This window comes from Pelobates fuscus, chromosome 5, assembly GCF_036172605.1.
Source record: "Pelobates fuscus isolate aPelFus1 chromosome 5, aPelFus1.pri, whole genome shotgun sequence".
Lineage (NCBI taxonomy): Eukaryota > Metazoa > Chordata > Amphibia > Anura > Pelobatidae > Pelobates > Pelobates fuscus.
The window spans coordinates 358,062,846-358,134,934 of NC_086321.1; the positions used below are offsets into that span (position 1 = coordinate 358,062,846).

General features: G+C 40.5%; 2 protein-coding genes across 4 annotated transcripts in view; one reads left to right on the forward strand and one right to left on the reverse strand.

The window, feature by feature from the left end:
• Positions 1 to 15,764: 15,764 nt before the first annotated feature.
• On the reverse strand, positions 15,765 to 55,697 carry TMEM100 (transmembrane protein 100). 2 transcript variants are annotated; one of them, XM_063456006.1, is made up of 3 exons: positions 55,510 to 55,697; positions 35,935 to 36,124; positions 15,765 to 18,341 (listed from the first exon to the last, which is right to left on the reverse strand). In XM_063456006.1, exon 3 carries the CDS (start codon positions 18,269 to 18,271, stop codon positions 17,873 to 17,875), a length of 399 nt encoding a protein of 132 aa, XP_063312076.1. In that variant the 5' UTR covers positions 18,272 to 18,341; positions 35,935 to 36,124; positions 55,510 to 55,697; the 3' UTR covers positions 15,765 to 17,872. The 2 variants fall into 2 exon arrangements, with proteins under 2 accessions (XP_063312076.1, XP_063312077.1); XM_063456007.1 differs by lacking the exon at positions 55,510 to 55,697 and adding an exon at positions 45,639 to 45,687.
• Positions 55,698 to 64,867: 9,170 nt separating this feature from the next.
• Positions 64,868 to 72,089, forward strand: part of PCTP (phosphatidylcholine transfer protein) — a 17,443-nt gene continuing 10,221 nt past the window's right edge. For both annotated transcript variants that reach the window (XM_063453342.1, XM_063453344.1), the window contains exons 1-3: positions 64,868 to 65,285; positions 67,912 to 68,029; positions 70,763 to 70,842. In XM_063453342.1, coding sequence (XP_063309412.1) covers positions 65,154 to 65,285; positions 67,912 to 68,029; positions 70,763 to 70,842 — 330 coding nt within the window. In that variant the 5' untranslated portion in view covers positions 64,868 to 65,153. The remainder of the gene's footprint in view (positions 65,286 to 67,911; positions 68,030 to 70,762; positions 70,843 to 72,089) is intronic.

Consider the following 72,089-nt stretch of genomic DNA (forward strand, 5'->3'; position numbering starts at 1 on the left):
TTTCTCAGAGGTCTAGCATCCTACACAGAACGTTCCCCAGCTTGGTCCGGTGATCCTGCCAGACTGGTCCAGTTCAGAACAGGCAGGAACTTGATGAATTTTCTTTTCCATTGATTGAAACTGGAGGCCTTTTCCATGTGCTTCTTTTTGCGAGTGGCCGGCTATGCTTCTGCCGAGTATCGTTTTCCTTGTGACCGGATTGACATAGTGTGGTAAGGAATGGAGAGGATGACACAGCTTTAGGAAAGCTACCTCAGTTAGCAGTCAGGCTGCAGGCACAGAGGAGGGGAACGGGCATTTGCTTACAAACAAAAACGTTTCCTGTAGGAACAGACAGCACGCACGGGACGCTTGCCATTCCAAAAGGACATTCCAGCATTCTGGCCAGGCTCCACACCCCGGAAATAAAGTCTCTTTTCCTGCCGCACACTTTCATTTCATTTATAAAAGCTACACATACTCATCTGTCAAGAGTAAAACCAGGACACATGCTTTCCTAAGAGAGTAGAAACCTTTACAGGAATGCCATTTAACGTGATTGATTTGATGGGACTAGTTAGTGCTCTTAACATTTCAGGACTTATTCACTAAGCGGTGTGTTGCGTAAGAGTTGAAGGGAAAAAAAAAACTAAAAAAAAAAGAAATCGAGTTTGACTTTTATCAAATCAACTTTTTCGGCATTCATTCTGCAAGACGGTTCTCAGCTGTTGAGTGAATAATTATGGCAGACCACACACAAGGTGTGGACGTTAAACCACAACTCATTGTTTGGTGAATAAACCCCACAGAGGGCATTCGAGATATAGAGCCCCAGTCCAACATATTCATGAAATGTTTAAAGGTATTATACACCAGCCAAAATATATCAACAATGGAGCCTATTCTAATGCTTTCTGGTATTCACGCAACTTTAATTTCTGGTAAACTGACAATAGTTTTGTACAATTATGGGCAAAATATCCAAATACAATAAATAGCTAACATTTTACTAAATTAGGAAATTTGCTTGTATGCTTGAAAGTGATGTATAAAAATGTCCAAACAGATTTTCATCATTGGGAACAAAAAGAGCAACAACAACGGCTTGTCTTTTCAAATCAGCTTGTTTTATTATTCGCCGGATCATACAAGAAAAATATCAATGTACTCTCCACTGTATATTGGGCTCAGTTTCCATGTTTATTGTTTATTCCATTTTATGTAAATGCAAAAAAAAAAAATCGTACAAGATCACTATAAACGACAACTGCGCTCAAGGAGAGAAACGCCTCCTGGTATTGGGCTAGTTTTCAATGTTGCAGCTGCTTCGTATCAGCCAGTCATTACTTGATAAAGTGCCTGACACAACTGTTAGTGAGTAGTGGCTCTTTACAGGGTGAGCCTCCCTTATTATATCAGAAAGGTGTAGTTGCTGTGTTGACAAATTAAACAATGTGTATCTGTGCTTTACCAGCGAATGGCTAATCTGCAAGTGGCTGGTATCTTTGTGAGCAGATATAACTGTTAGTCAGTCTGTAAAAACTTGCAACAAAGTTAGAACCCCATCTGCAATTAGGAGGAGTAGGAGCAGCCTCTGTAAGCCCTCCCCTTCTAACCACACCCACATTTTTTGTGTCTGTCCAATCACAGACTTACCAATGAAGCTCAAGGAGAAGTTATTACAAGGCAGGTGCTCTGGGTAGTTGCTGCCTGTTGAGTTCAGTTCCACGGAGCTATTTAAACAAAGCAGTGACCGGACCTGTTGTCTGATCGACTGACTTGGAGGTGTAACCAGGTCATGTTATAAAAGTATGACTAGCTATTGTAATCTGGACTTTTTTAAAAATTAAAATAATAGTACACACTCTTCACACATAAAGATTTTCAGCAACCTAAAACTTTTTTTGTGAAAAATAAAAAAATTTCGGGACCGCTGAATTGCAGCCATAAGTCGGTTCAGCCTGCAGAATTCCAGTAAAGAATTTTTTTTTTAGAAAAAAACAAATCAGACAAACCAAAAGAGCGGGCAAATGGGCCATAAGTGTACTGATAGGAGCATTTTTCCAACATTTGGTTCCAGATCAAGTAAGACAAAGTAACCAATACAAGGAAAAACAGGATGAGCGGTAAAGAACAATCTATATTTACACATTTATGTATTAAACATATGATAAATAGATATATAAATCACAAATCAAAAGGAACCGTTGACCATTGCACATTTAAGTTGGTTCCTGATTCAGCTACATTTTGGCTCTGAGTTCAGCAATTCGACCGATCACCTGATCAGCCCAAATTTAGACGAATTGCAGTATGGAATTAAATGAATCTCCAAGTCTACAGTCCAACACTCCTCCTCTGGAGAAAGCTGTCCATGAACTCAAAGATAAAAGACCAATGTTGAAAACCAGACCAAAACTGAATTTGGATGAAATATTGCTGCTGTATCTTTGAGGCACTTTAATACAAGACCGATTTCATCAAATGGAAGCATGTTGGACTATTTCTGTTTATTTAGTTTGTCAGTGGCTTTGGAACTTCTGCAAACAATGAGTGCATCTGTTAGTGCAAACAAGGATGTTGGAAGTGGAACATTTCAAGTCCAATTGCTTGGGATGTGGTGGGAATCCAATTTCAAAATGCTTCAAGGAGGAACTAGCATGGTGTCTTTCGTGGAGATGAAAATTAATAGGACGCTTTGGTTCCACATCACTATGATATGGCTTCATCTTTACCAGAATATAGACACTGCGGTGTTATTAAAGATTGGTTTAGCAGCTGGATTTTATATATCTTACAATAAAGTTCACATCTACATTTTCTCACGCTCTCCAAACCTCACTTTATAGCCAGTGATAAGCTAACATAAAACATTGTCTATGGTCACTGTTTGACAACGTTTCTTTCACGCCATTCCTCAGTGTTTGCATTTCCACACCAAAAGTGGAGAGCAGTTTTTCATATCTCCCTTCCAAAATGGATTACAGGATAAAACTTACCAGGAAAGGTTAAAGGATCTTAACATGTATAGCTTAGAGGAAAGACGAGATAGGGCTGATATGATAGAAACATTTAAATACATAAAGGGAATCAACACAGTAAAGTAGGAGAAAAACAGAAACACTTTCAAATGTCAATACATGAGATCATTCGGGATAAGGTATACAGAGTATTTTGCCATGGTATATTTATGCTGGAGCTATCTGATGTGATACCATTACAAATAAATAAATGCCAGTGTAAAAAAAATCTGCCTTTTCTTTCTAAAAAAAGATAATGATGTTTGTAATTGAACCTCAAAATACATGTGGATCACATTTATACTAAGGTCTTAATTAATAAATATATTATGCAATCCTGATAAAGGGCTTCATTCATTAAAAAAAAACACCTAATTTAGTGAATTTAATATAAACGAAACTGCAATATATATATATATATATATATAATAAGCCAAAACGTTTAGGCTGAAATAGCACAACCGTGACTGTAGCTGAATGTGGAACATTTTAGTAAATCCACTATTTTGATAAAACATTTTGCAGTTTGGTTTTCAATTCAATACAAATCGATGTTAAGTAAATAAACCCCCGGTGTTCTTGTTGGGAATCTATGCCAGGCTTCCCCAAACTCTGGCCCTCCAGATGTTGCTGAACTAAAACTCCCATGATTCTCAGCCTATTTAATTCATAGAATCATGGGAGTTGTAGTTCAGCAACATCTGGAGGGCTGGAGTTAGGGGAAGCCTGATCTATGCTGTAGCTATTCAAAATGTTATTCTTTTGCTCTAAGAAAACCCCCATAAAATAAACAAGCCAAGGTTTGTGTTTAGCGATATAAGTTAGTGCACAGGAGATTTTTGCTGACAGAGGCACTTTAAATGTTCACAGATTGTGAACAGATGTTGTGAACACACATGAGTTTGTTTAAAAGTTGATGCATCAGGAATTGTATTGATTTATTATTAGACGTTGCATTTAAAATCACGAACGTGATTTATTTTGTAGAGCTGCAAAAATGGGTGGATGAGACATACAAGGAAATTAAAAACATACGTTTAATTTCCATTAACACGGGGTAGTGAGGGCCCTGTTCAAAAGAGCTTACAATATAAAGGAAGTGGGATAAAATTATACTGGTAAAAGAATTGCAAATGTTGGGCCAAAATAAACAAGTTGAAGGTTTTTATTCCCCTTTTCGGCAGCTTTATCCAAATATTTGCAGTTACTTTTATTTTTTTTTAACCGGTTCAAGGCTTAGTAAATAACTCCCATGGAGAAGTAACCAATGGTGAAGTTCTTTAAAGGGTTACTCCAAGCACCATAACCACAGTGATTTGAAGTGATCATGGTGTCTGGAGTCTACGTGTGCAACTTTTCACTTTAAAACGATACACATACAGACCTTACATTGGGGTGTCATTAGCCAGCCTGGAATTAGAGTTCCGTGCTGCCTAATATCAATTCTGGACATATTTCTATGCACTGATGCTCATTCAATGGATGAGAGCGGTCAGCTGACGCTCTCGGACAATGTATGAGTGGCAGGATCAGCATCTACAGCCTTGTAGAAGCCAGATGTTGTAAACCTTCTTCACAGGTGACCCAGGAACCTGGGGGGACTTAGATAAGAGGACAAACCAGTTTGCCCCACTACCAGGAAATGGGGCCAAGGTACTCGTCACATCATAGCCACTACAGCAGGCGGTAGTCGTTATAAAAATTAAAGTAACCCTTTAATAATATGTTTTTAATAGTACCTAAAAAGCTTTTTGAAACCGTACCTTGGAACATTAGTTCTGTCAAGCATTGTATAAATTCCACATAGACTTGGTTTGTTATCTTACATGTTCTGTTTGAAAACAATCACCTGCCAGGCGCTGATCCTTTGCGCTGAGGTTAAACCAGCTTTGTAACAGCTGCATAACAGGTTTCAGTGATCAGTCGAAGGACTGCTTCCGATGTATCGCTGTTTCTCCAATTGTTCTGGCTCAATGTTGCAGCAACGCTCTGGATCACACCCATCCATGTCTGAAGGTTTATAAAGCGATGGGCCGTGACGACTTAAAGCCTTTCAATGTATTTATGTTCAGGAATGGGAGGGTCAGGGCTATTGACATACAGCAGTATCCTGCTGCCTATTATTTCCTGAAAGTCTTGGCATTTTCCCAAATCCTAAGCTTGACAGGTGGATGAGGTTTCACAAGGAAATAATGTCATGAATTAATTTTCCAGGAAAATGACTCGCTGCTTTCACTAGTTAGGGCCCTTAACACTGGCAAGGTACCGTCCAGTGATGGCTAACCTTTGGCACTCCAGCTACTGTGGACCACATTTCCCATGACGTTCGGTCCGCTGAATGTTTTAAAGGCAATTTCCTCAACAATTCCCTAACTGTGAGAGACTCCAACCGGGGACTAGTGACTATCTTGCATGCCCTACAGCACTAGATGGACAGGATTGACATGTTAAATCAGACTTCCACAGCCTAGAATACAATGTGTTCTTTGTATAACTCTGCTTCCTTAACAGAAGATCTGAAAGCTGATAATTTGAATTTTATTTGAAAACACTTAAGATTTCCGGGTGGAAAATAAATACTTTTGCTGTATAAAATGATATCCAGCTGGGAAGTAAAATTTTAAAAGAACCAGTCAAAATAGTGTGATCTTGTTGCCTGCTTGGCATTTCACATATTATTATTAATTTGTTGGCAATAGAACTTTGATCTTTACAGAGACCATGGCATGCTCTACCAGTGTCATAAACTCAACCAGTCCCCGATTTGGCGGGGCAGTCCGGACTTTGGGCTCCTGTTCATTCGTACCAGGTTAGTGTTTAGCTTCTGTGGACATACGAGATATGTCCCTAGCAAAAGCACTTCATTAGAAGAATAGAAAAACACGCATTGTGAGGCCATAAAAGAGGACTTCAGAAATGCTCTGACCATGTAAAGCCATGAGAAGAACTGGCTAACTCAGTCATTAAAAAATGTTTTTTAAATTGTCTCTAACTATTTAACTAAGTGTAGTTTACTTGAGCTTTGAATCACGATCTGGTTAAAATAATATAGGCTAAGCAGACCTCTAAATGCAGGAATAGGTTACGTAAACAGGACCTAGCCATTGTCAGAATTCCAAAAATCTGAATAAACATGCAAAGTAGCCGTGATGATATCATGCACACCTATATTACTGGAGCATAAAAGTAAAAGACTTTTGGATACAAGGGGCAGAAACTAACTAGTACATACTATTAATATAATATTCAGAAAAAATAATAAATATATATATATAACGTATGCACTGGGGTAATAGCATTATCTTTTATAAGCTGTTCTATCAGATCATATTATTGAGTTAAAAGGGTTGGTTCATTAAATTAGTTTGGACTGGACCAGCCAGGTCATTCAATTGAGCAATACTGTGCGTGTCAGGTTGTTAGATTGTGTTGGACTGGGATGGCCTGATCAGTAGGTTGAGTTGGCCTGGGCCAGTCAGCTCATTATATGGTGTTAGAATGGGTTTGGCAGGTCAAGATTTGGACTGGGTTGAGCAGGTCGTTAGATTGAGATAGACTGTGAAGATCATTGGATTTAGTTGGACTCGTATGGTCAGGTGTTTAGATTGAGTTAGACATGGATGGCCTGATCAGTAGATTGAGTTGTCCTGGGCCAGCCAGCTCATAACATGGCATCAGACTGGATTTTGCAGGTCATGAGGTAGACTGGATTGAGCAGGTTGTTAGATTGAGATAGACTGGGAAGATCATTGGATTGAGTTAGACATGTATGGCCTGATCGGTAGATTGAATGAGACTTGGCTGAACCGGTTTTTAAATTATGTTAGAATAGTCTGGACATGTCAATAGGCTGGGATTGCCAGGTCATCAGATAGTGCTAGACTAGGTTAAGAAATTCAACAGATTAAACTAGACTTGGCTAGGCAAGTCATTAGATTGTGTTAAACTGGTATGGCCAGTTTAAAGGCCAAGTTAAAGGTATAAGTATTCTCAGACTTTTTACTAGTACTCTGCTTATGCACTGAGACTTTCGGGCTTCTCTCTTGCCTAATGTTAACAGGAATATATGTATGACCTTTGTGGCATGTGCTTGTTAAGATTGTGGCATCAGTGTAGAACGCAACGTTTGGGGACATTGTGTATTGTGTCATATTTACAAGTACAGGATCAGGCCACAGTTTGGTAGCTAGTTGCTATCAACGATACAACAAGAATGCTTTCCATTATTAAAGGGACACTCTGGAAAGGAATTTGCCCCCTTTTCTGGCGCAAAAAAAATATAAAAATGAAAAACAAAAAATTAAGCTCTCAGTTAAATTATGTGAAGCTGCTTTTAATAACAAAAATGATCAAATAACTTTGTTGATTAATATACGTAACAGGAAACAAGGACCATTTGGCTTTACATATTTTATTCCCTAACCATGCGTTCTACAAAGCCGGGGGATCTGCAATCTGCTCTGCACAGCTCCCTCTCTGTCTGCGAGCATTATTTCTTTGTTTAGCCTTTGTTTTTACAGCACACACATTCCCCGTACAGAATAATTGGTTTTGCTTAAGTGCTGGTTCCTTATTAATCACAATAGCTGGGAATCATGCTGGCAAAGCCTCAGGAAGGGAGAAACAGACTATTGTGAAATTCCTAAAAACTCCCACCGAGTGCTTTGCAAACTCAAAAGGGCCACTCTGCGCTCTGGGTGCCCTTTTTACATCAGCAGGAAGACATTCCCAACTCAAATGCATCATTAGACTTTTCCGCTGCAACGTGCAATCCAATACAACAGCACTTTTTATATCAGTGAACCAGAGAGCAGAAAGCGATGTATATATCAATGTATATCGAGTCTGTCAGTTCCACTTGCTGACAAGGCTTTTATAGTGAATCCTGGGCATGGGGTGCACAAATAGTTAATTAGATCTAGACATTCTAGGCATAGAGAATTCTGTTTCACAAGATTGCTGATATTTACGATTCATTAATAATGAATGAAAGTGGGGGATCTTCTAATAACCAGGCAAAGCTGTTCTAATAAATTAAAGGGACACTATAGTCACCTGAACAACTTTAGCTTAATGAAGCAGTTTTGGTCACCTCCCTGCATATGACTTGCACAGCCTTCCATAAACACTTCCTGTAAAGAGAGCCCTATTTAGGCTTTCTTTATTGCAAGTTCTGTTTAATTAAGATTTTCTTATCCCCTGCTATGTTAATAGCTTGCTAGACCCTGCAAGGGTCATGTCAAGGGTCATGTGTCCTTAAGGGGTTAAATGAACACTATAGGATCAGGACCCTATAGTGTTAAAACCACCATCTACCCCCAATGGCCTCCCTTGCCCCCTAAATATAGTAAAATGTTACTCGTATTCAAGACTGCAGCTGCTGCTTCTACCCCTGAACAGCCTGCTGTCGGTTGACATCATCAGAAGTGGTAGCCTAATCCAATCACAATGCTTCCCCATAGGATTGGCTGAGACCGTCAGGAAGGCAGAACAGGGGCAGAGCCAGCACAAATCAAACACAACCCTGGCCAATCAGCACCACCTCATAAAGATGAATTGAATCAGTGCATCTCTAAGAGGAAAGTTCAGTGTCTGCATGCAGAGGGTGGAGACACTGAATGGCAGTACTGCACAGTGTGCAGCACTGCCCTAGGAATCATATCTAGTAGCCATCTGAGGAGTGGCCAGTGCAGGCATCTGTAGGCTGTAATGTAAACTGCATTTTCTCTGAAAAGACAGTGTTCTCTGCAAAAAGCCTTAAGGGAAAGATTCTACTCACCACAACAAATTCAATTAGCTGAAGCTGTTCTGATGACCATATTGTCCCTCTAAAGAGTCATCAGAAAGTAACCTTTTCCTTATGTTACCAGCATTACAATGTAACACATAGCATCAAAAATAAAGTTGTAAATTTTTAAAAGAACACTATAAGGTCAGGAATACATGTTAAAAATTACACCATCTAGCTCCCCCCTTACCGGACTGAATATAGTAAAATATTACCTTTATTCCAGCCTGCTGCTGCTGGCTCTGCCCCTGACCTGCCTACGCTGCTGACATCTTCAGAAGTAGTGATCTCAGCCAATCACAATGCTTTCCAATAAAAAAGCATTGGATTGGCTGAGATTGGCAATTCCGATGATGTCAGAATCCCTCCTCCTTCTGTGCAGGGGAAGGGATGTTTCAGGGGAAGTAATGTTTAGGAGGACAGGCTGCAGGGAGGACTTGGCCGGTACAGGTGATAAAGACGAGATGCCATTGGTTGTCTGTCGTCAGTATGCTGACAACAGATGCCCAAAATGCACAGATTTGACATTAGCCAGACCAGGAATTTTGTTCTCAGATGGTTATGTAGTTACACAATGTGCATTATCTTTGTATGTGCCGTATTTAATTATTTTAATTTGTGATTCTCAATTTACTGTTTTTCTTTTGGGCTTCCTAGACCAAAAATCCAGCTCTCACATTAGCTATTAACAGACAGTGCGGAGGCCACGAGCTAGGACAGTAGTTATTCTGCGTTCAAAATTTGAAGTGGCCACATCTCCGTCTACCTAATTGCCCAAGGCAATCAACTTTTGGGCACCCCTGCATTAGAAGTTTCATAAATAAGGTAATATTTAGGAATTCTAAATGGGCACTCTAAGCACCATCAACACTACAGGTCATTGTTGTCCTCTGTCAAACTGTTTATTTTTAGGCTTACCTTGAATATCCAAAAACTAATTTGCACCAAGAATGTGCAAGGGGGTTGTATTATTTCTGTTGGGAAGTATTCCATTTGTGGACAAAGTATAAAGTGTGCTAAGGAGGTATTCTGAGTGAGGGTTGGGTATTCTGCTTGTGTTTGTGAGATATTCTGTGTGCACGGGATGTATACTGTGTGCAGGGGAGGTATACTGTGTGCACGGGGATGTATACTGTGTGCAGGGGAGGTATACTGTGTGCACGGGATGTATACTGTGTGCAGGGGAGGTATACTGTGTGCAGGGGAGGTATACGCTGTGCAGGGGAGGTATTATGCGTTTGAGTGTTATTTTGTGAGTGTAAGTATTCTTAAATGTGTACCTGAACCTCTCTTATATCACACATATACGCGACCAAGTAAGCTATATTTAAGTATTGCAGGGACAATATTACCAGAAGATAATTTTGCTGACAGTAGCATGCGTGTCGAGTACAGAGAAATGTGAAGCTAATTAATTGGAGCTCACACTGTGACTTTGAATGGATGAATTTGACTTTACTGTTCATATTTACATCAAGATAACCCAGCTCTATTATTGATTGGATGAAATGATAGTTGCCAAAATCGCCCGTACTTGTCTCCTTTTGTCTCCCAATACATTCTGGGTATTGGTAGCTTAACGAAGAAAGGAAATGCGTTATAGAACGCTACTATTATCCTAATCGTGAGCTAGATTACTTAGCATTCCTTTCATACAGCCATCTTAACTAGTTCTTGGGTAAACGGGTTAAAAAAAAAAAAAAAAAGGATTGAATGTGAAGAGGTTAAACTCACATCCAAGTGAAAACTCTCTCTACTTAGTCACCCTTATTCAGCTGCTGCAACACCCCCAAATTACCATAAACCCCTTAATGAGCCCAAACGCAATCTCTGATTGCTACACCGGTCAGGCTGAAGCAGGGATTCCTCTTTCCATTGTCTATCATGGTATGGCTGTTCCTGCAAACCCTTAGCAGAGTGTTGAGAATACCTGAAAGGGTTAACGGTCGCTCACGTACAGGCGTTATGTTGTAAGAGAACACCCTAATATTATTAATGACCTTAGCGAAGTGATTGACATAGGATAGGAGTGTCAGGTGTTGTTAGTGACGCAACAAGCTCTCCCAGTAACAGGAAAGCTTCCTGTCATGGACGAACTCGAGCCGGGAATGTGACAAAATGTGTTCTCGACGTCCCTCTGATGCAAGAGATTTTATTATAGTGATTGGTAACAGGAGTGTAGCAAAGCAAACAGAGGCTTTAAATACAGCCCCCATCCCCCTTCATCCCCTCACATGTATACCTAGCTCTATTTAAAATCCCACACAGGAAGTCGCTCACTTGGAAGGCCTCAAAGTCTTGTCACCCCCCGTCCATTCTGCAATTGCATTCAGCCTATGGAGCAAAAAGTATTATAAGAGTGTATAGAGGAGGAAGGTGAAAATGAAACAGCTACTCTAACCAAAAAAATATTTTTTTATTAAAACACTGTTTTTGGTCAGAGTAATCATCACTGACATGCACCCCCCTTCCCCTAAAAACTGGAGGGAAAAAGAACAAATTTAGAAAACGTACCTGCGTTCCGTTCCAGGTTCTCCTGGCTGCCCAGTCCAGTGATGTAATTTCCACCTACCGCAGGGGTTGGAATTTCAAGGAAGACAGGCTGAGAGGAGGACTTGGGCGGCAGAGAGAGAGGGCAATGCTGTGCGTGCTGACGACAAGCATCCAATATGCACAGAATTGACATTAGCCAACCCTGAACTCTTGTTCCAAATTGGCTAGTGACGCTGTCTGAGGTGGAGTTCAAATCACTGAAGTGGTTATGGTGCTCGCGGTAACCCTTTAAGTAAAGAATAATTTAATTCTATTGGGTGCCTGAAGAAAGATGTCCAACAATGAAATTAACAGCAACCATGCTCTTCATTTAACAACATTCACTAAACTCGGAATTGTAGACATTTCACAAAGGAATTTCAGGTTCTAGATCAAAGTGCCCAAAGTGGAGAATTTCTCCAATTAAGCTATGTTTCCAGATCAGCGGTTTTGCATAACAATTTACAATCCCCATGTCAATTCTCCACCATTGCCGGTTTCGGATATAACCTCGATAAAATGGTGTAATGTGTAGTGAAAACGTGTGAGGACTGAAAACGATGTACTGTTTTAGAAGCCATTGAGAACCAGAAAAACAAAATCATATCATCCATCAAAAAGTATCTATGTAAGTGCATATACACATAATTGATTCACATGAATTGATTTTGAATACAAATTATCCTAATGTGCGTATTACAGAACTTTGGGATATATTTATGCAATGTATGTTGCCTGTGTGTACTTGTGTATTTATTGATCTTCTGCTGTGGAATTCTGTGGTTATTGTTTGTGGTTTTTAATGATATTGTGTTATAAAGACTTGTTTTATTCATTTGATGTGTTCAGTAAACAATTGGCTGACTTCATTTCTAACATTGCGTTATTCAATACATAATTGAACTTTTAAGAATATTTTTTTCTTTCTGTGACTTTTTGCTGTGAACTGGGCATGCAGTGACGCAGTGATCTGCTGTGTCAATGAGAATGATATAAGAAAAAAAAATCCCATTAGGAAATTTTAAGTAAAGTTATTTTCAATTCAAATTGTGTTTGAAATATTTTTAATATTAAACCTTATTTCTATAACGCGTTATTTTCAAGGTCCTGTTTAATCAAAATTTTCCTTTTATTTCAAGTCTCTTCTTTCTATATTTAAGCGCTATACCAGCCCACCGCCTTCCCCATTTTATCAAATCTGTCTTCATCCTTTCCCTATAACACACACTACCCGAGCAGCCATTTACTCCCGCTCCCCACACCTCCTATAACACAAACTACCTGAGCAGCATACTCACTGCAGCTCCCCACACCTCCTATAACCCACACTACCTGAGCAGCGCACTCACTGCAGCTCCCCACACCTCATATACCCCACACTACCTGAGCAGCACACTCACTGCAGCTCTCCACACTTCCTATAACACACACTACCTGAGCAGCACACTCACTGCAGCTCCTCACACCTCCTATAACCCACACTGCCTGAGCAGCACACTCACTGCAGCTCCCCACACCTCCTATAACCCACACTACCTGAGCAGCACACTCACTGCAGCTCCCCACACCTCCTATAACCCACACTACCTGAGCAGCACACTCACTGCAGCTCCCCACACTTCTTATAACATGCACTACCTGAGCAGCACACTCACTGCAGCTCCCTACACCTCCTAAAACCCACACTACCTGAGCAGCACGCTCACTGCAGCTCCCCACACCTCCTATAACCCACACTACTTGAGCAATCACACTCACTGCAGCTCCCCACACTTCTTATAACCCACACTACCTGAGCAGCACACTCACTGCAGCTCCCCACACTTCTTATAACACGCACTACCTGAGCAGTACACTCACTGCAGCTCCCCACACCTCCTATAACCCACACTACCTGAGCAGATTGCTCACTGCAGCTCCCCACACCTCCTATAACCCACACTACCTGAGCAGCACACTCACTGCAGCTCCCCACACTTCCTATAACCCACACACTTCCTGAGCAGCACCCTCACTGCAGCTCCCCACACCTCCTATAACCCACACTACCTGAGCAGCACACTCACTGCAGCTCCCCACACTTCTTATAACCCACACTACCTGAGCAGCACACTCACTGCAGCTCCCCACACTTCTTATAACACGCACTACCAGAGCAGCACACTCACTGCAGCTCTCCACACCTCCTATAACCCACACTACCTGAGCAGCGCTCTCACTGCAGCTCTCCACACCTCTTATGACCCAAACTACCTGAGCAGCACACTCACTGCAGCTCCCCACACCTCCTATAACCCACACTACCTGAGCAGCATGCACACTCCCGCTCCCCACACCTCCTATAACCCGCACTACCTGAGCAGTGCTCTAACTCCAGCTCCCCACACCTCATAGCCCACACTACCTGAGCAGCACACTCGCTCCAGCTCCCCACACCTCCTATAATCCACACTACCTGAGCAGCATGCACACTCCCGCTCCCCACACCTCCTATAACACACACTACCTGAGCAGCACACTCACTGCAGCTCCCCACACCTCATATAACACACACTAGCTGAGCAGCACTCACTGCAGTTCCCCACACCTGCTATAACACACACTAGCTGAGCAGCACGCTCACTGCAACTCCCCACACCTCTTATAACCCACACTACCTGAGCAGCACACTCACTGCAGCTCCCCACACCTCCTATAACACACACTACCCGAGCAACACGCTCACTGCAGCTCCCCACACCTCCTATAACACACACTACCCGAGCAGCACGCTCACTGCAGCTCCCCACACCTCCTATAACACACACTACCTGAGCAGCGCTCTCACTGCAGCTCCCCACACCTCCTATAACCCACACTACCTGAGCAGCACATTCACTGCAGCTCCCCACACCTCCTATAACACACACTAGCTGAGCAGCACGCTCACCCAAGTTCCCAACAGTTCCTATGACACACACTATCTAAATGTTTATATTTTCATCCAAGCTGTACATACCAAATGCATATGCTGCGTGCATAACTTGAGATCCACAACTTGGATTGAGTATTACGCAGTTGTATCAATTGCTGCAAAAGCCCAGCTCACTAAGCAGTGAACAGAGCTTAGTGCAAACCAATAGCTTTGATAAATAACTTTTTATTTTATTTTCTATGAACTGCATTTTTAGTTAATTAACAATATAATGCATTAAAAACATTGACCATATGGATTCCCTTTAAAAATAAAACATTTCTGCATATTCTTTTTAAATAAAACTTTTTCTAGATAAATAAAAAAATCCCCTGATGCATTAAGGTCAAATTAGAATTAAATGCAATTTGCCGTTTTTATTATTCCTCATCAAAAAACAGTCATTTACACATTTTAGCAGCACTGATATATGTTTTTTTTTTTTTTAATAAAATGTATATTTTATACAAAAACAGACCAGAAAGTGCTAGATTTGATGTTAATTTTTACAAAAAGATGACAGTTCGAGATACAAATCACACCTTGCAGTGCTCATTATTGACAAATATAATTACAAATAGCGTTCTAAATAAACAATAATTATAACAACATGAATAAGAATTATTATTATTTTTTTAAAACTACAAGTACCACCAATGTCATTTGCTGTAAATATAGAGTACTTACAGCTAATGGTAAGGCTAAATCAGTTGTGGCTTACCTTAGCACTCTATAGGTTTGTGAAATGCATTTGCCATGGTTCTTTGCAAGCCGATGGGTAAGTCATCACTGCGCTAAACTCAAAGGAAGGTTGAGAACGTATAACTGTAGATTAATTCTTGCGCTGTTAGTTTTCAATTGGGAATTTCTAATGCTACATCTCACAGTGAGGGTTCTTTTACAAATCCATCCAATGTCTATTAGGGAAGGCAATCGATTACCCCCTCTAATTTACAGAATGAAACCCGTTAGCAGGGATCCATCATTTAGTTGAATTAGCGCATCATTTGTATTAGATTATAGGAACAGTAAATAATATCATAAACTAGCCACAAAACAACTAGCTGGGTGCATTTAAAATACTTGTAAAAAAAAAAAAAAAAAGCATTAAACTTTGTGTAAAAATACAGAAAATTTAAGAACACTAAGGAGCTTCATATTCTCATGGTGTTGGTTTTCTACTGCATTTGTTAATGTGTGAACACACAGTTCCACAGAATGCATGAAATATAAAGAGACTAAGTTTGACCCTCAGGGTTATTCTCTAAACCATAAATTGTCAGGAATTTATCAGGAACCGGATTTAAAAAAAAAAAAAAAAAAAAAATTCCCAAATTTGAAATTCACTGGTGAAACCCAAACCATTCTTAGGTTAGTAAGTAACTGTTCCATTGTTTTCATTTTCTCTTTAACCCCTTAAGGACACATGACAGAAATATTCCGGCATGATTCCCTTTTATTCCAGAAGTTGTGTCCTTAAGGGGTTAAGCTTTCGATCTGTCAAAGTAGTATTTCCACGTGGGTCATGTTTCCCAAAATACATAGATGCCACACAGAAGGCTTGCGGAATGATTTTGGCATTGTATGACATTAATATAATGAAATATTATAATTGTATAATTATTATGTTGTCAGTATGAAATCAATTCATTAATCAGGTGGCTCCTATTACATTAGAGATTAATATGTTTTGCTGTCCGTTTTTTGACCCAGACATCTAGGGCATACTATCTATTTCTGAATATTTCGATTATTCTGTCTATTTACTATTATCTTTGTTTAAAGCCAACTCCTTATTGTATCCATAGGAGTGGAGGAACATTCCGCTGGAGAAAAATCCTAATGTTTCCAGGAATGTTGATTAATTAAATGATGGCTCTCTGAACGGGCAAAAAATACTATACACCCTTGGGGCATCGCTTGTCATGTCCCATGGAAATTCTGCAGTTAAATAGTTGTCTCTGGTAAATAACGGACAGGTTTGACACCCAATGTCTAAGTTTTTTTTTGTTTGTTTTGTTTTAACAAGGTTCATTAGAGAATTCCAGAACAACAATATCACTTACACAGCTTTACATTTTTTTGTGAGGCTTTCCTGTCCCATTAAAAGAGTGTTTTTTTTATAATGTGTTTAAGTTAATTAGATAGTGTCTAACGTATTGCAATTTATATCTTTTTTTTTTTTATATATTGAAACCGTAGGATATTAACAGTCTATAAAGGACAGTTTTGGGGGGTAAAATAATGTAAGTACACTGAGTGCCACACTGGTTTGGTGGCCACACTGGTTAAATTCCTTGGCTTTGCTGCAATGGCTTAGCGGCCACACTGTGTTAGTTGCTTGCCACTGGTGCTAAGTACTAGTGGCCACACTTCACATCTAGATCCTTAGCGCTATGGCTTAGTGGCCACAAGATTCAAGTTCATAGAACCTTGGTGCCATGGTTTGGTGGCCACACTGGTCAAGTTTCTTGCCGCTGATGCCAAGGCTTGATGTCTACACTGGTCTAGTCACTTGCCCATTGTGTCAGTGTGACTAATGTGCTTTCAAGATCCTACTCAACCAGTCTAGTTATTGACACACAGGTTCTAAACCTTTGGTTGTTTTGTGCTGTGTTGTCATTGTTATTGACTGTAGGGTTCAAACCGATGTTTTCTGCCTTTTCCGAATACCATGATTGATCTAGTTTTAGACTATGCCTACACTACTATTGTTACAACTTGGTAGATGCTATAATCCGTTCCCATAATGCTTAGCCAACCTTTAGCGTGTGGATGTGTTTAAGCATTAGGGTTCCACAATCCCCAGCACTCCAGCTGTTTAAACCACAACTCCCATCATTACAGGCTGTACAACCCCATCAAATCAGAAACAAATGGAACATCTGCTTCTAGAGGGAATTACTGAGATTTATATGTGAAAGTATTATCTCAAAGGGGCCAGAATCCATTTTACCCATATTTCTAGCCTACATGGAAGCAATCTGAAACATAAAACATATTGTACATTATGCCACCAAAAAAAAAAAAAAATGTTTTACTTCTGCTATTTGATATTCAAATGATCTATTCCTTTACTGAGAGGGAAATTCGGACACCAGACTGCGTTGTGATAACGCAAAGCATACACAAAGTAATCAATATTAAAAACAGATTCTCATGAACTAATGTTTGCTTGTAATTCTGCTATCACTGTAATACAGAACAAATCCCATGCTCTACATCGGAGGTAACCTACAGGTCTGAAACTCCTATGACGATCAGGCACCCGTTAGCTGTCTCAGGATCATGGCAGTCGTAGTTCCACAGCTGTAGGAGTTATCTGCTGGCCACCCATGCTCTACATTTACAACAGTACATATGATTTAGGCAATTTATTCAACTATACTGATAAAGAGATTTATAGGTCACAATTTGCACTGGTACACCAACGCATTTCACCAATCGCTGCTTCTCACTGGAGAGTGGCTTGAAGTATGAAGCATCTTCACTGTCTTTGATCCATCCAAACTTTTCCAAACCACTGGACCTTTTCCTTTCCAACTCCATCAGCTGGTCCAGATTATTCAGAGCGTCACTGTTTGTTTTGTTCTGTTGTCCTTAAACATGTATATTCCTCTGGTTCGCCACCAACGCTGTCTGGCTCTCTCGCCGTTTCGCTCTCTTTTTCCGTTGCCTAACTTTCCAGCACACAGCGCTCAAGCATACCAAAAGGAGTCCAGAAAACAGAATGACCAATCCGAACACAGAGATGATGGATCCATGGGAATTAAAACTGTACGCCACGGCGGTAGCCACCACTCCAGCTATAAGAATAACCACACCAAAAGGGATGGTGCATCTATAACACGAGAGCTCTACTCCACCAGTTGCAGCCGTCAGCTGAGTTTCATTGATCCTTGGAACAGCTTTAATTACATAATCATTGTTTTTCTTCTCCATCATTATGGGTTCCGACCCCTTAGAGGTCCCCATGATGTCTTTAATGGGCTCCTCCATCACCTTTGGGAAAATAAATGCTTCAACAAATTCTTAGACAGCTCCTTTGTTGAGTTGAAAGGGCCTTAATCTGAATAAAGAAAGAAGCACAAGGGTTTGTTCAAATATACTTTTCAAATAGCGGTCTGTATTGAAATATTGTCCTCTGCTAACAATTATAAAATTCTATGTATCAATAACAACTAATAATAATAATGCTTTCATTTTGCTTCGGGGATGCTTCAGGGATGAAACACTAATTTACTCGGTTAAATAGCCAAACGCTGTCTCAAACTCACCTCACACAAGCTATGCACTCTCGAGGACCCCTGTGACTGCACACCTGCGGTAATATCGCTGGCGGCTCAAGGCTCCATGACAGGACGGGGTTGCGGCCTACATGCGGTTGGGGGGGGGGAGGTGGAGAGGCATCAGAATGGACTCATCCTGCTCCTACCTCCCCCCCTCTGGACCGGTGGGGGTTATCCCTGTCCACAACATGGTGCTGACCCACTCACCAGTGCTGCACCTGGTTAGTTTGGTTTTTGAATACTACATCTCAGTAATATAAGCATGTTTCATAACCTACTTTAATACGTTTATCAACATGTCTATGACCTTGCATAGCTTTGTATCTCTCTCTCTCTCTCAATCGTTAATCTAGACATGTTCTGCTTAGCCTGTACCCTACACTACATTGAAAAAAATTGTGCAGTATACCCGAATGCCTTGCGAATATTATGCTTTGTCCAGTTAACTGCCTTGCCAATGCTGTTGGGGCATTGCATGATTGCCTGTTAATCATATGCCAATGTCCAAAAATTATGAATCAGCGGAATGGTCTCATGTTGTACAGGTGACATCATGGCAGATGTCCAATGACAATAGAAAGAGGGGTAAATCTATGTTTTATTTTCAATTATAAAGATATGACCTTTCCATTTACCGGTGATTCACAACATTTCAATATAATTTACAGCTCAATGTATTTTTAATATAGTTTAATGTCGTTTATTTTAAAATCCTTAAAACGGAGGTAAATATATATATTTTTTAACACAAATTAGGCTGTTTATCAGGTTGTATATGCATGATGAAAAAAGTGTTTTATTCCATAAGACAGAATTATTTCTACGAATGGGAGACATCCAAAAATGTAAACTGTTTTGTCATACGAGACAATCCTTCACAAATCATTATATAAAAAAAATAGAAATAAAAAGGGGTGGCGCTAATTAACAAATGTGCTAATAGTGCAGCATGCAGCAAAAACACCTTAGTGTACAGTCACTAAATACACTTACATATACAAATAAACTAAATGAAGAGAAGGTGATTGCGCAAGTTGAATATAGCTCCGAAGATTTTTGTAGAACGTCCCTAGGTTCTGTAAATATAGAACACCAACATAGGGTAGTATGCTAAACACGAAATATTAAATTGAGAAGCTTGGAAAAACTCACAATTTTTTGAGCATTTATAAGTTTGCTCTAAACTATACAGGCAAAGTGCATCGATCAGATGTACATATATCAGGGCTAGGTCCCCCAGGAGGTGTTTGCAGTCCTCAGTCAGGAATATCAGGAACCAGGTAGCCAGGTACGGATGTAATAAATGTATTGATACACAATAAAAAGCACAACGCGTTTCAACCCAATATCCTCAGGTACAGTATACAAGTTACAACTGAAAATGTTCTTATTTTTATAAGGCAAACAATTAAAAAGTTATTACAGGTATGTACAAACCAATCCCTCCCTCTTTCCCATATAAGGAATACTTCCGGTCTCGGGCCATGTATTCCCGCCTCCCCCAAGATGTCCTCTGTCACTCCACATTCTCAAAGTGTCCATATTGACCTTCACAAAATGGCCGCGATACGCGGCTGCCTCCAGTTCGTCACTTCCGGTTTTCATTATTATCGGAAGTCGTCACTTCCGGTTTCATCATTACGGCAACATCTCCGGCGGCCGTGTAATGACGTCATTGTATTGCTCCATTTTATCATACCCCTACGGCATTATTTACCGCCGTCCTTATGTGTTGAGTTTAAATAAGCAAACAATACATAGATCACTTATTTTACTGATTGTTTTAATATTTTTTTTAGATATTTTGTTTTACAGTAAATTCTCTAAACACCATACAGTTATGCAGTTTACACTTTTGGGGCAGAGTTAATCAGTCGTGCTGGAAATCCCTAGAAGCTACAGAATTGGATTCCCAGAGTAATTTGTCATTGTATTTGTTTATTTTATGCTACACAAAAAATGTTAAACAATGACTTAAAGAATGGCCGCAATTTTCAAAGGAAGCTCGTCGAGAACTGATAAGTTCTTTGCATTCTACTTTCAGAGCACTTTTGCGCACGCTACGGACGGGCGTGCATGGAACTTCTTAAGGACAGAAACTTCAACTTTTTTTTTACTAGCTATCCCACTATGAATAAGCAATTCCTCCACCGGAAAGTCTAATAAAAACACAATAATGAAATAATGGGGTGTATGTCCCCTTGTTTGTGTGAATTAAAACATTTATTTTACTTTCTTAAGTCTATGGTTCTTTTTGAGAAATAGCTGAGTGTATGGTTCTTAGAACAAACATGCAAATGGTATAAGTAGAGATTTTGGGGTTTACGTGTGTGTGTTTGCCGGCATCTTGTGTCAGTCTGGGACACAGTACGGTTCATAGTTGGTGTTCCAGTGATTGGCCCTTTTGGAGTAGAACCCATGCTGTGATTTGAAAAGCTATCTTTAAAAAGGTGCTACATTGTACACAGGGTTGCGCTTGATGATCCAGAGCAGTTTCCATATTGTTAGCATACCTTAAGGGGAGGGCAAACTCTGAGAACCTCAGTGGTACTCAGAGTGTTCCTAAATTCTAATTTTATAATCATATATTTTAAAGAGAGAAAAGGAAATATGATTCATACAAGGCTGGTCTAGCTGAACACTCTAGTGTTAGGAATACAAATATAATAAAATAATTGAGTTATTGTATCTCAAAGAGCTCAATGTGGAGCATTCAGCGTCTTTGCAGGACTGAAACCAGAATGACCCTTTAGTAGTTGTTCGATTGGACTTGGTCTACACTGCCAAGAATGCAAGGATGTGTTCTTTGCCCCAGAACATCTACATTAAGCTATAGTTGTTCTGGTTCCTAGAGTGTCCCCTTAAAGGAACACTATAGCATTAGCAATAAAGCATGAATTCCTCAATGCCATAGTGTCCTAGTAGGTAGTTAGATTATTGGGACTCACCTAAATAAAGTAAGTAGAACATTTAACTTATTTTTTTTCTCCATCACCGCTCCACCTCTCTCCATCCTGTCGCTCTGTCTCCTAGTCTGAGATTATTAAATTTGATAATCTCAGTAAATCAAATGCCTCCCCATTGGGAAGTATTCAGAGGCTAGTGCACGAACTAAACACTTCACTGTGCCGCAGTGTGTGTCAACCCTGCAATCATAACATTGTCATATCTACTAAACAGCAATGTTTTTGATAGCAGGGTTAGACATACAAATAGGGACAGTTGAGAAGTATGCTACTCTGTTTATTTTTAAAGTTATAGCATTTCTTTTACACTAAAGTCACGAAGGCCACTTCATCTCAATTAAGTTGTCTGGGTGCAATGACCTTGTCATTTTAATCCTGCAATGTAAAGCACTGTATGTCACGGCAAAGGTGCATAATTTATTATTACACCATGGAATATTGCTATTTAATATAACTGGTGTAGTGCATCAATAATTTGACCCATGGGTAGAGGACAAATGGCAGAGAGAAATTGCTCTTTTGATCAAAAGGGGTTTCTGTAAGGTGTGAAAAGGATTGCCCTTTTGATCTATCAAACGCCCTGCAAGGTGAGACATTTTACACTTGAGCCACCTGTATGTCTAGTTTCAATGTAAACTAACTGACTTTGACCATATGGCCTGAAATTCTCAATTGATAGTTCAATCCTTTGATATGGTAATGGTTTTATGAAGGCCCTAGTGTTCCAAAAGATACATTAATACTTACCCACAGCTTAATAATTAAGCCTCATTTTTATTATATTTGGAATGGGACCAAGCCCAATCTTTTAATTAAAGGACCACTATAGTGCAAGGAAAACAAACTCGTGCCCTGAGGGTGCCCTCCAGGGGAAGGTGAGGTGAAGGTGAGAAAGGGGGTTAAACACTCACCTTTCTCCAGCGCTGGGCTCCTTCGGCGCTGGGGACTCTCCTCCTCCTTCCGACGTCATCGGCTGAATGTAAGAGCTTTCCTATGGACGCTGGCGTCTTCTCACTGTGAAAATCACAGTTGGAAGCGCGGAAGCGCCTTTAGCGGCTGTGAGTGAGACAGCCACTAGGGGCTGGATTAACCCGAAAGTAAACATAGCAGTTTCCAGTTTCTCTGAAACTGCTATGTTTACAGCAGGCAGGGTTAATCCTAGATGGACCTGGCACCCAGACCACGTCATTGATTCATCTTTGTGCCTATAGTGGTCCTTTAAGCCTAAACATGAGTTGCACAACTTAAATTGTATGGCAGGAATTGTGATGTCAGCCCTATTGGATCGCGGTTGGGGCATGCAACGTGTCTATGGGATGGGAAAATAATAAATTTGTAGATGCAATTATTATTTCTGTGGCGGGTACATAAGAGAAGATAGAGCCAGATGTTTCCATTTGGATTGACCATGTTCTGGAACAAAGGAGGTGGTCACTTATTATTTCTATAGGTATGCCTTAACTCCACCCCTAGGCAAGACTTGATAATCCACAGGGTATATATATCCAATTATTTGGAGGGGTAAGGTGTACTTGCTTGGGGCCAAGATCTCATATTGAGTGAGTCACCATCATCCTTCCTTGTCAGATACCATCTGGGCAGAAGTTTTACTTTGAAAACTTAAAGGAACACTATAGTCACCTAAATTACTTTAGCTAAATAAAGCAGTTTTAGTGTATAGATCATTCCCTGCAATTTCACTGCTCAATTCACTGTCATTTAGGAGTTAAATAATTTTGTTTCTGTTTATGCAGCCCTAGCCACACCTCCCCTGGCTATGATTGACAGAGCCTGCATGAAAAAAACAAAACTGGTTTCACTTTCAAACAGATGTCATTTACCTTAAATAATTGTATCTCAATCTCTAAATTGAACTTTAATCACATACAGGAGTCTCTTGCAGGGTCTAGCAAGCTATTAACATAGCAGGGGATAAGAACATCTTAATTAAACAGAACTTGCAATAAAGAAATCTTTTTACAGGAAGTGTTTACGGAAGGCTGTGCAAGTCACATGCAGGAAGGTGTGACTAGGGTTCATAAACAAAGGGATTTAACTCCTAAATGGCAGAGGATTGAGCAGTGAGGCTGCAGGGGCATGTTTTATACACCAAAACTGCTTCATTAAGCTAAAGTTGTTCAGGTGACTATAGTGTCCCTTTAAGTGAGTAATTAGGACTTCTGTTATTTTATCCTTTTTGTTTTTATCTGTTGTTGGTGTAAATAATTTGTTTATCATATATTTTTGTATGCACTGTGACTAGTTTTTGCTCATAATAAACATTAATTTATTTAGTTCTGCCTTTGTCTGGTTAAGAATCACGTTACCTGAAGAGACTAGTTAGTATTTTTGCAATTCCTTAAATATTGGGCTAAGTTGTATTTGGTGGGTTTTTATTATTGATTGACCTGGGGCACCAAAACACCCCATTTATAAATTCTCTTGGTGGTGGCAGCACTAAAATAGTAATAGTTATATTGTTATGTTTAAGTGTGGGTGGTGTTAAGGGGGATTTTGTGAGTATTTCCGGTCTAGTGCAGACAAATAGTGAAATTTAACCCTTTCACCACCACAACTACGTCACGTACACTCTTGGAGTAGGGTGCGTTCGTGACACTGTACGTTTGCAGGGTTAAACGCACCTCTAATGGCTGCCTTCCAGATATCTACTGGAGGAACTTTCTTTACATCGACCATGTAATACTTGGTCATTTGACTAAATGCAACTCACAGGAAAGGATTTGGATGCACATGCAAATCAGTCCCCAATGCTCCTCTCTTCCTCATCGGAATGTGAGTGACGCCCAGTGGCGTCTCTAGGATTCATTTTTAGGGGGGGCACATGGTGGGCCAGGGACAAAAGTAGGGGGGCACATTTAACCCTGCCCTCACCGCAGTTTGACCCCGCGCCTGCTGCATGTTAAGCCCCGCCCCTGACACAATGTGTTGTTTTTTATAATCCCTGGTGGAGAATTCATTATTTTCCACCAAGGATTATTAAAAAAAAAAAACATTTCCCTTGATACAGTCCATACACACACACACACACAGACTGCTGAGTCCATACACACACACAGACTGCTGAGTCCATACACACATACAGACTGCTGTATGTCAGGTGACTATAGTCAGGTGACTATAGTGTCCCTTTAAGTGAGTAATTAGGACTTCTGTTATTTTATCCTTTTTGTTTTTATCTGTTGTTGGTGTAAATAATTTGTTTATCATATATTTTTGTATGCACTGTGACTAGTTTTTGCTCATAATAAACATTAATTTATTTAGTTCTGCCTTTGTCTGGTTAAGAATCACGTTACCTGAAGAGACTAGTTAGTATTTTTGCAATTCCTTAAATATTGGGCTAAGTTGTATTTGGTGGGTTTTTATTATTGATTGACCTGGGGCACCAAAACACCCCATTTATAAATTCTCTTGGTGGTGGCAGCACTAAAATAGTAATAGTTATATTGTTATGTTTAAGTGTGGGTGGTGTTAAGGGGGATTTTGTGAGTATTTCCGGTCTAGTGCAGACAAATAGTGAAATTTAACCCTTTCACCACCACAACTACGTCACGTACACTCTTGGAGTAGGGTGCGTTCGTGACACTGTACGTTTGCAGGGTTAAACGCACCTCTAATGGCTGCCTTCCAGATATCTACTGGAGGAAATTTCTTTACATCGACCATGTAATACTTGGTCATTTGACTAAATGCAACTCACAGGAAAGGATTTGGATGCACATGCAAATCAGTCCCCAATGCTCCTCTCTTCCTCATCGGAATGTGAGTGACGCCCAGTGGCGTCTCTAGGATTCATTTTTAGGGGGGGCACATGGTGGGCCAGGGACAAAAGTAGGGGGGCACATTTAACCCTGCCCTCACCGCAGTTTGACCCCGCGCCTGCTGCATGTTAAGCCCCGCCCCTGACACAATGTGTTGTTTTTTATAATCCCTGGTGGAGAATTCATTATTTTCCACCAAGGATTATTAAAAAAAAAAACATTTCCCTTGATACAGTCCATACACACACACACACACAGACTGCTGAGTCCATACACACACACAGACTGCTGAGTCCATACACACAGACTGCTGAGTCCATACACACAGACTGCTGAGTCCATACACACAGACTGCTGAGTCCAAACACACACACAGACTGCTGAGTCCATACACACATACAGACTGCTGAGTCCATACATACACACACACTGCTGAGTCCATACACACACTGCTGAGTCCATACACACACACAGACTGCTGAGTCCATACACACACACAGACTGCTGAGTCCACACACACACACAGACTGCTGAGTACACACACACACACACAGACTGCTGAGTCCACACACACACTGCTGAGTCCATACACACACACACAGACTGCTGAGTCCACACACACAGACACACTGCTGAGTCCATACACACACACACACACACACACACAGACTGCTGAGTCCTTACACACAGAGAGACAGACTGCTGACCATACACACACACACACACACACACACACACACACAGACTGCTGAGTCCATACACACATACAGACTGCTGAGTCCATACATACACACACACACTGCTGAGTCCATACACACACACACACACTGCTGAGTCCATACACACACACAGACTGCTGAGTCCATACACACACACAGACTGCTGAGTCCATACACACACATACAGACTGCCAAGTCCATACACACACACACAGACTGCCAAGTCCATAAACACACACACACAGACACACACAGACTGCTGAGTCCACACACACACACACACACAGACTGCTGAGTCCACACACACACTGCTGAGTCCATACACACACACACAGACTGCTGAGTCCACACACACAGACACACTGCTGAGTCCATACACACACACACAGACTGCTGAGTCCATACACACACAGACTGCTGAATCCATACACACACACACACACACACTGCTGAGTCCACACACACACACACACACTGCTGAGTCCATACACACACACACACACACACACACTGCTGAGTCCATACACACACAGACTGCTGAGTCCATACACACACAGACTGCTGAGTCCATACACACAGACTGCTGAGTCCACACACACACACACACACACAGCTGAGTCCATACACACACACACACAGCTGAGTCCATACACACACACACACAGCTGAGTCCATACACACACACACACACACAGCTGAGTCCACACACACACACACAGACTGCTGAGTCCTTACACACACACACACACACACACACACAGACTGCTGAGTCCTTACACACAGAGAGACAGACTGCTGACCATACACACACACACAGACTGCTGAGTCCATACACACATACAGACTGCTGAGTCCATACACACACACACACACACACAGAGACTGCTGAGTCCATACACACATACAGACTGCTGAGTCCATACACACATACAGACTGCTGAGTCCATACATACACACACACAGACTGCTGAGTCCATACACACACTGCTGAGTCCATACACACACACAGACTGCTGAGTCCTTACACACACACACAGACTGCTGAGTCCACACACACACTGCTGAGTCCATACACACACACACAGACTGCTGAGTCCACACACACACAGACTGCTGAGTCCACACACACACACACATACTGCTGAGTCCATACACACACACACTGCTGAGTCCATACACACACACACACATACTGCTGAGTCCATACACACACAGACTGCTGAGTCCATACACACACACACTGCTGAGTCCATACACACACACACTGCTGAGTCCATACACACACACACACACACACACACTGCTGAGTCCATACACACACACACACAGACTGCCGAGTCCATACACACACACACACAGACTGCCGAGTCCATACACACACACACACACACACACACACAGACTGCTGAGTCCATACACACACACACAGACTGCTGAGTCCATACACACACACACACAGCTGAGTCCATACACACACACAGCTGAGTCCATACACACACACACACACACATACAGACTGCTGAGTCCATACATACACACACACACAGACTGCTGAGTCCATACACACACTGCTGAGTCCATACACACACACACACTGCTGAGTCCACACACACACACACACAGCTGAGTCCATACACACACACACACACACACACAGCTGAGTCCATACACACACACAAACACAGCTGAGTCCATACACACACACACACACAGCTGAGTCCATACACACATACAGACTGCTGAGTCCATACATACACACACACACACAGACTGCTGAGTCCATACACACACTGCTGAGTCCATACACACACACAGACTGCTGAGTCCATACACACACACAGACTGCTGAGTCCACACACACACACAGACTGCTGAGTCCACACACACACACACACACAGACTGCTGAGTCCACACACACACACACATACTGCTGAGTCCATACACACACAAACTGCTGAGTCCACACACACACACACACACATACTGCTGAGTCCATACACACACAGACTGCTGAGTCCATACACACACACACACACACACACACACACTGCTGAGTCCATACACACACACACACACTGCTGAGTCCATACACACACACAGACTGCCGAGTCCACACACACACACACAGCTGAGTCCATACACACACACACACACAGCTGAGTCCATACACACACACACACACACACAGCTGAGTCCATACACACACACACACAGCTGAGTCCATACACACACACACAGCTGAGTCCATACACACACACACAGCTGAGTCCATACACACACACACACACACACTGCTGAGTCCATACACACACACAGACTGCTGAGTCCATACACACACACAGACTGCTGAGTCCACACACACACTGCTGAGTCCATACACACACACACACAGACTGCTGAGTCCACACACACACACACACATACTGCTGAGTCCATACACACACACACTGCTGAGTCCATACACACACACACACACACTGCTGAGTCCATACACACACACACACACACACACACTGCTGAGTCCATACACACACACACACACACTGCTGAGTCCATACACACACACAGACTGCCGAGTCCACACACACACACACACACTGCTGAGTCCATACACACACACACAGACTGCTGAGTCCATACACACACACACACAGCTGAGTCCATACACACACACACACAGCTGAGTCCATACACACACACACACACACACACAGCTGAGTCCATACACACACACACACACACACACACAGCTGAGTCCATACACACACACACACAGACTCCTAAATCCATACACACACACACACACACACACACACACACACACAGCCGAGCAGTGGCGGATCCAGAACCAAATCTCAGGAGGGGCACTGGTGGTGGGCTAGAGCGGGGTGAAAAGGGCTGCAGCGGAGGAATAGGGGACTCTTGTTTAGGGGATAGGAGGCTGTACACATATGCGGCCACACACAGTGATATGAAAACACAATAACACACTGGCACATACACACAGAGAAAAACATATACCTTCACACACATACACTGGCACACCCACAGATACAAACCTATACCTACACATTCACACACAGATACCTACATACACAGATACACATACCTACACATATACACACACACACACACACACACATCCCTAAATATACACAAAATGACACATACACACACACACACAGATACAAGGCAATAGAATATACAGCCAAAACTCCAGGTACTGAAGATATATTTATTGGAGTATAGAACACCTTAAAAGTGCAAACGTGCAACGTTTCGGCCCTAGAGGGCCTTAATCATGTTTAAGTCCGTCTAGGGCTGAAAAGTTGCACTTTTATGTGGTGTTCTACCCTTCAATAAATACACCTTCAGTACCCGGAGTGTTGCCTGTATATTCTATTACCTTGTATTGTTGGACGGATTAGCAGTGTCTTTCTAATGCAGAACACCTCTGAGGCTGTGGGCCAGAGTGAAAAGCAGAACCTGAGTGCAGTGGTACACACAGATACACACTAACACACAGACATACTCACAGACATACTCACAGATACACACTGACACTCACAGATACACACTGACACTCACAGATACACACTGACACTCACAGATACACACTGAAACTCACAGATACACACTGAAACTACACACTGACACTCACAGATACAGATACCCACTGACACTCGCAGATACAGATACACACTGACACTCGCAGATACAGATACACACTGACACTCACAGATACACACACATACACACTGACACTCACATATACAGATACACACTGACACACACATACACAATGACACTCACAGATACACACACATACACACTGACACAGATACACACACATACACTGACACTCACAGATAAACACACATACACACTGACACTCACAGATACACACTGACACTCACAGATACAGATACACACTGACACACACATACACTCACATACACACTGACAATCACAGATACAGATACACACTGACACTCACAGATACACACACATACACACTGACACTCACAGATACACACACATACACACTGACACTCACACTCACAGATACACACACATACACGCTGACACTCACACTCACAGATACACACACATACACACTGACACTGACAGATACACACACATACACACTGACACTCACAGATACACACACATACACACTGACACTCACAGATACACACACTGACACTCACAGATACACACACATACACACTGACACTCACAGATACACACACTGACACTCACAGATACACACACATACACACTGACACTCACAGATACACACACATACACACAGACACTCACAGATACACACACATACACACTGACACTCACAGATACACACACACATACACACTGACATTCACAGATACACACACACATACACACTGACACTGACACTCACAGATACACACTGACATTCACAGATACAGATACACACACAGATGTACACATACCTAAACATACACACTGGCACACACACAATTTGCATTGCAGCTTCCATAATGTTAACCACCCACCCTGCCCCTTACATACCTTTTGGTTAACTTTCTGGGGCTGGCTGATCCTGGTGGGAGTCTGAGTCTGAAGCTGCAGAGTTCTCTCTCCTCCCTCCTTCTTCTCTCTCAGCTGCTGCCTCCTCCTTCTCTCCCAGCTGCCTGCATCCTGGGAGTTCTCAGCCCGCGCGGTCTGTAAGCTGGGAGGAAGTAACAGTCACTTCCTCCCAGCACTCCCTGCAACTTTAAAGAGGCCCGGGCTGCCAAAGGGCTGCAGCACCCGACCGAGCCCCTAATGAGGTAGGTCCACAGATGGCAGATGCACTATTTTCGGGGGGGAGGGGCAAGTTGCCGGCATTTGGGGGGCACAGCATGATGTAGGGGGGGCCATGGCCCCCTCTGCCCCCCCCCTAGCGACGCCACTGGTGACGCCTGCCTGATGTTTTCACGATAGGAGGAGCAGGCAGCAGCACGGAAGAAGCCTTAGTGCTGAAGAAAAAGTAAATAAAATCTTTTTGCAATTCTTTTTTTATTGCAGTTGGGGGTTGGGGGTGCCCAGGGACTAACTATGGCTTCTAATAATCTAATAGAGGTTTGTATTCCTAATGCTATAGAATACTTGATTTTTCATGGAAATTTGAATAATAGGCAATAGGGTAAACTACATGGTGATTGAATACAACGGCTCGCTGTATATTATACATTGCATTTCTATACTATTACTATTTGGAAATATGTCTAGTTAATGTAATCTCAGTTTTGGAAGCTGCTACAAGTTTATAAATGTTTTCTTTAGTAAAACACACAAAGTGTACATTTTTCTAATCTCTCAAGTCTTTAAAGGTAAAATAGTGTAGGAATAAATCATTAGGTCCCCGGTCCCCTCTCTGTTGAGATTAAATGTAATTGTACTTAATTTTTCTCCGACGCCGTGTCGGTATTGCCACAGCTGGATCCGCCTCCATGGCTGAGAACCTAAGATTATCAATCTTGATGATCTCAGCCAATCCAATGCTTTCAATAGTTAAGTATTGGGAGGCAATCGAGCATGCACGGTTAAACACTGCTCTGCGCCAATATTAGCGTCAGTGGTGCACACTGTGCAGCATTGGACTAGAAATCACTTCTAGTGGCCGTCTGAGTGACTGCCACTAGAGATGTTACTAGGCAGTAATAGAAACACTGCATTTTCTCTGAAAACCTGCAGGGGCAGGCTATAGACACCAGAACAACTACATTAAGCTGTTGTCGTTTTGATGACCATCGTGTGCCTTTAACTTTCAGAGTCTTTTATGAAATACCCAGGAGATGCCGCATTATCCACAGCAAACTGCCCTAACATGTTACTGACTGGACAGAGAGGGGATTCAGGCAATCAGGAGAACACTTACAGCTACTTACATTATCAAATTAAAAAAACTGCTCTGGGTGGGCATGCACATGTGCAGCACAGCAAGAGAATATTACAGGGAAGCATGCGCGTGTTAGATGCCTGAGCTGGAATGCGTGCACCCAAAGCAACATAGGGATGCGTAGCCTTGCAAAACACAGAAATTCAGCTGAAGTAAGTAAATGTTTTAACCCCTTAACACCGCAGCCAAATGTACAAGTTGTGAACAGAACAAAACGTAAACAAAACCTGGCATTTACGCTATATGTCTGTCCAACCGTAATTCACCTCTTTCATATTAAATGCACCCCCCTTATTATATATCATTTTATTCAGGGGAAACAGGGCTTTCATTTAACATCAAATATTTAGGTATTGAACATAATTTAATATAAAAAATTTATAAAAAAAATGGGAGAAAAAAAGAATTTTTTAATTTTTTTTTGTTCTATGTGACATTTTAACTGTGGATGTCAAAATACTGTTTGCTTTTACTGCAATACAATACACATATTTGTATTCAGCGATGTCTCACGTGTAAAACAGTACCCCCTATGTACAGGTTTTATGGTGTTTTGGGAAGTTACAGGGTCAAATATAGCACGTTACATTTGAAATTGAAATTCGCCAGATTGGTTACGTTGCCTTTGAGACTGTATAGTAGCCCAGGAATTAAATTTACACCCATAATGGCATACCATTTGCAATAGTAGACAACCCAAGGTATTGCAAATGGGGTATATCCAGTCTTTTTTAGTAGCCATTTGGTCACAAACACTGGCCAAAGTTAGCGTTAGTATTTGTTTGTGTGTGAAAAATGCAAAAAACGCCAATTTTGGCCAGTGTTTGTGACTAAGTGGCTACTAAAAAAGTCTGGACAAACCCCATTTGCAATACCTTGGGTTGTCTACTATTGCAAATGGTATGCCATCATAGGGGTAATTTTCATTCTTGGGCTACCATAGGGTCACAAAGGCAACGTAAGCAATCTGGCGAATTTTAATGTGAAAAAAATGAAACACAAGCCTTATATTTGACGCTGTAACTTTTGAAAACACCATAAAACCTGTACATGTGGGGTACTGTTGTACTCGGGAGACTTCGCTCAACACAAATATTTGTATTTCAAAACAGTAAAAAGTATTGCAGCAATAATATCGTCCGTGTAAGTGCTGTTTGTGCGTGAAAAATGCAGAAAACGTCACTTTTACTGGCGATATCATCGTTGTAATACATTTTACTGTTTTGAAACACTAATATCTGTGTTCAGCAAAGTCTCCCGAGTAAAACAGTACCCCCCATGTACAGGTTTTATGGTGTCTTGGAAAGTTATAGGGTTAAATATAGTGCTAGCAAATTAAATTCCCTATACTTTCGGCATGGGTTGTCAGGCAGGTCCCGCTAATTGTAATTAATTAGGATACCTAATTATGTAAAATTATTACATAAATATATGTGTAGAATTAATATATGTATATATATATACATATGTGTATATATACGTATATATATATAATTTTTTTTAATATTTTTATTTATATATAGGTATATATATAGTGATATATACGTATATATTTATGTATATAGATATATATATATTATTTTGTTCTACGTGTATTTTGATATAAATATATATATTAATATCACAATACAGTTAGAACGAAATAACACATCTATATATTTTTTAATTATTTATTTTTAAATATTTTTTTTATTTTATTTTTTTACGTATTTACATATTTTTTTTTATATTATATATAAATATATATATAACAATAATTATATATATATTTGATCAGTATCAGTCTACGTGTAATTTGATATTAATATATATATTTATATATATATTAATATTTAAATACACGTCGTGTATGTGTAAATGTGTGTGTGTGTGTGTGTATGTGTATATATATATATATATATACTTAGATCATATATATATATATATAATATATATGATCTAAGTATATCTTATTTGTAACTGTAATTTTTTTAACTAATATTTTATTTTATTTTATTTTAGGACAGGGGGGCAATGACAGTGTCAGCCAGTGATTTCACATCACTGGCTGACACAGGATCAGTGATCACAGTGACTGCCTGTCACTGTGATCACCTCCTGCAGATTGGGTAATTGACCACAGGGGGGAGTGCCTGGGTGGTACAAGCACTCCCCCCTTCCAATCTGCAGGGGGATCACTGTGCCAGTTACATGTGTCAGCCAATAGGCTGACACATGTAACACTGATCGCAGTGACAAGCTGTCACTGCGATCAGAGAGCTCTGAGATCGCAGTGACAGCCTGTCACCTCAATCAGACTTAGCAGATCGCGGTCACTGACCCCAGGGGGACTGCCTGGGGGGCCAGGTAAGTCCCCCGACCGCGATCTGCAGAAGGGGAACGCCGCCGGCCGCATGTGTCAGCTGATTTGAAATCGGCTGACACATGCTTAATACTGGTCGCAGTGACAGCCTGTCACTGCGATCAGAGACTGCAGATCGCGGTCACCGGCCACAGGGGGGGTTGCCTGGGGGGCCAGGCATCCCCCCCGACCGCGATCTGCAGCGGGCGATTAGCGCCGGCCACGTGGGCGGCCATTATGGCGAGGACGTAATATTACGCCCGCCGGCGTTTAGAGCCGGTTCCTGCAGGACGTAATATTACGTCCTCCGGACTTAAGGGGTTAATTACCTCTTGTGCTCTGTTCACCCCAGTAAACACTGAAATAGTGATTACTGTTGTAAAAGCATAAGAAACTGTCAATACTCTGTTCCTCGTATAAATAACTTAAAACACACTTTACTTTTCATGGTCATTTGATTAATAGACAATAGGGTACATTGTACATTTCATTTCTAGGTTACTATTACTGAAATATGTCTAGCAAATGTAATATCTTAAACGCATAGATTTGAAAGCGTTAATCACTAACGGTGTTATTTAAAGGGACACTATAGTCACCTGAACAACTTTAGCTTAATGAAGCAGTTTTGGTGTATAGAACATGCCCCTGCAGCCTCACTGCTCAATCCTCTGCCATTTAGGAGTTAAATCCCCTTGTTTATGAACCCTAGTCACGCCTCCCTGCATGTGACTTGCACAGCCTTCCATAAACACTTCCTGTAAAGAGAGCCCTATTTAGGCTTTCTTTATTGCAAGTTCTGTTTAATAAAGATTTTCTTATCCCCTGCTATGTTAATAGCTTGCGAGACCCTGCAAGAGCCTCCTGTATGTGATTAAAGTTCAATTTAGAGATACAATTATTTAAGGTAAATTACATCTGTTTGAAAGTGAAACCAGTTTTGTTTTTTTCATGCAGGCTCTGTCAATCATAGCCAGGGGAGGTGTGGCTAGGGCTGCATAAACAGAAACAAAGTGATTTAACTCCTAAATGACAGTGAATTGAGCAGTGAAATTGCAGGGGAATGATCTATACACTAAAACTGCTTTATTTAGCTAAAGTAATTTAGGTGACTATAGTGTTCCTTTAAGGTAAATTAAAAGGGAATTTCAAGTTTAATGTCAAAATAGCCAAACTGGAAAAATTCTCAGTTTTTTTAGATTGGCTACTGTGGCCTTAAATTAGTATATCAGGAATTGAAGAAGATGTCAATGTGAGGGGGGTCTAAGTGTAATATGAGTAAATCATTGTTTACATAAATAGTTGTGTATTCATGGAATAGGCTTTCAGGAAAGGTGGTAAGGGCATATATTGCAGAATATTTTCTCGAGAAATAAATCAGATCTAAAAATTCTTTTTTTACATGGAACATGCAGATTTTATCAATCCGTCCTGACTGTAGAAAAAAAAACAAACTGATTTCTAAACTGCAAACAGTGGGTTCTTCATTTGGTGTATATGACGTTTTTTCCTATGGATTTTAGAAATTGGTATAATCTCCATTAAATTCTCTTTTTTTTCACCCTGTGCGCTCACGGATCTGAAAACGTAAAAAGCCAACTGAATGTTTACATGCAAGCATTAAAATCTGAAACCCACCGTGTAATTCCGTAATCCATGGCATAATAAAATTCCTGGCGAATCTTGGTAAGAAAATGTCTTTGGTCTCTGTCCAGCTCGGGTTTTGATAGTCGAGAGATCCTTGTGTTGTGTCTTTGTTGTTCTGAATAGCAGTCTGCAGCCAGACATAGAGTTATAGATGATATATTGTTTGGTCGGTGGCTTTGCTCTGCAAAAAAAAGTTGAACTATATTCAGATGGAAGTGAATAGGCGTTTGTTTGTAATTAGCTCCGGGCTGTACAGAAAGGGGCCAGGCACTTGGGGAGCTCTTTTTGCTAACGAACACTACTGAATATTTTATAACTTGGCACAAAGAACCAGTTTTCAAACTTTTCCTGCCAGTTTTCTTTGGTGTCCCACAAACATCCAAATTATTATTAGACACAGACATTTCTCAATGGTTAAAGTTTGCAAGTTACTCATTGTTTTAATATTTAGTAACTGTGGCCTGTCCAAACACCAATGCACAGATTATATACGCCTGGAACATAATGTACAAATGAGCGATTGGCAGTAAGCAGAGAAGGACAAACAAAAGCATTGTGCTTATTCCCCATCACGTCTCAAAATCTATACATTCTTGACTCCTGACATCTGGGGGAACAGTCACTTATCTGGAAGTTACATAACTGCAGAAAATAACCACGTATAACATTGATAGTCCTATATAACTTGTATTAAAAGGACACTCCACTGCCAAAATACAAAAACAATAAAAATATAATCACTGTTTAGCAGATATAGCCCCATAAAAACATGCATACATTTAATTATGCATTTAACATTTGGGTATATCTAAAAACAGCCTATAAAAGCTGCAGTTCTCTTGTCTGCTGCCTTTGCAAGCCCTCCCCTTCTAACCCCACCCAGACCTCCTGTGGCTGTCCAATCACAGACTTCCCAATGCAGCTCAATGAGAAGTCTTTGGAAGACAGGTGCTCTGGGCAATTGCTGCCTCTTGAGTTAAGCTCCAATGAGCTAAACAAACCAAGTAACAGGACAAAGAGAGGATTCACGAAAACAGGAGGAAAGGTACAGCTCTATTGCCAAATTAAACAACCTTCTGGGGACTTCATACTATCAGACAAGATAATGTTATCTCTTATAAATACCAGAGTCAAGTTTGTATCTGATAGTAGAATCTAACCATGAATCTCTTACGCTCTTTTACGGTCTCTCTCGCACACTTGCTCAATATCTCTCTCACATACAATCATTCTCAAGCTCTCACACATTCTGGTGGGACTGATAATAATGTGCTGAGAGATTTGTTTCAAGGGATGAAAATTAATGTGTATCCAAATCTCTACCTGTAGATTATGGATAGCTGTTTTTATTCTACGCTACCTTGGGAGACAGACAGGCTACATGGCTATGTCTCTCTGAATGTAGGACTTGCCAGGGAGCAAAAACATTTTAGTATAATCAAAACGGTAGTAAATACCAACTCTTGATACTTTGAGGCGACTTTTGAAATAACTAACTTTTCCCTAAATGGTGATCATTCAAAGCATTGGATGGCCTAATTAGAAAAATAAACATTTTATTATAGTAATTAAAATCTTCTAAGGCTCAGAGACTGTTTGATACTTTGAACCTAGTATAGGTTTGCAATCTCACACTATGCCGACAGAGTCTACCAGCCAAATTGCCAGAGAATGTTTAGTCCCCACAGGAAAGTGCCACTTTATCACTGACCCTCAGCTTGTCAAGGGAGAGGACAGAGTACTAGAATGGTTTATAGACTTGTAAATAGGGGTGGTGGATAGAGAACAATGGTAAACAAGGAGGGCGATGGTTGAAAGCACGGGAGGCCAGAGAATGCCAAGGCATGGACATGAAGTAAACAAATGAAAAATACTTTGGCCATTCAGAGAAGACATCTCTTGCATACTCCAAGGTTTGTACCAAATCCCATTTTATTAGCCAGTTTAGTTTTTACAACTCAAGACACAATTTGCTTCATCAGAAAATATACAAAGTATAAGCAGTTGCGCTCATAAACTCATAAACTAGTAAATCATTCTACATGACCTCAATATAAAGCATTTCGATTGCAACATGGGATGTAACAAGCCACAAACAAGGATACATTTCCAGAAAGATCTAGTCTAGAGCAGAAGTGCAAGGAATGTAAACAATGTTACCCTCACCTTATTGGCACCATTATAAAAAAACAAACATACAGAACTTCCATTACCATAACCACTACAGATAGGGATGTTGGCTTTGGGGTAAACATACTACAATATATACATAAATAGATCACATGTGGAAGATAGAGATGAAGAGAAATAAGACAATGGGTTTACAATTAGTTTTGCTGGAGCTTTGCAGTTAAATCAATTAAAGGGGCACTATAGGCACCAGAACCAGTAAATCTTAATGTAGTAGTTCTGGGGCTAATAGTCTGTCCCTGCAGCCTCAGCAATTTAAAGGAAAGGCAGTGTTTACAATGCAACATAAGGCCACTTCTAATGACAGTCACTAAAGTAGGGGTAGGGAACCGGCGCCACTCCAGATGAACTACATCTCCCCTGATGCTTTGCCAGAATCACAGCTAAATCAGCATTATGGGAACTGTAGTCCTCAACACTAGGGGGATTTTCTGGGTTCGGCTCTGCAAAGATTGCAAGACTGATGTTCAGAATCAATATAATCTTCATGAAGATGCTGAACGCACCCCCTGGAGATGCAGCGTCAATGCATCTCTATTAGGAGATACTCATTGGTGCAGTGTAGTGATTTGCCTATGGGAAAGCATTGGATTGTCTGAGGTCATAAGAATTCGTGATCTCAGCTAGGGAGGTGAGGCTGCCACGCAGAGACCAGGGTGACATGGGAATAAAGGTGAGTAAAACATTTCTGTGCACAGGGGGGTGCGATAATTAAAATTGTTGCTAAAACACTATAGCTTTACATTCCTAATGCTATGGTGTTCCTTTAACCCCTTAAGGACCAAACCTCTGGAATAAAAGGGAATCATGACATGTCACACATGTCATGTGTCCTTAAGGGGTTAAAAGGACAATCCACTGCCCAAAAATAACAACATAACAAAATACTATTTAGTAGATAAACTCCAACTGCAAACTAGCATGCATTTATTCATACATTGGGTCTTTGGATTTATATCTAAAAACAGCTGTCTGCAGCCTTTTCCAAGCCCTACCTTATTTCCCCCAGAGCATATTTTCAGTCTGTGCTAGAAAAATGACCAATTCGAGTTTTCTGATTGAGCGCAAACAGAAATCAGCAAAAATCAACATCTGTGGCTTTTGCAAGCTGTTTTTAGATATACCCCACAATCGGAAAAAATGCATAATTAAATGCATGCATGTTTCCATTGGGGTTATAACTACTAAATAATTATTTTTCTTTGTATTTGGGCAGTGGAGTGCCCCTTTAATGCCAGGGGCTGCCCGAAAGCCATGAGGGTAGGGGAAGCCTGGCAGTCTTTGCCCTTTGTTTGTGAGCTGCAGTGGTTATTGTCTGAGCATTGCCGCGTAGGTGCCGGAACTCATGAGAGAAATGCTCATATTCTGCAATTGGAGGACATATATACCAGATACGCAGCCCACTGAACGGCATGTACCCACTCCCTGCAAGTTAACAACAGAGAGTGGGTAATAAAAGCCCATATCTGACACAATCCTTTTCTACACACACACTACACAACCTACACACAAGCTTTACCCCTACACACACTACACACACATAGTAAACACCTATATCAACACCGACTATACATTGTAAATGCACACTATATTCCTTATACACACTACACAACAGCCCCTATACACATACACTTAACTCCCTACATATACAAAATACTTTTCTACACACACACTATACCTCCTACACACACACACACACACACACACTATACCACCTACACACAAGCTATACCCCCTACACACACTATACACACACATAATAAACACATATATCAACACAGACACAAACTATACATTGTAAATACATTGTATATTCCTTATACATAGTTACATAGGCTGAAAAGAGACGTGTGTCGATCAAGTTCAGTCTTTCTCACATTTGTTTTTTGCTGTTGGTCCATTTTTTTTTGCTGATGATACACTACAGCCAGGGCCATCTTTAATATTGATTGGACCCTGGGCAAGCATTAGCTTGGGCCCCCTGGAACCTGTTCCCCATCTCCCGCTCACTGACATGCAATCCCACCTCACACTCCACACCCCACCGCAGTAACTGTACTAAAGTAGAGAGGGCCCTGGTGCAAGAATGTTTTGTGCTACTTATCACAAGGGTATGTGCAGAGTGTCCTGTGGGGACTGAGGCCTCGAGGTTTCCCTCTCGTCCCCACTCCCGTCGCCATCTTGGGCCTGCCACGTGACGGACTTTGCACTCGCGATTTCGCTATAAAAAAGGAGTGTTTCTCCTTAGGGTCCGCAGTTTTTCATGTCCCCCTTTGAGACATGGTGGGTACCCTTATTGTTCGTCGGGAAAATGCAAAATTGTGCCGCTGTTTAATGCTCAAGTCGCCTCTGGCTCCGGAGCTTTGACTCTATGCGGCCATGCAGCTCGAGCGCAGGCTCCGCCCCCTAGATCATATTTTAACAAAAAAGTCGATACTTCTGCTGATCTTGCAACACAGTAATGGAATTCTTAATGCAAACATGTATTCCTGACCCTACTGTGTCAAAAACACGTTAGGCCCCCCCCCAAATAGGGTTAACGCTTACCTTTATTCCAGCTCCCCCACTCCGCCTCCTTGAATGAGATCATCAAAATTGACAATCTCAGTCAATCCAATCCTTTCCCATAGGAAAGAATTGGGAGGCTAATGTGCACGGGTGGCAAAACACCACACTGACCAATCAGCATTTCCTCATAGTCTGAGTGACTGCCACTGGAGGCGTCCATAGGCAGTAATGTAAACACTGCCTTTTCTCTAAAAAGACAGTGTTTACATGAAAATGCCTGCAGGGACAGACTATACACACCAGAACAACTACATTAAGCTGTAGTTATTCTGGTGACTATAGTGTCCCTTTAATTGTTCATTGTCTGTCTGAAATCTCTCAATGTTGCTAAGCATAGTATAAATACATAATATGTAGGGCCTGTTCTGCTTGAGTACAATATAAAGCCAGATATAAATGTTTGATCTGTACATTGACCAACAATCTGGCTCACAGAAAGCATGCTTTTAGAAGTGTTCATTATACAAAACAGACCAGAAAACCTGCAAAATATAATTCTATATAATAGGAAATTGGAGCTCGCTTTCCGTTTTTGCATTTTCTTTTAATAAATCAAAGCAGTTTCCCACATAACTGCCTGCAATTCATTATCCATCAGCTTTGAGAAAGTGAAGTGCAGGCTTCTTAGAAATCTCTGAAGGTTCTACACTAAGAAAGAACACACAGTACAGATGATTCCAATACAGATGGGAAGCAGATTTCAAAGAATGAGAGAGTAGCCAGAAACAGAGGTCATGCTTTGAACATGGAGTGTGACACGCTATGGATGAACTGAACGAAGCAGAACTTTGTAGAACGTGGGACTTCATTCACAAAATAACCTCCCCATAAAAAATTTGGAGAGGCTGAAAATCTCAAGTGCTTACAGGAATCTGAAATAAAAGCTTTGCCAATTTTCTCTGCATACATTAGACATCCCTCCTACATTACTTAGAGCAGTGGTTCCCAACTCTGTCCTCACGTACCCCCTAACAGTCCAGGATTTAGGGATTACCAAATTGTGTCTAAGGTGTTTTTAGGAGAAGAAGAAAAAAACTGATAGACACAATTTGGTAATCCCTAAATCCTGGACTGGTAGGTGGGTAGTTGAGGACTGGGTTGGGAAACACTGACTTAGAGGGAATTCTGTGAGTATGTGGGGCAAAGTTCGAAATATGAGATAATCAGCAGAAACGTTCCATTGGTTACCATGGCGAATGGACCACATTTAGAACTGCTCTATGACTTTCTATTGGCTATTACCAATCAAATACCGGAAAGAGCTGTAGGTGATGGAAAGGTTATGAATCTTCGATTAGCATGTGTTAGCAGTTTCATCCATTATATAGCCATGAATGTAACCCTTGTGATAAGGTATATCGCGTATAAATATGTTACTGCTTTTAAAAGAAGGCTATGAATAGGTGCTACATATACCATCAAACCCAGGTGCAGTAAGGGATTATGAAAATGTATATGTTTTTTTTTTTTTAATTTTAGGTGCAGTATTCAGTTTAGCTACTTAAAGGGACACTATAGGCACACAGACCACTTCAGCTCATTGAAGTGGTCTGGGTGCTCTGTCCCTGTCCCCTTAGCTCTGCAATGTTAATAATTTTAGTTTCGGCGAAACAGCAATATTTACATTGCAGGGTTAAGACTGCCTCTAGTGGCTGTCAATCAGACAGTCACTAGTGGCATTTACAGGTGGTTAGGCAACTTAAGAAAACTGAAATCTAAAATAGAGAAAAAAACTATTGCATGTAATTAAACAAAAGATTATACAAATATTCTATACGATAAACAATTCTAAAGTGGACCTACCTTCTATAACACGTGGCTGACAAAGTTATATTTAGCAGGTATCAAAACTGGACATATACATTTTGCCAGCAAATGCACAGAGGACAAGTGGTCCTCCTCTAACAAGGAGGATTCTATCTCTAGTGGATTTAAACGTATAGACTGCATCTGCTTGAACTTAATGTGTCACCCACAATCCTTAGGGTGCTCCCTATGCTATCAATTTGACCCAGTTGACACAGAGGCTTGCAATCTATTGAGGACAGAATACATAGGAATGCAGCTTCCACCTGCTCATTAACTTTAAATCATTGCAACATTTTACTTGACCAGAGCAGGATTCAGACTACCATAACTATCTTGGCAGGAAGGTTGTTATTTAACATTGTTAAAGAGCTAACATCATAAAAGACATAGATTTTAAGAGCAAAATTAAGTATTGAAACAAATATGAGAAAAAACAAACTTAAAATTTTAATTATAAAAGAACAGTATTTAACTGCAATACTGGTTCGCATTACCATTATTTTTAAACAGGCTGTCGCTGTTGAGTTTTTCATAGGGATAGAAGCTCTTTTTGACTATGCTGGAATTTCTTTGAATTTATGCGAAACAAAATAGGAACTACTTTGTCTCATGTTAGCGTCACAGTTGGCAATATTTGGCGAAAGGCGGAGTCTCCACCGCCAATTCCCATAAACCGTCACCATCGATTGTGACACCCTAATAAAATCACTGGACAGGGAAAATCAGTGTGTGTTTGGATGAATTCTGGAACGTCTGTCAGCGATACTTGTATATCTGCAATTGTATAAATCCATTCTATAAATAGTCATGCAGTTTTAGTCATTGTGTTTTTAAACCTTTGGGTTATTTCACAAAACAGGGAGTCCTGGTACATTTGACATTTTTTTTTACCAACTTTTTCATTTTTAGGCTAAAATGTGCATTGTGGTTTTTCAAGTACATACAGTTTATTTTAAGCTGTTATGAACATTAATAGGATAGCATTGAGAACAAGGCATAGCACCTGGAATGCCAAATTACATTTATTACTAGCATACCACCTCTTCTTGGCATATTGGTACAGGAGAACGTGGTGCTCAAACCGGAAGATAAATATGTTTCTCTTTTTATATCCACATGAGAGATATCTAAACCAGCTCCCTAGACATTAAGAGTATCTAAATACAGAGATGGGATACCGTATATACTCGTATATAAGTCGAGAAATTTTAGTCTTAAACTTCATTTTAAAACGCAGAGTTGACTTATCCACGGGCCAGTGCTAGTTTCGATAGAATTTTGTACGGCGTTCGGGAGTCAAAAGGTGTTCGGGAGTCAAATTCAGGGAAATGTCGACTCCCAAACTCCGTTCTCCTAGCTGGTCGGTAAGTCAAACGGGCAGGGGTACAAGTTTCAGCAGGGTTCGCGGGTTTGCGTAGCCGACTCAGAGATCCATGCCGTCGATGACCATGTACCGCTGCCTGCGTTCGAGAGACAACACGTGTGTTCGTATAGGGAATGCTTGTTTGTGGTTAACAGCCAGGGGTGGTCGTGATTACGAGGTGTTAACAAGGGGGACCACACAGAGTCTGTTGGGTAACCGAACAGAAGTCGAACAATTCCATTCGAATAACGTAACTTATCCACGAGTCATAGCATATTTCACAATTGTTGGTCAAAAAACTGCACTCGACTTATACACCAGATCGACTTATAGACAAGTATATACGGTATGCAATATTGGCAAGTTGGGTGCTATAGAGTTTGGATCTAATGCCCCTAAGCAATACAACGGAAACCGGAGTCCAATGCGAAAGAGGACTAATATTGCCTAGGCTAGTCTTGGTACAGATTTAAGACTAATTATCACAAAACTCTTTAACGTGTTCAATAGAGGAACGCTCTAAAATATATAACAAACACCCAATTCTGAAACATCTTGAAACTATATACCACTTGGTGTACACCAATTCTAACAACAAAATTAACAAAAAATATATTTAACTATTCATGACATACTTTGTAAGAAATAGATGGATAACATCTATCAGATTTAGTCTGCGATATCAATGTCTGGGTCACACTGTAAACATTAAAACCAAGGCTTATCTAGATTTTGTTCCATATAAACATCGAGATACTGGTGTCCAAATCTGACAGTTCGTTTATCATACAGAGGACCAGGAGGTGCATTAATGCTGTACACTGAATATAACTCGAACCAAAAATATCTGCTTCACAATAAACAGATTACTGTCTGATCACTGAACTAAGGTAAGAAAAAAAAAACATATTTAATGATCAGACTTAGATTTCTTTATCTTTACAAGACTGCAGGACATAATTCCACAAATCATATAAACTGTATAATCTCACTGTTCAGTTATAATAAATGTCATATTGCCTTATAAAAAAAATGCATGTGCTATGATTAAATGAGAGAAATGTTTGATATAACAAGACACAATGTCCTTCTTTGCAATAAGTACAACAACAACAACTTCCAAAGTAAAATGCATAGGGAAGGAATGACAGGTGTGACAACTTTTCTGAACACTGTATACAATGTATACCATACGCATAAAGTTACGCCAATCCACACACAAATCAAATCAAAACAGCAATTTGTAACAGCAATTTGTAATAAAAAAAAATAAATGAAAAAAAATGTCAACGCAAATGCTAAGAAACATTTTGTATTTCAGTAACTTTTCCATTAATAGTTAAGCTGTCCAATTTGTGTGAATGTTAAATGATTGGCAATTAAAAAATGCAAAATGCACAGTTACCAATGATATAATTTGCAAGCATTGCAAAGTAAAATTTGCTAGGGTATATATATTTATAAAGTTCATAAGCATTCATAAAATATGGGTCCTATAAATGAAAACACTATAAATTATCCCTATACATATACAAAAAAAAAAAAATCAAATTTTCTCTATGTAATAAAAATCTGAATTATTTTAGACATCATAAAGAAAATTAGAAAAAAAATGCAACAACAAAAAAAGAATAAAAATAAAAAAAAAAACTAAAGGAAATATAAGCTGGAGTTTGAGGTCAGTGACTTGGTGTAGGCATCCATACATTTTGCTGCACTAACAGATTGCTGCTTGCCAGAGAGCTGATACACAGCTAGGTCTTACCTTCCCTGGGCCAGTCTGCAACTGGAAAGAGTGAGCCACGTGAACACACAGATATGTGAGAAGATGAAAAGCCCTTGGTTAGGGACTGTGGTCAAACTGCAAGCAGGACAACTGGAACAACTTTCTAAGGGAGTGTGGGGAAAGATATGCAACAAAGTATCATGTTGGGTTGGGTTTTTTTTGTGGGTTTTTTTTTCACAGACTGGTGTTTTGTGTAAAAAAAGGAAATCTCTTAAATGTATAAAAACTTCAAAGAAGGAAAGTATTTGTGATTTCTGTGGGAAAAGCAAGTCTTATGGCTTGACTGGTGTGCAGATTTTTGTTTAACGTTGTATTAACAATATATATATATTTTTTATTATTATTATTATTTTTATTTTTTTTTGCAAAAGCAATAAGGTGATAATCTTTAGTTGCATTGGGACCTGGGGATTTGTTGACAAAAAGTCAAGGGGAACTGTTACTTTTCTGATTTTTGGCGAATCCAGTAGCTAACAGGGTTATTTACTTACGTGAGAATTCTAAGTGATTTCAAGGTGAATTTCAAATTTTAGACAAAAATAGCTAAACTTATAGTATATAAACATATATTCCTGACACTATAGTGCTGGTGTGGCTGGTTAGGTCCCCGACCCCACTGTCTGTGCTGTGAAAAGTTTAGGTGTTTTTTTTACGCCAGTCTCGCCGTGGCCCAGCCTTGTCCTGCGCTGCGCCAATCAACATCTCCTCACGGAGAAGCACTGAATCAATGCATCTCTATGGGGAATGTTCAGCGCCTCCATCCAGAGCGTGTAGACGCTGAACGTCAGTGCTACACAGTGTGCTGTACTCAGTGGTGTATCCTGGTTTTGTGCTGCCCTAGGCAGGATAAAACTCAGGCGCCCCCCTCCCGCCCGTGCCACCCCCACCCAACCCTTCCCCCGCCCTGCCTTCTAAATACACACACACACATTCACTGACAGATACGCATACACTAGCTAACAGAAACACACACACACTAACAGACACACTCACTAACAGACACTCACTAGCAGATACACACACACACTCACACTAACAGACACACACACAGTCAGACACACACACACACTAAGACATACACACACACACTAATAGACATACAGACACACACACACTAACAGACACACACACACACACACACTAACAGACACACACTAACAGACATACACAGACACACTAACAGACATACACACTAACAGACATACACACACACTAACAGACACACACAGACACAATAACAGACATACACAGACACAATAACAGACATACACAGACACAATAACAGACATACACAGACACAATAACAGACATACACACACACTAACAGACATACACAGACACAATAACAGACATACACACACACTAACAGACATACACACACACACAATAACAGACACACACTAACAGACATACACACACACACACACACACACAATAACAGACATACACACACACTAACAGACACACACTAACAGACATACACACACACTAACAGACATACACACACACACTAACAGACACACACTAACAGACATCCACACACTAACAGACATACACACACACACTAACAGACATCCACTAACAGACATACACACACACTAACAGACATACACTAACAGACATACACACACACTAACAGACATACACTAACAGACATACACACACACTAACAGACATACACACACACTAACAGACACACACTAACAGACATACACACACACACACACACTAACAGACATACACACACACACTAACAGACATACACTAACAGACATACACACACAATAACAGACACACACTAACAGACATACACACACAATAACAGACATACACACACTAACAGACATACACACACACACACACTAACAGACATACACACACACTAACAGACATACACTAACAGACATACACACACACACTAACAGACATACACACACAATAACAGACACACACTAACAGACACACACACACACACAATAACAGACACACACTAACAGACATACACACACACTAACAGACACACACTAACAGACATACACACACACTAACAGACATACACACACACTAACAGACACACACTAACAGACATACACACACACACACTAACAGACATACACTAACAGACATACACACACTAACAGACATACACACACACACTAACAGACATCCACTAACAGACATACACACACACTAACAGACATACACTAACAGACATACACTAACAGACATACACACACACTAACAGACACACACACACTAACAGACATACACACACACTAACAGACATACACACACACACTAACAGACATACACTAACAGACATACACACACACACTAACAGACATACACACACACTAACAGACATACACACACTAACAGACATACACACACACACACAACAGACATACACACACACACACACACTAACAGACATACACTAACAGACATACACACACACACTAACAGACATACACACACAATAACAGACACACACTAACAGACATACACACAATAACAGACATACACAGACACAATAACAGACATACACAGACACAATAACAGACATACACACACACTAACAGACATACACAGACACAATAACAGACATACACACACACTAACAGACATACACACACACACAATAACAGACACACACTAACAGACATACACACACACACACACACACACAATAACAGACATACACACACACTAACAGACACACACTAACAGACATACACACACACACTAACAGACATACACACACACACTAACAGACACACACTAACAGACATCCACACACTAACAGACATACACACACACACTAACAGACATCCACTAACAGACATACACACACACTAACAGACATACACTAACAGACATACACACACACACTAACAGACATACACTAACAGACATACACACACACTAACAGACATACACACACACTAACAGACACAAACTAACAGACATACACACACACACACACACTAACAGACATACACACACACACTAACAGACATACACTAACAGACATACACACACAATAACAGACACACACTAACAGACATACACACACAATAACAGACATACACACACTAACAGACATACACACACACACACACTAACAGACATACACACACACTAACAGACATACACTAACAGACATACACACACACACTAACAGACATACACACACAATAACAGACACACACTAACAGACACACACACACACACAATAACAGACACACACTAACAGACATACACACACACTAACAGACACACACTAACAGACATACACACACACTAACAGACATACACACACACTAACAGACACACACTAACAGACATACACACACACACTAACAGACACACACTAACAGACATACACACACTAACAGACATACACACACACACTAACAGACATCCACTAACAGACATACACACACACTAACAGACATACACTAACAGACATACACTAACAGACATACACACACACTAACAGACACACACACACTAACAGACATACACACACACTAACAGACATACACACACACACTAACAGACATACACTAACAGACATACACACACACACTAACAGACATACACACACACTAACAGACATACACACACTAACAGACATACACACACACACACAACAGACATACACACACACACACACACTAACAGACATACACTAACAGACATACACACACACACTAACAGACATACACACACAATAACAGACACACACTAACAGACATACACACAATAACAGACATACACACACTAACAGACATACACACACACACACACACACTAACAGACATACACACACACACTAACAGACATACACTAACAGACACACACACACACTAACAGACATACACACACAATAACAGACACACACTAACAGACATACACACACAATAACAGACATACACACACACACACACACTCACTTTTTAATTTTTTTTATTTACCCCCCCCCCTCCCCCCCCAGCCTCCTTACCTTTGGGAATGCTGGGGGGGACATTTGCCCTGGGCATTTGGGGGCGGCGTTTTTTGCCGCCCCCTGGAAAATGCCGCCCAAGGCAAATGCCTTGTTTGCCTCGCGGCTAATACGCCCCTGGCTGTACTGGACTTGGAAGCACCTCTATTGGCCGTCTGCCACTTTCTCTGAAATGGCAGTGTTTACATTGCAAAGCCTGAAAGGACAGGCTATACACACCAATCATTCATTGATTTCCTATGGGGAAGCTTTAACCTGTGGGCGGCGCTCTGGCACTGGAATTAAGGTAAGTAAAAAAGGTAAATAGGAACAGGGACACTACAGTGTTCGGAATACAGGTTTGTATCCCTAACTCTATAGTGTTCCTTTAATAATGAGGATAAAGACGCTGAACGTCGTCCCTCCAATGATGAGTGGCAGCCACTATAAGGTTCCTTAGGGACAATGCAAACACTGCCTTTTTCAAAAAAAGACTGCATGGACAATCTCTTTACACCATAACCACTACATTAACCTGTGGTGGTTTTGGTGCCTAGGGTGTTTCTTTAAAGGAAACAGAGTAACACATGGAAAAGGATAACACAAGTTAAATGGGAATTCTCAATATTTTATTTAATAAGTGTATTTTCCAGAAAAGTGACAGATTTGCTTTAAATGTAGCCTTCAGTAATCCTTTCTTGATTATTTGACTAGTGAGTTGGATGGGTTTTACACTCCTAGGCGGCAGCAATGACTATAGTGCACATCAGCCCCAATACATTCAATAAAGTACTTGCGCACCCGAATCCCGAATCCCGAATCCTAATGCACATTTAAATTACTGGAGTTTTTTTTAGTATCACTCCAATGGCAATTCAAGTGTAAGATCACATGCCACGTCAAGGCAATTAAACCCATCAACATCTCTAACAGTCCTACCCACAGCCAAAACGTATCGTGTCATGTAGCCTTTCCAAAAACAACAATATAGAATGTATTGACGGAATACAGCGAGGGACCCAATTCGTTTGTGTGACAATCTTTATTTAATCATTATGTAGATACTGACGTGAAATTAAGATAGTCACCATAGTTTCACAGAAGGATTAAGAGAACATGGCAGAGTAAAGAATTCAGCGGGTCACATCAGACACCTTTACCCTGAAAATAATGCTTTAAAATGACAGACAATTGATTGAGTAAGTTCAATCCCAGCTCGGCAAACATAGGGTTGGTAAGTGAGAGGTTACCCTTAGCTGTACGTTCACACCAAGCAGCAGAAAAAATGTGAGACAGTAGATTAGAGAAGAGAGCAAAAAGGGACAAACGTAAGGAGTGAGGAAAGAAAAATGGGGGGGCGTAGGCAGCGATGCATTTGCCGTGAGGTAAAGGTAGGGAGGCTGGGTGGATTTAAATTAAAATTTTAAAATAATCTTGGGGGGGGGGGGAATGTGTGTGTGTGTCTGGCTGTCAGTGTCTGTGTGTCTGGCTGTCAGTGTGTGTGTGTGTCTGGCTGGCTGTCAGTGTGTGTGTACGTGTTGTTGGCTGTCAATATATGTGTGTGTGTGTGTGTGTGTGGCTGGCTGTCAGTGTGTCTGTATATGTATGTCTGCCAGTGTGTGTGAGTGTGTGTGTCTGTCAGTGAATGTGTGTATGTCTGTCAGTGTGCATCTGTGAGTGAGTGTGTGTCTGAGTGATTGTGTGTTTGTGTCTGTGAGCGAGTGTGTCTGTCTGTCTGTGAGGGAGTCTGTGTGTCTGAGTGACTGTGTGTGTCTGTGAGTGTGTGTCTGTCAGTGAATGTGTGTTTGTGTCTGAGAGATTGTGTGTATGTCTCTCAGTGTGTGTCTGTGAGTGCGCCTGTGTGTCTGAGTGCTTGTGTGTATCTGTGAGTGTGTGTGTATGTCTGTCAGTGTGTGTCTGTGAGGGAGCCTGTGTGTGTGTCTGTGAGTATGTGTGTGTGTGTGTCTGAGTGATTGTGTATGCCTGTCGGTGTGGGTGTGGGTGTGTGTGTGTGTTAGTGAGTGAGTGTGTGCATGTCTGTCAGTGATTGTGTGTGTCTGTCAGATTGTGTCAAGTGTGTGTGTATATCAGTATATCTGAGAGTGTGTGTCTGTCAGTAAAAGTGTGTGTTAGTCTTTAACAGGAAGAGGTGTGGCATTGACCGGAAGGGATGCCACACCGGAAGGGAGGCAAATGTAAATTACGGGATGCCCGAGTTCCTACATGCCTAATGCAGCACAGATCCAAAATACACCACTGGGTGTTGGGAGAGAATGTCAGGGACACTCTCTCCCTAGTTAATAGGGTATGGCTACTGAATGTGGTCACTTGAGAGCATTTTCATATTTATAGAAACTGACTGTAAACACATTTACTGTCGCTTAATCACACATTACTGTGATTTTATTGCTGTGAAGATATATGATACACTCAAACAAACTGCTCATTGCTGAGATTTTTATTGCTGTGGAACCCTGTCATAAATTCTTGCACACTGTGTATGAAAGAGAGGGAGCCAGGGTATGCCTGAGACCATAACCAATACAGCAGGCTGCAGTGGCTATGGTACTTATTCCAGACATGCATATATACCCTGGACTGTATGATGACCTATATATGTAAGCTTGCTAGCAATCATCATTAACCCACAAACAAGAGAACTATGATCAATGTTTTAAATAGATACTTTAAAAGGAAAGTTTACAGTGACCGTTTCCTAGCAACGTCACCATCACAGTTAGCTGCAACAGTTATGGTGCTTTGAGTGTTTGTTTAATGCCTGATAAAGGCTCCTGTGGGAGCCGAAATGTTGTGTAGATTTCCAATAAATCTTCCTTAACACCTGTCTGTGCCCGGTCAAACTTTCTTCATGATTATTGATAAATTGGGATTGGTCCTCTTTGGTCGGGAAGCACCATGGATGGAAATTATTTATGCCACTCCATTTGCATATGCATATTGAGTGTTCGTTTAGTCCGAAAAATTTAATAGTTGGAATTTTTATGAACACTATAAACTTGGACCATATGATGATGTGATCTACTTCAATTTGTATCACCATTAAAAATAACTCTGTTTTAGATTCTGTATACTGGTAACAGAGTCCAAAAGATGACGCCCACACTGAGGCATCTCTGTATCGGGTTGTGATATAGAGTGAGTGTCTTAATGTATCCAAGTGTTTTCCAGTATACAGCCTGCTGAGTGGGTTTAGGTCATGGGTCAGTGAACGCGATGGAAACTATCCTATAGTGTAAAAGCAGCTGCAGAACGGACAGCCAAGAAGCAGGGAATCATTTCACGTCTTTACAGATGGTAAGAGGTCCCTAAAGAAATTCTGTTTAGCTCAATATTAAATGTTACTAGGTTTTTACCATAAAATCTACCATTAGATGCACTATGTCTCCCAAAGAGTGTCACTAGGTTGCTATAAATGATTTTATAAAATATATCCACTATAACTAAGAGAAGACCTGCCTCTCTGCATCCGAAAGCTCTCTTCGCTCAGCCAATTGCTCTCAATTCTGCCTGATGGACCCCAGGTAAGAAGCCAAACCTTTAGCAAACGGTTAGACTACTTACATTGCTTGGAGTGTTCCTTCAACAACGGAACTTTTTTTCCAACATTTGTCCTAATTATTGCAACTCTGCATTCACTATAGCTCAGGGTTTAGTTAAGGATGGAGAGTCAGTTAGTAACAGCTAGCATGAAAAGATGCTCTATCCAGAGTGAATATAGAAAGCCACAATAGTTAAAGGGAAACTATAATGCCAGAAAAAAGAAGTTGTTTCCCTGGCACTATAGCTCGCTATATTGCCCATTCTGACACTTACTGGGGTCCAGTGCCGATGTCCCTTGGCGCTGGTTCGGGCTCTGCCTCTGCTTCTCCCCCGCCAACGTCAGCCGGTGGTAGAGACCTAATGCGCATAAGCGCCAATCGCCATGCTCGCATTAGTATTTCCCCCATAGGAAAGCATTATACATGTTTATACATGGTTTTCCATGACTCTGGAAGTCCCCTAATGCACAGCGTGAGGACATCCGGCATCGGTTAGGCAACTAAAAGTCACCTAACGACCCGGAAGTCCCTCTAGTGGGTGTTTGGCAGGTTAAGAACTGCAATAATTACCTTTGCAGGGTTAATGGAACTGGGACTATGCACCAGACCACTTTAATGAGATGACCCTTAAATACATTGCAACAGGATTGCTTTCCGATACACTTTGAGCTATGTGACTTCTCTGCTTTTCCTGAATATTTTCGAATCTTTAAGAAAAACTCCTTTCGACTTTCAGAATTTCTTTGAAATTCCAAAATAATCAAAAGGTATTCATGAGACAATACTTTGTCTCATCAAATTGCCCATCTCTGGCTAGAGGCAGAGTCTCCAACGCCATTTCCCATCAGCCATCAGTTGAAAAAGAATGAATTGAGAACAAGTGCCATCTCGCCCAATGCGAAACAGAAGTCTATGGCACCGTACTGCTTTATGTGCAAAATCATTTATAGTCTCACAGAATCCTCCACAGATCCTCTTTTGTAGGCACAAGAGTACAACTACGACAACAGCTATTATGACGTGAGAAGATGGCGACATCAAGGAGGGACAGCTTAAGGTAAATATATCTCCCTATCTGCTCTCCCTTTGCTACTTCCACACAAGCGGACATGTCACCTTGTGGTATCTTTGCAGGAAATGCAACAATCTCACAAATGTCAATGTCACTTTGAAGTCTGTCTCTGATGGATCTGACTGGCAGCCTGTAGAATACAAAGTTATTTTAGCACATCTCATGAGGTGACCATTGTGTTATTAGGATAATATCTGAACATAGACAGGGCACGAACCATGTAACCACCAACCATGCAAACCACCCATCATTATTACTCAATTGATTCTAAATGAAAACCGATTCTTATACATGTGAAATGTTGAGATTACTGGGTTTGGGTATTTTTCAATCTTTTATTACTTTGTAAATACATAGCAGTACATATGAGACATCTTAAATCAGGCTTCCCCAAACTCCGGCCCTCCAGATGTTGCTAAACTACAACTCCCATGATTCTCAGCTTATTTCATTCATAGAATCATGGGAGTTGTAGTTCAGCAACATCTGGAGGGCCGGAGTTTGAGGGAGCCTGCAAATGAAATGTAATCCATTTTTAAAAATATGTACAGTTTGTGATACTCAAGGCAGCCACTCACTGACAATGTAAAGGAAAGGATGCAAAATTGGGTCTGTATAAAAAGCAATTCTTTCTCAGCCAACAATCTAATTGCGGAACAATTAGCATGTACATTCCATAGGTTTCCATGGCAACTGCTCCACTTTCAGAACTTTGCCCCTGAATAGCTGTTTACATATTTTTATTGTGCTAAAAACAAAACAGCACAATTCAAAATTCTCCAAACCAATATCAGAATACAAGGGAATGTAAACCTTTTATTTGTTTAATTAAGTACTTCTGCTCATTTATTTAAACCTATGAAACAATAGTGATTTATTATACGGAAAACTATGCAAAAAATAACTAAAGTACATTAAAAATCAAATGGCTTCAATAAAATATAGACATATGAGAACAATTATATTTTAAGATTAAATATTTTTGTTTTTCATTTTGCAAATGTCATTTAAGAAGAAACATCAAGGACATGTCTTTATTTTGTAATTGAGTCTCGAGGTCTGTAGAATAATCTGTTCCTAAGATCTTTGCCTAAAATGGCAGTTTTCGTTCAGAGAATATAAATCACATTTACATATTCCTACTTTTCGAAGCCATATAATAATGATTACAGTAACACTATACTTATAACCAAGAAGGATGAATAAAATGTTAAATGAAATGTCACATACCTCTCGCAGTGGATCATTGGATTTTCACTCTAATTCCCAGATTCAGTAGGAGGTTTTTCCAAAGTACTAACATCTGCATGTTACCAAAATATAAGTCACTAGATGATCAATTCTATTCCTGAAAGAGTCTTCTTTCAACTCAATCCACTGATGGATGCTTATGTTATTTAAAAGCAATAAATGTGAGTTCCTTCTTACGCTGGTGTCATGCAAACCGCTGCGTAAAATGATAAAAAGGCAGGATGAAGCAAATCTTTCTGTCCCATGTGAACATCAGATTGCTGGGAGTTATACCAAAACAGAAAGGAAACATTTTCTAGCCTTTGATGACTCAATGGGTGGAGGGGGAAATAGGAGGATTTGCCAAAGAGATTTATAAACTAAGACACTATTATCTGGTCTCTTTAAACGAAGGCAAGGCAATTCTGGCCTTTTATTTAAACACAATGTTTTTCCTGTAAAAAAAAACAAAAAAACGATCCTGGTCTTAAAGTCTCCAAATTGTTTAATTTATCTAATTATACAGGAAATAACTTCTGTCGCTTTTAACAATTATTTAATCCAAGTGAATTAATCTGTAGAAATGTAGAGTTTATTCACTAGACATGTTACGGCAGTGAATTTAAAACTGAATCTTAACATTTAGGCAAAATGTGCAGCTTTTGGAAAATTCAACTGTCCCAGGCGTGACTATTTTAACTTTGGTTTTGCCGTTTTCTTTTCAACGCAGTACATTTTAGTTGTATTGAATGCATTCTTCTTTTTGTACTTAGAAACTAAATAAAAATTAAAGTCAAATATTTTTGGGGGGCACTGGTATATTTATCTTTTTTAATATGGCACTAATTATCAAACATTTAAAACAAATATCTTAAATCAGGGGTGCCCAAAAGGTAGACCCCAGATGTTGTAGAACTTTAACTCACATGATGCTTTGCAAGCCTTTAGAATGCTATAGAATGACAACACTTTATTAAAGTTGTAGTTTCAAAACATCTGGTGAGCTACATTTTGGGCACCCCTGTCTAAAATATTTATGCAGCCTCCAACTTAACCCCTTAAGGACCAAACTTCTGGAATAAAAGGGAATCATGACATGTCACACATGTCATGTGTCCTTAAGGGGTTAAACCAGCTTGGTAGATGAACTAGGAAAGTCATACATTACGTTTCTTAACAAAAATGTTGGACATATTAATTCATAGGCTATTCCTTAGGTATTAAGTATATTTCTATTGAAATCTGCACTTTTGTAAAGTGAAAAAAGAGAATGCACTCTTCACACACAAAGCTTTTTAGTAAGCTAAAGTGCTTTATTGATCTGGAGTATCCCTTTAAGTGTGTAGTGAGTGTACCATCATGTGCTCACAATTATAAATGTGCAACATGATCTCAGTGAATGTTCAGTGAAATACTTGCAGTCTACAACCTTTAGTTGTTTCTGTGGGGAATAAAAACACTGTTGTGATCTCCTCATTTTCAAAGCAAGCTTTAGCAGAAGGAAAAGGAAATTCCCGAAAATTTAATTGGGCAACTTCAGGAACCACAAAAGTCTGAGCCAATTTTACTTCATGTATCTGCAAAATAAAAATGGCATGTGTCTTTCCTAGAGTTAAAATAACTTTACTTGTGTATTTAGGAATGCAGTAGACTCGTCAGATAAATTACACACAGATTTACATACACACTTTTTATTTTCAATTTCTTACAATACAAAATATATTCTAGAGCAGCTCATCGGGTCTGCAGTAGGTGTGGTGTTGTGGTTGATATATTTCCCCATTTAAAGCTTTCCATCACTCGTTATTCAGATAAATATTCCCTTCTTTTTCCTTCCCCTTACTAGTTTTATTAACTTGTTAGCTTCTCTCTCCAGGAAAGCATTTGGGCAGCTTCCGTCTGGCCTTCCTTTGCAATGACGTCCGACGTAGCCTCTGCTGTGAAAGTCAACTTCTGAGACTTGGCCTCGATGTAATATATTTGGATAAGCTTGATATTTTTTTATATGATGTGTTTTTTACTATTTAGAGAAAATTATTTTAAATGTTAACCCAAAACGTATTATTCAAATTTATTAAATTGAGACCTTTATGCCAAAATAGCTAAGGAGCAGAATTTTATTAAAACTCGGCTAATTTGTCATAACATTTTCCGTCTATAATTCCTGGATTTGTAAATAAATCCTAAAATACTCTAAGAATTTCTGTTTTGTATGTACCAACATTTATATGGCTTGTTAATGTTTACAATATTTTAATGTTTATATGGCTTGTACGGGCTGATAAGAACCTTCATAACCTGCCCATAATTAAATCTCAGTGTGACACTACTGATATGTTGTTTATGAAAGTCTTTCACATATTCCGAGCTTTCCTCACAGTTATCTGTGAGCGGTTGCTAAATCATTATGAAAATTATTCAGTATTAATTCCTGTTAACATCAGTGGTCACGCTGTCCAGTTGTTGCCCATAGGTGGACACCTAGGGGGCCAACTGCGAGGTGCTTGCATGACTAGACTCATTTCTGTTTTACTAAGCAGGCTCCCAGGTATCACGAGAACCTCAGGTGATGCTCTCAGACAGAGAATGGCGACTCGGAGTCCGGAAGAGACCGAGGTAAACTGGCATCCGTTATCGGGGAACTGGGCGAGGGTACAGGATCTGTAGTGGCTATGATGCTTGGAGAAACCCTTTAAATGCAAAGTACTGAGAACAAACCAAAACAGAGCAATCGGAGCATCATTGAATTGGAGAATTATATCAATTTGACTATTTTAGATAAAAATTTGAATTCTTGACAAATCATACTTGCGAATAACCCTGTGTTCTAATAATTTATAGGTTATTACTTATTATAACCTGTGTTGCTATAGGGCCAATCCAGAGATCAAAAAGTTAAAGAGGCTCTTTGAATGTACATACTAATGTATTAACAGAGATAGCAAGAAAAATCCAGAATATATCTCTTTGTTACATTTTATATACATTTTGTGATGTTTTTTGGCCTAAAAACTCCTTATGTAAGTTATTTAGGTCCATTAGCTTTTTATTTTTAATGTAATATTTAGTGTATTTATTATGTAAAATGATTAAGCGCTGTATGTACTGCGAGTTCCTTTCTATCTGTTACACACACAGTACATGTTGCAGGAATAGTACGCTTCGTTCTGTGATCTCTCAAGCTCACTTTCCATCAGAGCCTACAGATTGCTCCTCTTATCTAAAAGTCTTGATTAAAGTCTCGTTTCCTTAAGGAAACATTTCAGTATCCTCCCAAACAGCTATTACATAACCCGGACTGTCACAACATATGTGCTTCCTATGTTTTGTCAGAGGCAGCCTTAACCCATTGGGCACCACATAGTTTTTGATGTTTTGCCTAGAAAAAAAAAACAGAAGAGCTTTATTCACTTATGGCCGTACTCTCGTTTCTCAAATGAACTGTTAAAATCTAATGTACAACGCAATGTAGGCGGGATGATACAATGATACAGCGGGATTTGCCGAGCGTTCTTTATTAGTACCATCATGTGAGAATTGTTGGGGATTAAAAGTGAATATTGAATTTTAAAACTTAAAACATAGCTGATCAATTTTCCAGTCTGGCTATATCGACCTAAAATGTTAAATTTAATTTGAATTCTCAACAATTTACTCTTTGGTCAGTAACCCTGCCTAACTCACAAGGGTTACAGATACCAAATGATACTGCTGAGCTTAGATGTTGAACCAAGCCAATTTTTGACAAATGGGTTTTAGGGCGGTCCATGGTGATAATTCTCAGCTTGACACGCAGCAATGATCAAATTCCAGGGCATTGTCCATTTAAATAAGACCCATGCTTGTTTTATTGCTCCCTTTTCCATAATAAACTACACACATAGCTTAGAACACTTTACGTGTGGCTGGTAAATAATGATGGGTCATCAATTATCTTGCGTTCCACTGGTTGGAACAGATACCTCTTGTCCCACTCCCTCTAGAATGTAAGCTCATTGAGCAGGGCCCTCCACCTCTCTGTTCCTGTACGTCCAGTTGTCTGGTTACAATTACATGTCTGTTAGTCCACCCATTGTACAGCGCTACGGAATCTGATGGCGCTATATAAATAATAAAATAATAATAATAATAATTCATGATATCCCAGGCAACCATTCAATATGTTTAGCTTACCTGCTTCCCCATTGTTATACAGACCTCTCGGACAATGGAAGATTTGCTTATTATTGGTGTTTATGCCTATCGTACAATAACAGCTAAATCAGGGTCTAAGGTGTTTTTTTTCTTCTTTTTCTAAACACCTTAGACACACCCAGGTAATCCCTAAATCCTGGACTGGTCCTTGAGGACTGGGTTGAGAACCCCTGAGCTAAATGAATACTGCAAGCACCATAACCACATACAGCCCTGGTGCCCTCGCAGTGTATAAAGTCAAACCATTTAAAAACCTTTTAATGTTGCTTGGAGCTAATGCTATGTATGTAATCAGAGTTCTTGTCAAGTCATTGGCTTATAGGAAATCGCAGGTTTTTTTGGTTCGTTTTTTTTTCTTCAATGTTGAGCTAATCATTCTACTAACTCAATGACATACGAGGCAGTTTGATGACTTCCTGTATTGAATGAATTCCAGTTTGCTGATTTTACAATACACAGTCCTTATATCCTTGGAAACCAAGAGAAATAAAAGCAAAACACTGCTCGCTGTAAAGATACGGCAATGTTCTTGAATTACAAACGTGTTGTGAAAGTAAATTTAGACTTAGTCGGAGGTGACAGCTGCAAAAATAACTTGAAATAAACCAAAATAACACCGGTTTACAGTGAATAAAACGTAAGGTACAATATTGTGTTTTTGTGATGAAATTAGTGTCAAAATATGTCTTCCCATAATAAGCTCTGTCCCATCCCAGCATACATGTGCGACACGATAACAGGCTGCCTGACTGAGGTGTAAATCTGAGCAGCCTTTATGCCAAGTATTGCGGAAGCGCTCACATATGGGCATAAATGCCCTAGAATCTACTCCAAGTACAGCGCAAACACAAATAATTACGCGTTGGCTCTGCACTTTCTATAATCCTTCTGATAATAGACGAAGGAGCATTTCTGTCAGGTAAGGACTAAGTTAAAATACTGTGCCATACCAGGGAATTGAGTGACTTGGTAAGTCTGAGTAGATGACACAGGTCCACTTTGAAGCGTTACTCCAAGCACAACAATTCAGTTATTTAAAGTAGTTATGGTGCCTGGAGCATGCATGTAATAAAACGATGCACATACTGAGTTTGACCCCTCTGCTGCCTGAAGTGTAACCCCACCTCTAGTAGAGTCATTGGGGCTAGCTAATACATATGAACATAGAATTCTGGGCTGGCTAATATCAACTATGTGCACATTATGTGCACATTCATTGGCTGAGAGTGGTCAGCTGACACTTTCGACCAATGAATGGCGGCGTGAAACTGCTTGACAGGGATCCATGTAAGAAGGCATAACATTGGAATACGGCTTCCCCCATTATCGGAAAGCAGGGGCAGGATACTCCTCACATAATAACCACTACAGCGGGCTATAGTGGTTATGGTGGTTGGACTAACCCTTTAAAGCTGAGATATTCCGAGTCTATCACCCAAAACATAGGTTATAGGTGATAGAACGACCTACAAATCTTATTGACAAAACACTGGAACTCATAAATCATTGAAAACGGGTTACTAGTTCCTTGCCCTTATTACATGTTATTAAATAACTGCAATCATACATGCAATATTACAGGTGACTTTCAAATGTTCTGGATAATTACATTTTGCCAGCTAAAAATTAACCTCATTAGGGGCAGACAAGGTAATACAATTGTTTTACTATTCCACAGATTATTACCAGTTTACTATTATAAAACTTTATGTCTATGCTGGTTTTCATTACCACTTACCAAAGTACCAAAAAATGCATCATCAATCAACTAGCTTCCGTAGGAAAAGGCCCTGGGGAGATAGCGCAGCTAAGCGGACAAGGGCACATGTAGGAGTGTGGGGATAGATGCATGGGATTGGTTGGGAAAGAGTCTGTAGGTGGGATTATGTTCTGTGTAAGTTAGTGTGGGGGAGGTCTTACCTCAGTGCCACTTGGGATTCGGGCCAGCAAACAGCTTACCTCCCGCCCGCTCTATTAGTATATTTAGTCACAGCTAGCCGGGGGTATGTCCTTGCCAATTGAGTTTGAGGTTACGTTTAAGTATATGGAATGAGATGAACAAGTTTTTTAAGGTCTCAAACCTCCTCTGCTCCAAAGGTTAAACTTTAGGTTGCCTGAGGTCTCATGCCCATCGAGCGTGGATACGGTCGGCTGATGGCAGGCATTGGAAGATATGATTTTTATGACGAGGGGGGAGGTGAGAGGAAGTGGTGATTAGGAACCACTGTATGTTTATTGGCAAGGACGGTTGGGTCACTGTATAACACTATGTGTGGAGTTATATATGTATATATGTTAATTTATGCTTATTTATGTCTAACGTTTTGGTTACAGAAAAGAAGAGATTTAATAAATAAAGTTATGGATGTGTTATGCAGTAATTTAGTTTGTGATAATAAATGCTGTGGCCTGTTTCATCCATACTAAGTGGTCTGTCGTTACTGGGGGGTTGCATGGGGTTAGATTTTGTTCTAGGCTGCATCGCGATTCCCCACTACGTACATACAAGGGACCCAAAGGGTATTGGCTGAGATGAGATAGTACCAATTGTCACAAACCTGGCTAGTGCCATACTTCTCACAGTATTCATGGTACAAAATGCAGATACAGCTATGATAACCACAGCAAATATATTATGGAAGCCATTGAATGACTTTTGTCTAAAACTTTGAGAAGCACAGAATGTCTCTCTACACAGTATCCTGTTTTTACACTTCTCTGGTCAAATATCATTGAGACCTTATGGGTTCTCACTCCAATACCTACCAACTGTCCCTATTTAGAAGGGACAGTCCATACTTTGGGTTTTCTCTGCGTTTCGAGGTGGGTCCGTCAATAATATTATTTTTCTTTTATTACTAGTATTTTTGTTAGTTAATATATATATATTTTTTTTATTATTATTTATTTTCTGTTGTGCATGGTATAACAATAAGCATGCTCAGCCACAATAGCCGTCGCAAGCAGTAAGGTTACAGACATATTAAACATAACGTGGCAAATGAATAATCAGCACATTTTTTAGTTTTTGTTAAGAGGAACTATAGACAGTGGGTAGACAAAGATAAAATTTAAGCTTTTCTTACTGTTTGTGATAGGATATGTTTGACATCAGTTTTTAGAATATATCATGCTAGGCTATATGCATAAAACATTGCTAGTTGGGCTTAGGTTTAGATAGGGCTAGCTAGTAACATAGTACGGTTTCGGTAAACACATGTAGGCAATAACGTTAAAAGCTCAAAGCAGGATAGCATGGTAGAAGTGCTCAGTAGAAGTAGAATGTAAATAAGATCTGGACACATGCAGAAAGGAAACCTCCTAAGCAAGGAGTGGGTGAGTGCCGATAGTGACCCTGACCCCTAGGGGAATCCATATGGAGACAGAACCCCCCATGGATGCCTGCCCATTGTCCCATAAGCCTATGCCCTCTGGGTATACATCACAGTCCAGCAAGTTAGCGGTTCGCCAGCAGGGTCGATGCTTCGGCGGGACATCATCTCCGCTGGGCCCTGGGGGGGCTTTCTGGCTGCATCCGTTGCATGTTGGGAGCCGAGCTGCGTGGCCCCTAGTTTGAGTCCCTGGTTTCCGGGTAGCATGTCGCTGGTCGGCAGGCTTCGCAGCTGCTGGGCAGTGAGTGGGTCGTGCTTGCCCGGCGGTCCCGGTCTGGTTTGCGAGTGTGTAAATGGTGACTTTCTGGCGTTGTTTTCTTCGGGAGGTCGCTTTGGGAGCTCTTGGTGTGTACCCACTTATTTGGCGTCTGGTCGACGGTCGGATCCACGCTGCTGCAGCTTGCATTGCCAATCTGTAGGCTCTGTCTCGGTTTCGAAACTTTATCCAAAGGTTGATGCAGAGTCTATTAAAAAACTCTTGGGTGTGCCTGGGTGGGGTGGCATGGGCACTGCTCTTTGCAGGTTGTGCCTGTATCTCTGGCTTCTTCGGTTTTACTGTGTGGCTTTCTGCGCCGGGTTGCTGTTTATTTCGGCCATGTGTGTTAAGGCCAGGCATGTCCGCCATCTTGGGCATTGCTGTCCCTATGCCTCTGGAGGGTTCTCCAGCATCTGCTGTGCAGTCAGTGTTTGAAGCCGCCTGTGCTGGCGGGGACCAGGATAACCCCCTCCGGTCCTTGGGGGGGGGGAGGCGATGTGCGAGTGTCCCCTCTTCAGCCTGAGAACCGGGAGAGCGGCCGCCTCTCCGTGGCTCCCACCCGTGCAGGCCGCAGGTTGCAGTGTGGACGATTTAGCGGCGGGGAGCCCGAGTCAGGTATCCCTGGACTCAGCGTCTCCTCCTGAGCTGGAGGGTAGATGTCCGCAGCCGGCACAATCCGGTGGTCGGGCATAGTGCCCAGAATCAGAGCTTTAGATGCGGGAGCTCCCGCCATGGACGTCTGGCTCGCTCGGCAGGTAAGTTCCGCCCCCCATTAGTTAATATTTTGATATGATATTTTGTTGATATTACATTTGTGAGTTAATCAGATAGCACACTATACACTTCAGTATCTACGTAATGCAAGCATAGTGACTAGTGGTCGCAAGATCTATTACTGTACCACTTAGATATTCAACCTGTTCTATCACTGACGTTGGATAGGGAAACTTTGGTGAAAATATGGTACACAAGTGCCTGGTGATTGTATGTGTCTATCTACAAATAAAGAATTTTAATAAATTGTTCTTTTTTTTTAGTAAGTCACCTAATACTCAATAATCCCTCTCCCACGTTTAAAATTAAAGTGTTCCTCTTTGTCCAGTTTTATTGTTGGGAGGGATGCGGTCCAAGGCGGGGACACTTCACACATCTAAACCCCCCCTGAGGACTTGAAGGCCTTCCTGTCCAATCTGAGACTCTTGTCTGGTGGCAAGCCCGCCTAAACGTCTGGAAGGCAAAGGGATGTATGAAAAATATACCTCCAGCATCCAAATATTTTTTTTAAATAAAATTTCACACATTTAAAAAAATTATTAAATAAAATCTAAAACTCATGTCACAGTTGACCGGTTACTCACAAATTATTTAATGATGACATATACCCATTGTACAGCGCTACAGAGTCTGATGGCGCTATATAAATAATAAAATAATAATAATATACCGTTTCAGTTGGCTATATGCTTTCATTTTTATTGCTCAATCTTATTTTATTATTTCATTTTATATTTTTCATGGTTTTTGGACACTTAAAGAGCCAGTGTAGCATTAAAACACTACATGGAGACTTTCCAGCCCTGTCAGCAGGTGCACATGTTGAGTGTTGTTCCATGTTCTGCAATGCAAAGGGCACACAATGCATGCCACAAACCCGGAAGTCATTCCTGCACTTTGATTGGCTGTTCAAGATGCTGCCCGCGTCCTGATTGGGTGTGTCGCAGAGCGCTGCGTGCCGATTGGCTGCTGAGCGTTCGGATCGTGACGTGTGTGGTCGCTGCTGGTGTCGCCGAAAAGGCTCCGGGATGATGGCGCTCAAGTTCAGTGAGGAGGATTTCCAGGAGGCATGGAGGGAGCTGGACCAGCCGGCTATACAGGAGCCATGGCAACTCTTCACCGAATCCATGGGCTTCCAGATATACCGACTGCAAGACCAGGTACAGCCTGACTGAGGTCAGAGGTCTCATACAGTCACTAACTGGGGCAATGCATTGACTCAAAATTTATAAATTCTGTATTCTGCCCTCAGTAATAAATGTAAAACAAGGCATTGGTACCCAGTGCTGATATTGACTTTGCTCTTTATATACTTTAAGTTTTAATATAAATTAATCCCATTTCCAAGTATATTAAAGATATTTTTAGTCTCCAAATATTGCAGTATTGTTTTGATATCTAATTTCATTAAAGTGTAAGCTTCACAGACTAGTAATATGCCACTGGAAGCAGCAGACGTAGTCATGAAAGCTCGCACTCTTAAGAAACATCCCACTACATCTAAAAGTGGTTTTGGTGCATTGACTGTGTCTGACATACGTAAATGATACGGCTTTGTTTACATTTGTCACAAAGGATGCGTGTCAATCAGACAGCCACTAGAGGCACTTCCTTGTGAACACTGTTAATAATTAAGTGGACACGCCGCAGCAACTTTTATCTAAATTAAGTTGTTATGGTGACAGGAGGCCCCGGGCACACTCTTACATTAAGGGGGCGCATTATCTGACACGTTATCTGAGTTAAGCTCGGTGGTATGAGATTCAGCTTATTGGCTGAGAGTGATAGATTGAAGCACTCAGCCAGTGAGCTAGCACTGTTTCCTGCTTAGGAGCTAAAGGCTCTTCTTAGGAAGTAGTAGAAGCAGCAGCAGTAGTGGCACCTGGCAGACTCCAGGTCGTAAGTCAAACCATTCTCAAATGGGGAAGGGGAGGGGGGCACTTTTGGCACCATAACCACTACAGTGAGCTGTAGTAGTTATGGTACTTAGACTGTTCATTTAAGCCTTCTCATATAATTTGAATATGTTTGCAATTTACAGAAATCTGTACTATCTTTAAAAAATAAATTGACCAATATTATAACGCAACTTGTTAAAAAATTACAAAAAATGTGTGCAAACCTATGTGACAAGTTAAATAACCAGTTCTGTACTATATACTATGCATCACTTCTGTCACTGTCATTGAAATGTTGACATGCACCTTTAAAATAAAGAATAAAAAAATTAAAAAAAAATGTAAATGATATGGGAGAAAAAAAAAATGTTCCAAGTCTGTACGGTAGAAGAGCGATATCAAAGCCCAGGTTAAGGAAGCAGGACCTCTTGACTTTTGCCGTCTCAATGCCCCTATTTCTTGGGTTGTCCTTTCCTTTGAGGAACAAATATAGAGAAGGCAAACATATAGGTCATCCTGGTTCGTGTGAAAGGGAAATTAGAGTGGGGAAGTACAGATTCATGACCGTACTTAAAAGCTACAGACTAATGTGCCTGACACAGTACCATTGAGAAAGGTGTTGACTCCCTTTGGTAAAAAACAAAGCACTGTCCAGCTTAGGGGCGTCCAAATTAGGACACCTGACAAAAGATCACTGCCTGCCAATGGGTGGAGGGCCATACATCAAAAAGCCAGCTCTAACAGCCCTGATGTTTATGTTGGAGGCAATCTAATCAAGAAATGGACACAGAGTCTTCTATACAGTGTTTTAAAGGAACGCTCCTAGCATTATAACTATTAAAGCTTGGTGTAATGGTGATGGTGCTAGGAATGCCATTGTGCCCCCCCAAGGCAAGTAGTCAAACTGTCTGCAAATGATTTGACAGCTTGCCTGGGGTATGATGTGCGCCGCGTGCTGCCAGAGGCTCCCTGCATTGAGCTAATGCCGGCTTTGCAGGATTGACCTCGTTGGCTGAGAGCACTCAACTGACACTGTCCGCCATGGTTAAAAAATGGAAGCTCCCTAACCCCTATATAGGCACCACAGTTTACACGCCTACCACACCTGGTCAATGCAGGATTAAATGGATCTGACATAGGTCCACCACACCAGACATCCTCGACATGTATTGTAATGCTCCACCAAGTTGCAAGCTTGTTAGTTTATGGTATCTCATAATGCTACAATTATTGCCCCAAGCCCATATGTGAAGCCATACGTTTGATGTTATTATAACTCATATAATGGAAAAGTGTTTTATTGTATGTATAACACCAATAAAATACAAATTGAAAAAAAAAAAATTAAGCTCCCGACAAAATCTTCTGGCTCCAGATTAGGCTGTGACTAGTACCCAGTGGAGCCAAGATAAGTTGTCAAACTTTTCTGAAACAGTTTGACTGCTTACTGTGAGAGAGCACCAGGGCTCTCCTGGCACCACAACTACTACAGCAGTATAAAGTGCTTATGGTGCTTAAGAGTGTTCCTAAAATACAGGTACTCTCCGTGAAAAATGGCATCTGTTACCAGTAACCTTATTTTATAAAATGTCTTAAATTACCATTTACCTTGTTTGTGCTGTGCTGATGTGACTTTCTCAAGCTCATTTTTATACTGGCATTTTTATAGCGTCAACTTATTCTGCAGTGCTGTACAATGTTATAAAGGAGGGAATTTAACAATAAATAAGACAAACTATTACAAAGTTTAATGGGAATGATAGATTGATGAGGACCCTGCTCAAACCTGCTTTCAATAGAGCTAGATATAAATACAGCTTGACCATCAGGTTGACATTGTTCCTGTTGATCTTTGTGCTTAATGTTGATCTTTGTGCTTAATTTTCAGGAATCTGGCCTGTATCAATATAAAGTTTATGGAGGCCTTAACAACTGCCCTCCTGAGCTATTTGCTGATGTGTACATGGATTTAGAATATAGAAAGAAGTGGGATCAGTATGTAAACGGTTAGTGCAATTCACATGTTTTTCTTTGTATTACAGTCTCTCTGTTTATTATTTTGTATTGCATACATATAAGTAAATACCTATATCAGCTTTTGCATGGGGCAGCCCTCTTAAGTCCTCTTTGGTCAGAAGCACTCCTTATTCAACAACAAAAAAATACCAATTTCATTTAAATTCAAGATTACATTCAACAGCCATTATCACATTTTTTTGCCACAAATAAAAATTACCAGCTGGCTAATCTAATGACATTCGATTCTCTGTGCTTAGTAAATAGAAGGTATCAAACAGTGTTATTGAACCCCATGTGGAATCAAACGCCCTCCTTTTATTCGTATACATTTTTCTAGAATTATTTGCAAACCAGAACACGATGAGTAACGTGAATAATAACTAAAAAATTTTTAAAAGAAACAAGATGAATTAGGCCAGCCCAAAACCTTTGCTAACATACAAACACGACGACAAAACTTCAATAAAAAGAGATGGTGGGTGGTGGGTGCACCAATTCATTAATTGTATCATTGACTTGTTAAACATTTACCCTATTTACTTTGTACTCTTTATATCCTTCTTACCCATCATTCTTCTACTTTTCTCTTCCCCTCCTGCTATCCATTTTTTAAAATTAAAAACAGAAGACGTTTCCTAGATTGTGGACATTATGGGTATATGAGTTTATACGGGTTCTTGAAGGAGAGGATGGATTGAAAGAGAGAGGGATTACGTGTCAGTGAGTTGTGGAAGGTTGTGTACTTGAAAATAGGAAGTTTGAATTATGGTTTTATTAAGATTAAACCGGTAGTGGAGGGTGGAGCAGCAGCAGTTGAACATTGTGTAAGAAAGATAGTACAGACGGCAGTTTAATTTTTCCCAAACTGTTTTTTTTTTTTTTTAGTTTTTTTTATTTTACTCATCACAATATACCACTTTACTCGGTTCACGCATTGTCTTCTTCTTTACCCTCTCAGTCCAGTGGTTAGAGGAAGCAGGATGATGGGGCCCAGATGTACACTGTTATGATAGTATACTCAGAAAATAAACACAACACACAAAGTAACAGAAACAAAATCATACATTTCAAACAATAAATGACCAATGTCTGTAAGCAAAATCTCAACACAAATGGCCACCCAGTCGGCTTCTGTATATTTACAAATTTACTCTAATTGGATAGCAAATAGTGAAAGCTTGTAGATATAGAGATAATGTAAAAAAGATGGATAGCACCCCTGCGTAGACTTAAAGGGTTACTCTAACCTTATGGAACAATTTTTTATTTTTTTTTAAATTACAATGCCCTACTGGGCATTCCTAGCTAGGTACCCTCTCCCTTTAAAAGCGGAAAAAAGGGATTTAAAACCTACCTGAAATCCAGCACTTGACGAAGCTCCCGGCGCTGTTCTCCACGACGACATCACCAAGGACCTTGTGCGGTGCAATCAAATGTTTCTCATAGAGTAGTAATTGATTGGACTGTTCAACTGGCTCAGAGCACCAAGCCTCCCCTTGCGTGAGCACTGCCTTTGTAAATTTTGCACAGGGTTGATATTCGCCAAGCTGCCTAATTCATGTATGCAGGGGGTGTAACAAGCCCCCAGCAAAAAAGTGAATATATCTCTGGATCTGCAGCAGTTTAAGCAGAAATGCTGCATATCCAGACTCCTATCACCATGATAATTTTAAATCACCGGAGTGGTCATAGTGGTTGGAGTAACCCTTTAAATTACTTCTATAGAGATGGACTTTTGGATATGGGGTATTAAAGTCATCCTGCATCATCACTTGCCAGTCCAATCATTTCTGACTCAGCTTGGAATCCGAGGATTGAATTTGTCTGGTCATTATCTCATATTTAAAAAAAAATAAAAAATATTATTTGATGGAATTCTCCTAAAAAGAGGGCATATCACGTGATTTCTAGAATGGAGTTATAAGGGAGTATTAAGCTATTAGAAATTTGTGAAAACCTTGGATTTGGAATGTTATGGATTCCCCCTATTCTTTACTTGATCCCAGAGAGTTCCAGTAGTTGTAATATACTGTCCCCAACCAGCCTGTTCTATAGGCAGACCGTCCTCCCCGTAGGTGAGTTTACTCCAACAGTGTTATCTGAAGAAGTGTCTCTGTCCCCTTTTCATTCCTAACTTGTTCTAGTTACCCCACTCTTTAACAGCGACAGAATACACCATATCACAATAATCCTTTTATGTTTCAGGTTGTGTTTCTTCTATATTTGTTGGAGTTTTTGTTATGCCATAGTGTTACAAGTTTTGTTAGGTCTGATTGTTGTCTCATATTTGTGTGTTTGTAGCCATGCAGGCTTGTAGAACAGCTTTTTATTTTTGTCCCATCAACTACAATCCGGATGTGAGCAAGACTGACCAAGACATATATAAATACTTGATGATGCGAATGATTACATATATGTGATCTCAATAAAATCTCTGTTTTGCCTACAACTGCCATCTAGTGGGCAAAAAATTACTGTACTCTTCTCTACACCAGATACAAACAATATAGGGCAATTATATGTTGTTCCTTTAAATATGTATAATGTGAAAAATATATGGTGGTGGTTTTTGCATTCATTCTATCATTCCAGTTTACCATCAGAGAGGGTTATACAGTTTGAAATAAAAAGAAGCCTGTATGGAGATTCTAGTCATTTGACTGCTAGCAGAGTTAAAATATATCAATAGTAGTTATTTTTTATTTATTTATTTTTTTCAGCTTTGCAAGAAGTTAAAAGTGAAGAAGACCCTGTCATTTACTGGGAGGTGAAGTATCCTTTCCCTTTAGCTAACCGTGATGTATCCTTTGTATTTCACAAAAAATGTTTTTATTCCAATGTAGAATGGGTAGTTTTTCTATATAAAGGGATAGTAAAGTTTAAACATTTTTTTTTAAATTTAGAATAATATGGCCTAAAAATCTAGAGGCTGTTCTTTGCAGTATGAATTTAAAGTAGCATTTCTACTGAGTTTTTCACCTCTTGGAATCTTACATAGAACCCTGTTTTGTGCTCTGGCACATGCTACAAATGTGACCTAGTAACATAATCTTTCAGAAGCTGAAGAGGCAACAGTGGCAGCGGAAAGGGGAGGTTGGAGAGCGTTAGGAAAATATAGCTTCCTTTCCTTTCTTCTACCTGGTGTGGAGAAGAATGGGATGTGTAGTTTTTATGAAAGGCTGGAAAAATGTATAGAGGTTAAGAAAGTTGACTTAAATATTGTATCATGTTTGTCAATTCACTGTTTAGTAAATAAACCTCTAGATAGTGAATGTATTAAAATAAGTGCTTCATTGAAGAACTATGTGCATCGCGAACGCATATCCCTGCTATACCTCATGCTGCTCCAAGGTGGAGATTCACAACCCCCCCAGATTCGTGTCCAGATGGTAGAGGGAGGCCGGGGAGTCGCTCACGACCCAGGATTGGGACAAGATATTTGTCCTGACCCACAAATGTTCCATAAGCTCCAAGTACCAGGAGATGAGCTATAAGGTACAGAACACCAGAGGTTCTTCATCGTATGAACCCATCACCCCCGGAGGAATGCTGGTGCTGCAATTCCCATAGCGGCACAATGCTACAAATCTGGTGGTCCTGTCCTGACATTACGCCATACTGGTCCATGATACACTCTAAGATCAGGGAAATCACTGAATCAGACATCCCCCTGCAACAGCTTCCTATACTCCTGCACCATACCACAACCCCTCTGAAGTCCTACAAAAAATCCCTGACTAAACATATACTCACAGCAGCCAAATCACTAATCCCAACCATGTGGAAGAATCCGAGGGTGCCTACCCTCCAGCAGTGGATAGCTAGGGTCGAGGAGATCTCAGAAATGGAGTCTCTTACCGCTCCCGAACGACCAGGGATGTCCGGATCCCGGAAACTGGATAGGGATACTTACAACTCACTGTGGCCTGAATCCCTTCCACCACCTCCTCTTTTTTTCTCCCCTCTCTCTCACTCTCCTTCCCCCTCTTACCTTTCCTCCCTCCTCCTCCCCTCTCCCTACACATCTTCCTTTGTCATTCAACGAGG

Excerpts from the sequence above, each read along its gene's own strand:
- TMEM100 (XM_063456006.1), bottom strand. The coding sequence starts at position 18,271 with ATGGAGGAGCCCATTAAAGACATCATGGGGACCTCTAAGGGGTCGGAA.